The sequence below is a fragment of the Pelobates fuscus genome, chromosome 1 (assembly GCF_036172605.1).
Source record: "Pelobates fuscus isolate aPelFus1 chromosome 1, aPelFus1.pri, whole genome shotgun sequence".
Lineage (NCBI taxonomy): Eukaryota > Metazoa > Chordata > Amphibia > Anura > Pelobatidae > Pelobates > Pelobates fuscus.
In genome coordinates this window covers 85,930,985-86,003,073 of record NC_086317.1, presented here as the reverse complement: position 1 = coordinate 86,003,073, position 72,089 = coordinate 85,930,985, and the positions used below count along the sequence as shown (strand labels likewise).

Genomic DNA, 72,089 nt, shown 5'->3' with positions numbered 1-72,089 from the left:
TAATGATACCTCCTCCCCTCGCTCTGTCTCGGTTGGAGTCCCCCAAGGCTCCGTCCTTGGTCCCCTTCTATTTTCTCTTTATACTGCCTCTCTTGGCAAACTTATTACCTCTTTTGGATTCCACTACCACCTGTACGCTGATGACACCCAGCTATATCTCTCCTCCCCGGACCTCTCCCCTGTTGTCCTGCAACGTGTCACTGCTTGCCTTTCTTCCATCTCTGACTGGATGTCCTCCCGCTTTCTGAAACTCAATCTCTCAAAAACTGAGCTCCTTGTCTTTCCTCCTCCTAATACTGATCCTCCTCTTTCGCTCTCCCTTCAAGTTTGTGGTACCAACATCAGTCCATCCTTGCAAGCGCGCTGTCTTGGCGTCATACTTGACTCTGGTCTCACCTTTGAGCCTCACATCCAGCATGTTGCCAAATCCTGTAGATTCCATCTTAAAAACATAGCCCGCATCCGCCCCTTTCTTGCACCAGATACTACCAAGGAGCTTGTCCATGCTCTAGTAATTTCCCGCATGGATTATTGTAACCCTCTCCTGATTGGTCTTCCCAAAAGCTGTACTGCACCCCTACAGTCCGTAATGAACGCTGCTGCTAGACTGATTTTCCTCTCTAGTCGTTTCTCTCACACCTCACCCCTCTGCCAGTCCTTACATTGGCTTCCTGTATGCTATAGGAGTCAATTCAGGGTACTAACTCACACCTATAAAGCACTGAACAACTCTAGCCCCTCTTATATCTCCTCACAGATCCATAGGTATGTCCCTTCTCGGTCTCTCCGCTCTGCCCGTGACCACCTCCTGTCCGTTGTCCGCACCCGTATGGCCAACTCGCGCTTGCAGGACTTCTCGTGGGCGGCTCCCTTCCCATGGAAGAGCCTGCCTACCGCCATCAGACTCTCCCCTAGTCTTGCATCTTTTAAGAAATGCCTTAAAACCTATCTCTTTAGGAAAGCTTATGGCCTCCAAGACTAACCCCTACCTCACATACCTGTCTCTTGCCCTCTCCTAAAGGGCAGCCCACCTTATTTGATTGCAAATTCCTGTCCTAATGTGTTTTACACCCCACCTCCTATAGAATGTAAGCTCGATTGAGCAGGGTCCTCTTCAACCTATTGTTGCTTATTTGTAATTGTCCTATTTATAGTTAAATCCCCTCTCATAATATTTTAAAGCGCTACGGAATCTGTTGGCGCTATATAAATGGCAATTATAATAATAATAATAATAATAATAATTGTCTGTGGTGCAGCCTCTATTTTTCTTTGTACATTTCTGATGTTTATACAAAGGGTGAGAGGGATCCCCTTTGTTGTGGTTGTTGCCTACCCACTGCTATATTAGCTTGACCCTTCTTCTGTATATTTGTCTACAGGAAATTGGACCCCACTCACCAATACCATTAAAGCGGCCCCTGTTTGCTAATAGGTGCCTAGGCACCCGAGGTTAGTGGCTCTGGATCACCAATAGCCACATAAGATTCTTCAAGGAAAGTGGCCCCTGCTAGTTAATATGCTCCCAGGCACCCGTGGAAGTGGCCCCTGCTCAGCAACAGACTTGCAGGCAACCTGGGTAAGTGGCTCCTGTTCATCAGATGGCTCCCATGCACCTCATGAAATTAGCCCTGGTAGTCAAAAGGTAGTCAAAAGGTACCCAGGCAACCCTAAGAATGTGGCCCCTTCTCACCAAAACACATCCAAACGTCACTGGGAAAGTGGTCACTGCTAGCCAGTATGCAGCCTGGAACCTATAGTCACATACACAACAGCCCCTACTAACCAATAGACACAAAGGCCCCTGGGGAAAGCTGCCCCTTCTATCCAGTAGGTGCCCAGGGACCCCAAGAAAAGTATACATTGCTTGCTAAAAGGGTCTTAGGAAGGAAAAAGGTTTCTGTTCACCAAAACATGCCCAGGAAACTTGGGAAAGTGTCTCCTGCTAGCCAATAGGGTCACAGACACCTCAGGAAAAGTTGTTCCTGATTACCAAAACATGACCAAGTACACCTGAGAAAGTGGCTCCCTGCTTTCCAATAGGTACCAATTTCCTGATTTGCCTGAATACTAGTTAGGCAAAAGGCTTTTGCCTAGACAAATTGTGTTTTAAAGGCTAAATAACTTTTTGCCTAGGCAGAAGCTTTTTGCCTGAAATTACTATTTGCTACCACATATATACCTTATGAAAAAGTCAGACCTTAACAAAGGAGGAAGCATTTCTTCCCTGTTTCATAATCATTTGGCTTTGTTAACATATGCAGGGTTATCCGCTTTTTTTCAAAATTTGGTAATAGTCACTGGATTTCCCTCACATTTGTAATGAGGATGTTTACTAAAGGGAAATTCGGTAATGTGCCTTTTTATTTATTTTTTGACAATCTTTATTTTTGGTTTTGTCGTTTGAGCAAAAGTGCATTTTTTTTGTCAATACGGTACACTGAAGTAGTACAGGGTCGACATCCACATATGTTACAGTGACAATAATGAGTGCAAATCTGTCGTATCGTTCTAACGGTGGTATATGCAGAAGTTCAAACAAGCAGCGTTAAAGTTATTGGCCTGACATGAACCTTAATGAAGTAAGACTAAGTCACAGTTTATGCGTTTCATTTGTATAAGGTATTTGTGAGCAACAATAATCATGGCCATGGGGCTCGTCCAAGGTATTATATGTCAGCGTGCATAGGCGTGCGCAGCCTATTGCATTAGGGTGTGCACCCTAAAGCACACGCATACGCCGCGTATATATATATAGGTATGTATGTATGTATGTATATATATATGTGTATATATACATATACACATATATACACACACACACACATACACTGCTGTGTGTGTGTGTGTGCTGTTAGTGTGATGTGTGTGTGAGGGTGCTGGTAGTGTACTATGTGGGTGAGGGTGTTTGTGTGTGCGCGCTTGTGAGGGTGCTGTTAATGTACTGTGTGTGAGGGTGCTGTTTGTGTGTGTGTGTGCACTTGTGAGGGTGCTGTTAATGTACTGTGTGTGAGGGTACTGGTAGTGTGCTGTGTGTGTTTGTTAGGGTCCTGTTTGTGTTTGTGAGGGTACTGTTTGTGTGCTGTGTGTTAGGGTGCTGTTTGTGTAATGTGTGTAAGGGTGCTGTGTGTTTTTGTGAGGGTGCTGTATGTGTGAGTGCTGTATGTGTGTAAGTGCTGTGTATGTCTGTGGGTGCTGTATGTGTGTATGTGCTGTGTATGTCTGTGGGTGCTGTATGTGTGTTGGTGCTGTGTATGTGTGTGTGTGCTGTGTATGTGTGTAGGTGCTGTGTATGTCTGTGGGTGCTGTGTATGTCTGTGGGTGCTGTATGTGTGTGGGTGCTGTATGTCTGTGGGTGCTGTATGTGTGTGTGTGCGCTGTGTGTGGGTGCTGTATGTGTGTGTGGATGCGGTGTATGTCTGTGGGTGCTGTATGTGTGTAGGTGCTGTATGTGTGTAGGTGCTTTATGTGTGTGGGTGCTGTATGTGTGTGGGTGATTGTGGGGGGTGGAGGTGGGGGTACATTACTCAATAACCCCCCTCCCTTCTTACTTTATGTGGGGAGGGGGGATTCTTGTTCCTTGCTACATTCCCTGGTGGTCCAGTGGAGGTGGGGGCAGATCAGTTAATATCCCCCCTCCCTTGTTACCTTATGCCTGGGAGGGGGATCCTTGTTCTGCCATCCTTCCCTGGTAGTCCAGTGGTGAGTGAACTCTAGCCTGCGGGGCTAGAGTTCACTCTCGCGAGATCTGAGCGTTGCCAGAGGAACCCGCCGGAGCTGCTGGCAAGAGCTCCGCCGGTCCTCTCCTGCCTCCCTCACTGCATGTGGGTCGGTGGGGAGGGAGGCTGAGAGCAGAGCCGGCGTTTGAATAGCGCCGGCTCTGCATGAGCCGACAGGGGGGATCCTGAGATCTCCCCTGCCGGTCTCAATACATAGGCGTGCCGCAGGGATTAGGGTGTGCCCAGGCACACCCGGCACACCCCGTGCGCACGCCTATGTCAGCGTGTCTCTAGTGTGCCCGGGTATGTTGTTCTCCTGTTTTTCCTGTCCTGTATGTAATCTATGTGCTGAAGTCTCGTGGGGTGTAGTGTGCAGTGCCCTTGGGGCGCAGGAAGTGGCCCTGGAATGGCCGTTCCTGTTAGGACGGTGGCGTGTGTTGGGAAATAGTTACTTCTGTGTCCACTCCCCAGGCCCATTTTAATAGTTACTGTTAGGTATCTGTGCCCAGCATGGGCAGGGATTTGTATAGGGGTCCAAGTCTGGGTGCATTTTTCCGAACGTCCTTGCAGTGCTGCCATTAGTGTTTCCATGGTATAAATCTCACCAACTCTGTCTACCCATTGCTGGAAGGTAGGCCTCCCCCTCTGCTTCCATAATTTCAGAATCAGCGATTTTGCTGCGGTCAGCAGGTGTTTGGGCAAAGATTTCTTATAGGTTTTTATGGGCATGTCAGTGTGATGTAGGAGCATAGGGAGGGGCTGTAGCGGCAACTCTGTGTCAGTGCTTTGCCTGATCTTGTTGTCTACCATCGCCCAAAAGGGTGCTATGTCTGGGCATGACCACCAAATGTGGAGGGCAGTACCTGTTGCATTCCCGCATCTCCAGTACTCTTCTGGTATGCCTGTATTGATGCGGTGTAGGACATCGGAAGTTCTATACCAGTGTGATAGTAGTTTGAGGCTAGTTTCCTGGAATTTAGAGCTAATAGAGCATTTATGGGTAAGTATGAAAATGTTGTAACATTCCTGTTCTGTCAGGGTGGTTCCAGTCTCCCTCTCCCATCTAGCTATGTATTTCGGGGCGAGTTTGTGTTCCCCATTGGTGAGCATGGTGTATAATATAGAGATCCCCCTGACCATGTCTTGTCTGGCTGTGCATAAAGATTCAAATTGCGTAAGGTCCCTGTGGAGGGGGCACTTGCAGGGAAAGGCTGCATAGCATGTCATAAGTTGGTGGTAGCGGTTGTGGAAACCTGAGGGAGCATCACACTTGCAGGGTGGCATCTATCATTAGGTTGCCTATTCGTAAGAAGCTAAATGTCCTGTTTCTCAGCCAGAGTAATGAGAGGATTTTACCAGCCGTATGTCAGGAATGTTACCTTGATGAGGAGTCTGACTTGCAGAGTTAAAGCACCCTTTGCAATGTAAAACACACCAAGGAGACTCAAGGTAGAAATCTCCAAGGTTGTGAAATAGTGCACTGGGGCTGTAAAGACACAGTGCTTCCAGAACGTGTTACCGGCAAGGATAATCCAAAAGAGTAGTCGTGGACGTAATCAAAGGTCAGAACCAGTGGCGTACACACGACCCATGGGGCCCCGGTGCGAAAATTGAACTGTGGGCCCCGCCCCCCCGCGTTTACTTTGCGCGGGCCGGGGCCGCAACACATGGCAGTGGGCACCTGGTCGCAGGGGTCGCAGGGTTGCGATCCCTGCGACCGTGGTATGTACGCCAGTGCATGCAGATACACACACACTTAAAGGACCACTGCAGATCACATCAGCTTAATGAAGTGGTCTGGGTGCCAGGTCCCTCTAGTTTTAACCCTGCAGCTGAAAACATAGCAGTTTCAGAGAAACTGCTATGTTTCACTGAGGGTTAATCTAGCCTCTAGTGGCTGTCTCACTGACAGCCGCTAGAGGAGCTTCCGCGATTCTCACTGTGAAAATCACAGTGAGAAGATGCTGGACGACCATAGGAAAGCATTGAGTAATGCTTTCCTATGGGTGGTTTGAATGCGCGTGCGGCTCTTGCCGCGCATGCGCATTCGGAGCTGAGAGGCGGATCGGGGCGGAGGGATCCCCAACGCCAAGGGAGTCCGGCGCTGGAGAAAGGTAAGTGCTGAAGGTGTTTTAAACACACACATTCTCACGAACAGACGCATACACACTAGCTAACAGACACACACATTTACTGACAGAGACACACTCACAGACAGACAGACACACATACACTCTCACTGACAAACACACACTCACTAACAGACATCAAACAGAGGTCTCACTAACAGACACACACAAACTAACACACTCAGTAACAGACACACACAGTAACACACTCACTGACACACACACACACTCACTGACACACAAACTAACACACACACACACACTCAATAACAGGCACACACAAAAACTAACACACTCACTAGCAGACACACACACAGTAACACACACTGACACAAAAAACTAACACTAACATACACACTCTAACACTAACACACATACACACATTTTTTTAAACTTAAATTTAATCCCCCAGCCTCTCTACCTTTGGGAGTGCTGATGGGATTCCCCGGGGTCCAGTGGTGCTGCTGGGCAGCCGGCTCCGGCATCAGTGCGGTGCGTGAGGAAGCTGGGCAGAGAGCGCTCAGTGGAGAGTGCTACCTTGCTACCAGCATGCCCGGTGACACCAGGGCCAGCCTTAGGCAGGGTCGGACTGGGGATACGAAGCAGACCTGGAAAAAAAACTATGCCAGCCCATAAGTCATTGTGCTATGTAGGGTGTGTTTTATATGTTGGAAGGCCATTTGGCCTGAATTTGTGGGAGGAGTTATGACCCTTTATAAACCCTGCCCCCCTACTTACCTTTGCCGTTCAAGCTATTTTGACTGTCACCATAGTTACCTGCATTTCCAGTCAGCTATTCCTGCCAAGTCCTGCATCGAGCAAACAGTCTCCTTCCAGCAGCACCTACCGCAGACTTCCGGGCTCATCCACCGGCTGCCCCGCGGCATTTCCTACTCGCTACCCGGCTGTCGAGCTTCCGATCACGAGACCGGCACGCTAACGTATGCTTCAATGTGGGAAATAGCGTTCGGTTCCCTAGATATATTACTTACCCGTTCGTGTAATCCGCCATTCGTGTACTTCTGCGTTCGGGCGGTTTTAGCCGACCGCAGAGTACACACGCTTTTCGTTCTTTCTTCCGTTTATAAAATGTTACCGAACGCTTATACTCACCTTACATTCGCCTGTTTCTCACTTTCGTTAGATGAAACACATGCGAACGGCTGGGTCACTTTCATTTCATTTAATCTAACACACGCGGTCCTATTATATTTCTCTTGGTAGCCGAACGCATAAGGTTCTATGCATTTAAAATTTTCATATTTAAGTATGTTCCTCTATGTATTATTTTACATCATATGTTCATGGTTCTACCTACGTTTTCTCTTACTCTTAATGGCATTATTTCACCACTCATTGTCACATATAATTATGTATATATCCCCAGGGGTATTCTCTTAAAGTAACAGTTATCCCCTTTACGTTTTATTTATTTATTTTCTCTCTCAAAGGGCTGAGCCCCATCAAACCTCTTCAACTTATCAAGCTCCACGCTCACTTTTTCAGTTACTCTTATTTCCAATCTCTGTTTATATTGTAATGCTATACTCAGGTTCCTTATTTTACTTAATGAAAATGTTTTAGGTTGTACTACTCATTTTCAAGAAGACTTCAGGAGGTGGTTCCAGTATCCCGTGTCACGGTATCAGGTAAAAAAGGTAAAACAAAATTACATTTCTCTTGAGGCCTCATTTCAGCCTCCACGGCCTTTTTTACAATACCCTCCCACCTCCCAAAGTGGGCTCAAAACTTTAAACACACCAGGTTAAATATGCCTCACTCTCCAGGTTACTATTATATTAAATGTTAATTCTGTTTTAATTTCTACGTATCATTACTTAGACCTGCACCATTGCGCAGATTCATTACGCCTTCAACGACCATCAGGCTACCTGGTTCCCGACGTTTCAGTAGTCGATATGCGTAAATCTTACTCACTACTATTACGTCCTTCTAAGGCCTCACTTCGCCTTCATATCTGTCAAAAAATACTGCTCAGTTGTGGGATCCCAGGGGCTTGTCTCAAAAATTTGGACCAACGTTCAGGTCCCTCTGATTACATGTCCCTCTGATTACATGTTGTTTTTTAAAAGTGTTTATGATACAGTTTTACTGTTACACACCATTCCATATGTTCTACATTTTTACACTTGGCTTACCATGTGTTTGGAAAAGTCTTTTTTGCGCTGTGTACACACTTTGATATAGTGACCTCTGATTACACATTTATGAGCCTCTCATGTCACCATGGAGGCCACATCAGGGGTATTGTTAATGGCAAAGTATTGGCAGAGGACTTTTGTTTGTGTTGTGCATTCCGTGTCGGTCAGCAAATTCTCGTTCAATTTCCACTGGAATTCCTTAGGTTTGAACAGGGGTGACTTAAGGAGGATAGTAACCGGAGCGTGGTCTGAGTCACCCTGGGTCTCTATGGTGGAAGATATCTGGAGGGGAAGAAATTCTTGTGCTAAAAAGACAAAGTCGATTCGACTATATTGGTTATGGGCTGCTGAATAATACAAATAGTCCCTATCGTCCGGTTGCGCCACCAGGGCCGGACTGGGGATATGAAGCAGCCCTGGAAAAAAATCTATGCCAGCCCCATAAGTCATTGTGCTATGTAGTGTGTGTTATGTATATATATATATATATATATATATATATATATATATATATATATATATATATATACACACACACACACACACATATCTCTCTCTCTCTCTCTCTCTGTCTATATATATATATATATTTATAAACATAAATATATATATATATATATATATATATTATTGGTATATTTCTTTTTCTAATTCAAAATATTAGTAATTAAATCATACAGTAAAGCAGTGGTAGTAAACCTTTTTTTACCTACCGCCCACTAATGCATCTTTTTGGTTGAAAAAATTTCCTTACCGCCCACCAGTTTTCGCGCAAATGCAGAATTTTTTTTAGAAAGGAGGGTGTTTTAAAAAAAAAAGCTTTTTATTTCTACTTAATGCAGGTTTATAAGGTTTTAACTTCATAAAGTTTAATGAGAAAACAATAAAGTAAATTGAAATTACCTTTACTAGTGATTAATGAGATCCTTGAGGTTGATGCTGCGAGACTAAATATTTGATATCTGGTTCGATTTTCGTAAGGAACAAACGAAGGTCTCTTTCAGTGATATTCAGACGACTTCTCTGTTTGCGCATAATATGATTTCTCATTTGTGCGTCAGCTCATCTCCTCTCCCTCCTCAATTCTCCTCCCCACCTTTTTCCCCCTTTTTTCTATTTTTTAACCTTCCTTGTAGCAATGCCCAGTAGGAAGGCTGAGCTAGGTAGCCCACTATAACAGACAGGCACACATACAGACACACACATGTGACACACATACAGACACACATACAAGACACACATACAAGACACAAGACACACACATACAGGCACACATAAAGACACACATACAGACACACAAAGACACATATAGACACACATACACACCCACACATACAGACAGACACACAAGACACACATACATACACACACACGACACACATACAGACACACACATACAAAGACACATACAGACACACACATACACATACACATACAGACACACATACACACACATACACACACATACACACATACAAGACACACATACAAGACACACATACAAGACACAAGACACACACACACATACAGGCACACATACAGACACACACACACAAGACACACATACATACACACACACAAAGACACATACATACACACATACACACACACACACATACACACACACAACACACACATACAGACACACACACAAAGATACATACAGACACACACATACAAAGACACATACAGACACACACATACAAAGACACATACAGACACACACATACACATACAGACACACACATGCAAAGACACATACAGACACACACACATACACATACAGACACACATACACACACATACACACATACATACAGACACACACACACATACAGACACACACACACATACAGACACACAAGACATACAGACACACACACACATACAGACACACACAGACATGCACACACACAAGACATACATAGACACCCACACATGCAGACACACAAGACACACATATATATAGACACACACACACACAGACAGACACACACAATACATACATACAAAGACACACACACATTATATTTAAGTCACCCTCCTGTTTCCTACCTTTTAGATTCAGGAGGGTGACTTTCCCTGGGGTCCAGTGGTGGCTCAGGTGGATGGGAGTCAGAGTTCCCATTCTGACTCCCTGGTCTTCCTCCCGCGTGGCTCTCAGTTTTAGCTGGGAGGAGTGACCGGGGAATCACTTCCTCCCAGTTCTGTGATGTCATCACAGGGGGCCCGGTCGCGCTGTTAAAGCGCCCAGCGCTGAACGAGCCCCCTCACAATCCACATCCATCGGGTGGCCCTGACAGCATGGGCCACCCGATGGACCCCTCCATATGCGGCTCCGGCGGTTTGCCGCGCGGGCTGGGGCCGCAAATGGTCACGGCGGTACCCAGTCGCAGGGGTACCGCCGGCTGGCACCCGCCCGCCCGCCCGTCAAAACCTGTAAATCCCTACCGCCCACCTGGAATCCTAAAACGCCCACTAGTGGGCGGTAGGGACCAGGTTGACGACCTATGCAGTAAAGCATACTCACATGCAGACAATCTTACTGATACACACAAATAGGCTCATTGACAGACAATCTCAATGACACACAGATAAGGTTACTGGTACACACACAAATTTAGTACAGACAAACTCTGATATACACACAAGCTTACTACAGACAAGCTCACTGATGCGCACACACTCTCTCTACAGACAAGTCCATTGACACACACATGCTCCCTACAGAAGAGCTCACTAACACACATATTCACTACAGACAAGCTCACTGACACACACATGCTCACTACAGACAAGCTCACTGACACACATATGGTCACTACAGACAAGCTCAAGATCACACACATGCTTACTACAGACAAACTCACTGCACACACACAGGGCCGACCTTAGGTGATTGCGAGCCAATCTTGTCACCAAAACACCTGGCTATCCCTTCATCAATGCCCTGACCCCCTTCATCAATCCTCTGCACCCCTTCGTCAGACCTTGACACCCTTCATCAATCCCCTGGACCCCCTTACCAGTCCCCTGCCCCCATTCACCAATCCTCTGCACCCCTCATCAATGCTCTGTCCTCCTTTACCAGTCCCCTGCCCCCCTTCATCAGTCCCCTGCCCCCTTCACTAGACCCCTGCCCCCCTTCATTAGACCCTGCCCTCCTTCACCAATCCCCTTCCCCCTTACCAGTCCCCTGCCCCATTCACCAATCCTAAGCCCCCCCTTCGCCAATCACCTGCCCCCCCTTTACCTGCCCCCCCTTTACCAGTCTCCTGCCCTCCTTCATCAATCTCCTGCCCCCATTCATCAGACCCTGCCCCCTTAACCAATTCCCTGCCCCCCTTCCATCAATTCCTGCCCCCTATCATCAATCCCCTGCCCCCCTTTATCAGACCCTGCCACCTTAATCAATCTCCTACCCTCTTCACCAACAACCACGCACCCCTTCAATAAAAGGCAATGTATTTAGTTTAAAAAAAAGCAATAAGAACTAGGACTCACTTTAATGGCTGCTGCTCCCTGGATTGAGCTTCCCACTCCGCCGCGTCGCTGATTTAAGAGCTCCAGCTGCCGACCTCACACGCACCAAGTGGATCCTGACGCGGCTCCCTGTGAAGGTGGAGCACATGGACGTTGCGCCCCCACGCTCCATCTCCTCCACGCTACAGACCTCTTCATTCTGCAACGGATTCTGGCCACGGCTTGCCTCTCCCCTCATAACTTGGACTGGCCTCTTTGTGATCGACTGCGAGCTGTGTCGGCCGCCCCAGCGCCTCTGTTGCCATAGCGCCCTGTTCGGCCGCACAGCTCGCACACCCCAAAGGCTGGCCCTGCACACACATGCTCCCTACAGACAAGCTCACTGACACACATACAAGCTCACTCACTAGCAGGCACACACACAAACACAAGCTCACTAGCAGGCACACACACACAGAAGCTCCCTCACTAGCAGATGCACACACACATAGAAGCTCACTCACTAGCAGATGTGCGCGCGCGCACACATACACACACACACTGAAGCTCACTCACTCGCAAATGCACACACACAAAGACATCCACACACACAATGGCAGGCATCCACACACACAGAGGCAGGCAGACAGCCACACACACACACACAAAGAAAGCTGCACACACACAGACAGCCACACACACAGGCAGACAGTCACACACAGGCAGACAGTCACACACACACACACATAAGCAGAGAGTCACACACTCACAGGCAGACAGTCACACACACAGGCAGACAGTCACACACACACAGGCAGTCAGTCACACATACACACAGGCAGTCAGTAACACACACACACACACACACAGGCAGACAGTCACACACAGACAGTCACACACACAGACAGACAGTCACACACACAGACAGACAGTCACACTCACAGGCAGACAGTCACACACACAGACAGTCACACACACAGGCAGACAGTCACACACACAGACAGTCACACACACACAGACAGTCACACATACACAGACAGTCACACATACACAGACAGTCACACATACATAGACAGTCACACATACATAGACAGTCACACACTCACAGACAGTCACACATACACAGGCAGTCACACACTCACAGGCCGTCAAACACACACACAGACAGTAACACATACACAGACAGTCACACACTCACAGGCAGTCAAACACACACACAGACAGTCAAGCACACACACAGACAGTCACACACAGACAGTCACACATACACAGACAGTCACACACTCACAGGCAGTCAAACACACACAGACAGTCACACATACACAGACAGTCACACACTCACAGGCAGTCAAACACACACACAGACAGTCACACATACATAGACAGTCACACACTCACAGGCAGTCAAACACACACACACAGACAGTCACACATACACAGACAGTCACACACTCACAGGCAGTCAAACACACACACAGACAGTCACACATACACAGACAGTCACACACTCACAGGCAGTCAAACACACACACAGTCACACATACACAGACAGTCACACACTCACAGGCAGTCAAACACACACACAGACAGCCACACACAGACAGTCACACACACACAGACAGTCACACATACACAGACAGTCACACATACACAGGCAGTCGCACATACACACAGTCACACATACACAGACAGTCACACATACACAGGCAGTCACACATACACAGGCAGTCACACACTCACAGGCAGTCAAACACACACACAGACAGTCACACATACACAGACAGTCACACATACACAGACAGTCACACACTCACAGGCAGTCAAACACACACACAGTCACACATACATAGACAGTCACACACTCACAGGCAGTCAAACACACACACAGACAGTCACACATACACAGAGGTCACACACACACACACAGACACACTGACCTGCTTCTTACCTCCTGCTTGGAGCTCCTGGAGACTGCTTGTTGGGGAAGCAGGGACTCCTTCCTGCTTCCCATGCTGAAATTACCAGGGCCCTGCCTGCCGCTTAGCTCCGCCCCCGCCTGCCGGTAAGCTCCGCCCCCGCTGCAATATATATATATTTTTTCCTCTTTTTTTTTTTCAATCCCGGACGGCCATGTGCAAGCTGCTCCCATGGGGCTCCCTGCTCGGGCCGGCCGGGATTCAGTAATGAATGGGGCTGTCAGCCCAGCCCCAGGTGCCGCGGCCCACCGGGAAATTTCCCGGTATCCCGGTGGGCCAGTCCGGCCCTGTGCGCCACCCTCCAGCAATCGACCAAACCCATCCCGGTGAGAGCCAACTTGGCTCAGCGTATGCAGTGTGATGGGACTGTGCTGGTACCCTTCGAGGCATCTAGTCAGGGATCCAGCGGCAGGTTGAGATCCCCAGCCGGTACCAGTAGACCCTCCCTTAACTTCTCTAGGAGGGTTAGGGTCTTGGCTAGGAATAGGAATATGGCAAAAGTGTACCTCTGGTCTGCAATCGTTCCTTTCACAAAAAGTGTACCTCTGGTCTGCAATTGTTCCTTTCACAAAAAGGTATCTGCCTAGGGGATCTACTGTTGTGCATGCATTTTTTTTATGCATTCAGATTATTGGCATTTATTGGATTTCTCTGTGGCACTAATTCTCTCACCTCTGGATTTAGCATCATAGTTACATTGGCTGGAAAGAGACATGTGTCCATCAAGTTCAGCCTTCCTCACATCTGTTTTTCCTGTTGAGCCAAAAAAAGGCAAAAACATTATAATAACAGTTTGTAGCACTTCCAAGTTTGCAACAAACTAGGACAGAAATTTGTCAGAATGGCAGATTTATCCTTGGATTAAGAAGCCATTACCCTACAGTTGAAAAATGATATAATTGAATATTATGTTTTTGCAAGTATGCATCTAGTTGCTGTTAAACATCTGTACGGACTCTGATAAAACTACTTTTTCAAGCAGAGAATTCCACAACCTTATTGTTCTTTCTGTTAAAAACTTTTTCCATTGTCTTAGACTAAATCTTCTTTCTTCCAGTCTAAACGTATGACCTCGTGTCCTTTGTATAGTCCTGTTTGTGAATAGATTTCCTCACAATGGTTTGTATTGGCATCGGATATATATGTATAGTGTTATATCTCCTCCTAGGTTATGTTTTTCTAAACTAAATAGGTTTAAATTTGTTAACCTTTCTTCATAGCGGATTTGTTACATTCCTTTTATCAATTTTGTTGTCCGCTTCTGCACTTTTTCTAGTGTCATAATATTCTTCTTTAGAACAGGTGCCCAAAATTGCACAGCATATTGAATATGTGGTCTTACCAGTTATTTATAAAGAGGCAAAATTATACATGGCATATTCTGGATCTGCAAATTTTTTTAAAATAATGACAGGCTAGTCACAAAACGCGCAATAACAAGTATGGCTACCCTGACTGACTTGTAGTGAGGAAGAGTAGTATGATAACGTTCTAGACATGTGGAGCGGTACTGAGAAATACAGTCGAATAGTACGCTAAACTAATATGAGATAGCTGTCAGACGAAAACCTATGGTACAGAGGTGTCCGAACATGTCAACATATATTAAAGGGTAGCGCATCCTGCACATCACACTGGTCTGGCTAGCAGGCACACCTTGCTTAATTGACATGCAGGTTAGTATAGTCAAGCCTGTGCTGCCACAACAGCAATTGCAAGCATAGTAGCATACAAAGTGTGACGTTGGTATGGCTATTAAAGTAGACATGCACAGTTTTGTGGAAATATCCACAACAGTTAACAAGCAAGGTATACTCGTCTGGACCCCAATTTTATGGCGCTCAGTGTGTATTAAAGAAAAAAACAACTGGCAAATGGTTAACAAAATAAAAACTGTTAGAGGCACTGAAGCTCAGGTTCACTATGCACCTTACTGTAACATGTGGAGCCTAACCCTGTAATGCAAAGCAGAGAAACATGAAAGAGTAGCATGAGGAGTGTAGCAGATCAGGCTTAGAGAGACAGGGTGAGCTATAAAAAGCACTGTGCCATGTTCAGATTATGAGACAGTCGCATAGTGTAGACTGGAGTGCTGCCCACGCTGGCCATGCACCCTCAACCTCTGCTGGCTGTTGACAGACACAAGACATGGATGTGAGGAGAGTCCGGGATTTCGGTAGAGAGGCGTCCCTCCCGCCCCAGGCCAGTAAACAGACCAGCATCAGTGATCTACGCATGGACCTGGGGGCTCAAAGAGTCCAAGTCCGGTCCCATAGTGGAGAGACAGAAGGCCTAGACAGAAGGCCCAGACAGAAGGCCCAGCGACTAGTCTTACCTCCAGGGTGGCCCAAAAGCAGTCGAATATGTCATCCAGTCACTGTAGGAACTTGTTCACAAAGTCGAGTTGTGGCTTCCCAGGCTGCCTGTGAAGCGTGTTGCCAGCTCCCGAGTCCACCGCATTCTTGAGCAGGTAAGTTGCAGAGCAAGCGGGCACAGGGTCAGTGGTGCAGGGTCCTGATTGTGTAGAAGGCCAGCCAGTGGGGACCGGGATGACCCCCGCCGGTCCAAATGGGAGTTGGGGGGGGGGGGGGGAGGACAGAGCTGTAGTATTCCCTGTAGTGCTCAGTACCACAAAGGTACATATGCCTGACTTAGGGTATAAGTTGCTTGTGCATTCTTTACCCCGAAGTGCATAACTTTGCATTTTTCTACATTAAATTTCATCTGCCCTCTGCAAGTGCCCAGTCCCCTAGTCTATCTAAATCTCCCTGCAGCAAAGTAATATCTTGTTCATATTGTATTACTTTACAGAGTTTTGTGCTTATTTCAAGATCATTTATAAATGTGTTAAATAGAAGTGGTCCCTGAACAGAACTCTTAGGGACACCACTTACCACCTATGTCCAGCTTGAAAATGTACCATTAATGACAAGTCTCTATACTCTATTTTTAAGTCAATGTTCTACCCAAGAGCAAGAATTTTAATCTAGTCCAATTTCTTTGAGTTTGAACACTAACCTTTTGTGTGGACCTGTATAATAATATTACTAATAATTACAATGTTTTCTTCATGATAGGTTACCTTTGTGACTGCCATACAGGCGTGCCACAAAATGGTTGCAGTGCTATCCACCAGGGCCTGCATGGTAAGGGGGCCCATTGGGTGGCCCATTCACTTAGGGCCACCCAATGAGTATCACTGCTTTATTGCTCCACGTGGGATCGGATGGTCGCCGTGGCCCTTTACCAGCCTCACTATGTCCCTGTGATATGGTCAGGCTGGTAGGAAATGACAGCCTGTCACTTCCTTCCAGCTTCCTGCAGAGAGTGCTGCATGAGAGGGAGAAGGCGGCACAGGCAGTGGCGTGAATAGAAACCTCAGGGCCCCGGTGCAAGAATCTGTTAAAGGACCCCTGACACATATGCAGTTACATACACTGCAACACACAAACACTGACACGTATGCAGTTACATACACGGCAACACACAAACACTGACACACACAAACACTGACACGCATGCACAGATACACTGATACACACAAACACTGACACGCATGCACAGATACATACACCAACACACATAAACACTGACACATATTGACATACATGCAAAGATTTTGCACACATATATCCACATTTACTGATACATACACTCAGGGCCGCCATCAGGGGGTGACAACCGTAACGGTTGTCACGGGCCCGGCGGCCCTGCGACCCGGCGGCCCGCCCGGGCCCCACGTGTTGGGCCCATTGGGTGGCCCACACACTTAGGGCCACCCGATGGGCCCTATATCTTCAGGGGCCCGGTCAGCGCTGTGGCCGTTGTATAGCGCGACCGGCCCCTTTAAAAAAAAAAGTGGTCACTTCCTCCCAGCACACTCCGCGCGGGAGGAGCGCGCGCCAGTGAAGAGGGAGAGCCAGGCAGTGAAGAGGCAGCCACGCCGACTCCCATCAACCTCCTGCAAAGAAAAGGTAAGAGACAGGAGGGTGGCTGGAAAATGAGCTATTTCTGTCTGTATGTATGTCTGTGTATGTATGCATGTATGTCTGTCTGTCTGTGTATGTATGCATGTATGTATGTATGTCTGTCTGTATATATGTATGTCTATGTATGTATGTCTGTCTGACATGCATGCAGACAATGTCTGTCTGTCTGTATGCATGTATGTCTGTATGCATGTATGTCCATGTATGTATGCATGTATGTCTATGTCTGTATGCATGCATGTCTGTATGCATGTATGGCTGTCTGTCTGTATGCATGTATGTCTACGTATGTCTGTCTGTATGCATGTATGTCTGTCTGTCTGTATGTATGTATGTCTGTATGCATGCATGTCTGTGTGTATGTCTGTCTGACTGTATGCATGCATGTATGTCTATGTATGTATGTCTGTGTGTGTATGTATGTCTATGGATGTATGTTTGTATGTATGCAAGTATGTCTGTCTGTAGGTATGTCTATGTATGTCTGTATGTCATTATATATGTATATATGTATGTCTGTAAGTCAGTATGAATGTATGAAGAAGTAGGAGTGTACTGGCGCTATTTTAGGAAGGGTGGATAATTGTTGTATAACACCGCAAAATATAGCTGCTATAACACCAAAAACTTATCTTAAGGCAAAGTATAAAAGGGTGACGGTGAAGCGCTAATATATACAATTTGTGATGTACAGTGCGGAATATATAGCAATACCTCTACCTTGGAATATTTTATACAGGTGTCCTAATTGAGGTATGCTGTACCTTAAAAACAAAAGGCAAAATAACCACACATAGTGTATACCATAAATATAAGTACGTGGTGTATAAAAGAAGGGGAAATATGCCCACTCACACTTTCAGGAGCTAACGATTATAGCTCACTGTGATCGCCTGTAGGGTCTGTAAAGGGATAGGGTCGCCTTTACAGACCCTACAGGCGATCACAGTGAGCTATAATCGTTAGCTCCTGAAAGTGTGAGTGGGCATATTTCCCCTTCTTTTATACACCACGTACTTATATTTATGGTATACACTATGTGTGGTTATTTTGCCTTTTGTTTTTAAGGTACAGCATACCTCAATTAGGACACCTGTATAAAATATTCCAAGGTAGAGGTATTGCTATATATTCCGCACTGTACATCACAAATTGTATATATTAGCGCTTCACCGTCACCCTTTTACAGTATGAATGTATGTCTGCATATTATTATGAACGTATGTCTGTGTGTATGTGTATATGGATGTCTGCATGCATGTATGTCTGTCAGTATGTCTGTATATATGCATGTATTTCAGTCTGAATGTATGTATGTATGTCTGTATGCCATTATGAATGTATGTCTGTGTATGTCTGTATGCCATTATGAATGTATGTGTGTAGGGATGTCAGTGTCTGTATGTCTGTCAGTATGTCTGCATGTATGAATGTATGTGTGTGTGTGTGTATGAATGTATGTATGTCGGTGTCTGTATGTATGTGTCTTTATGTCCTCGTGCATGTGTGTCTGTATGTATGTTAGTATGTGTCTGTCTGTCACTATGTATGCCTGTGTGTATGTCCCAGTATGTGTGTGTCAGTATGTATGCCTGTATGCGTGTATGTCTGTTTTTAGTATGTGTGTCTGTTAGTATGTATCTGTGTCCTTTTGTATCAGTGTGTGTGTTTGTGTGTGTATGTGTATTCCTGTGGGCGGTATTTGGAGGCCCAGACCCAGTGCAGTGGCGGAATCAGAGGGGGGGGGGGCAACGGGGCAATTGCCCCCCCCCCCCCGAGAAAACCGACGGTCTCCCTCTCCCCTGCCAGCACATGCAGGTGCTAGCCCTGCAATGTGCCTGCGGACCGGACGGGAGATCACACTGCCCCCCATACACACACACTGCCCCCATGCACATACACTGCCCCCTATACACACACACTGCCCTTCCCCCATACACACACACTGCCCCCCAATACACACACACACTGCCCCCTATACACACACACACTGCCCCCCATACACACACACTGCCCCCATAGACACACACTGCCCCTATACACATACTGCCCCCCATACACACACACTGCTCCCCATACACACACACTGCCCCCCATACACACATACACTTCCCACATACACTGCCCCCCATACACACACACTGCCCCAGACACACATACACTGCCCCCCATACACACACACTGCCCCATACACACATTGCCCCCCCATACACACATACACTGCAACTGTCACACACACATACTGACACACACACACTGCACCCTGACATACACTGCCGCCCTCACTCACACACTGCAACCTTCACACACTGTACCCCTCACACATTGCACCACTCACACACACCACTGCTCCTATGCCCTATGACAGCCCCATTTCGCAGCAGACCTCAGGTAAGTTGTCAAACTGTTCTTAAACGGTTTGACTACTTACTCTGGGAGGGGGTCCCGGCACTATTGGCACCATAACCACTACACTGAGCTGTAGTGGTTATTGTGTCTGGATTATTTAATTAAATAATCTACAAGTGCCCCTCCCGAGATCAGGCTCTGGATCTGCCACTGACCCAGTGGGCATATTTGGAGGCGGGCCCCAAACCCTGAGTTGAGTTAGGGGCCCCAAAATGTCTGGTGGCGGCCCTGCATACACTGACACACACAAACACATGCAGAACTATACATGGGGACACACAAACACTGTCACACACGCACAGATATATACACTGACACACACACAAATACTGACATATACTGACCTAAAGGCAAAGATTCACACACAGATCGACATTTACCAATACATACACTGACACACACACAAACACTGACACACATGCACAAATACATAAACTGACACTCACAAACACTGACACACAAGTAGATACATATATTGACACACACACACTGACACACATGCAGATACATACACTGACACACACCGTAACACACTTGCACAGATACATACCCTGAAAAACACACACAGAGACCTTGTTCTGCCAAATTCCTTGGTTGTGTCACACAATGTTACAACCCAGATCCAAGTAACCCTGTCCATTGCACCCACTGATCTCAGGAGGCCTCCTTTGTGCCCCTGCTCAGGTCTCCCATTGATGTGCCCCTGGCACAGTGTGTCTCTGTGTTAGTCTATGGATGCCCCTGACATATAGCTCTGTGTTTACCTTGTACAGAATGCCATAAGTGCCAGTGCCACTCTGGATGAGCTCCAAGTCCTCCTGTGGGTTCCTGCGGGACATGTCACAGTCTGTGCTTATGGGGCCTGCACTGGGGGGACCCTGGCCCCGCTAACACTCACATCCGGGCAGAGGCGGCCCAAACCTGGCTATCTGTCACATCGGAGCAGAGGGCACTCGGACCCTGCTTACAGCCTGCTAAAAGGCACCTGGAACACGGCGCACAGGAGGAGGACCCGGATCTCTATCATGCACACAAAATGAATCCTCAGGGGTTGGCAGGGCGGCCAGGCCCCCTGGAGTGCCGAGCCAGGTCAAAGCTGCAACCTCTACGACCCCATAGTTCTGCCACAGGGCACTGGCAGAATTGGTTGAGAGGAGTAACTAGAGAGCTGCTCCAGATCCAACAAGACCAGGACCCCAAGCAAGCCACCCTTCTGGATACAAAAAGCTAACAGGAGGGTGGCTGCAAATATACATGAATTTATGTGTATGTCAGATTGTGTGTGTGCGTGTTTGTGTGCGCATATCTGTGTTTGTGTATATATCTGTTTGTCAGGGTGTGCACCTGTGTGTGTATGTATCAGTGTTTGTGAATGTCAGAGTATGTGTATATGTGTATCATGGTGTATGCATGTGTCAAGGTGTGTGCATGTGTCAGTGTATTTATATGTATCTGTGTGTTAATGTGTATGTATCTCTGTGTAAGTATGTATGTATTTGCATATATCCAAACAGTCAAACACCAGCACAATATGCAAGCACACTCCTGCAGTCTAACACAAATATTACATACAAACACACTAAATTAGAAATTCACTTTGATTTCTTACTATAGTGAATATACTGTTAATATACAACTGACCACCAACACATTTTTAACAAATGGATTTCCACAGCTTGTTTCCAGATATCAAGTATTTGGTTGCACGCAAAGCATGCTGAGAGGCTATTCAGACAAGTTAGAATCCAGAATGCATTTACACCCATTTGGATCTGTGTTACTAAATAGATCGGACATACATAAATGTTGTAAATGATGTTTGGATTTTTGCTTCCAAATGCCTCTAGATTGTCCCTGATCATTTTTGGAATCTGGAATAGATTTATGCTCTAATGCAGGGCTCCCCAATAGGTAGATCCTCAGATGCTCAGATGTTTTAAAACTATAACGTCCATGATGCTTTGTCATTCTAAAAGGTTGCAAAGCATCATGGGAGTTGTAGTTCTACAACATCTAGGTATCTACCTTTCTGGGCACCCCTGCTCAAGCGAATAACCTTTCACACTGGTATATTTGCATGCCTCACACACAAAAAAAAAACAACAACAAAAAAAAAACATCAAAACATAACGCAATATATGGTTGAGTGCAATTTTTACTGGATTAATGAACAGTCTTGGCTTGGCTTGTTTATTTTTCTTGGTTTTTTTCCTTAGGCATTCCATGTTCTTATGCATTCTTGACTGCTCCACAAGTTGACAATCTAGGTGTTCATGCACAGTTTCTCTATGACTGGAAAGATGCGTGTGGCTATCTTACAGGTATCTTCAGTGTTGGTTATTTACGGTGTACAATCCATCCTGAATTATGGGTTTCTCTCGGACATCGGCATGTGCCGCATGGATGATGATGTTCATCATGATGATCATGATGGTGGTCAGATGAAGATGTACACGTTGCATGGGTAATAATGGTCCTTGGAAGTCGACAGATGTGACAGTGAGTCGGGTAAGTGTGGCAATGGTGAACAGGTGTGTCACATTGAATGGTTTTACACACTCTACTGTGGCAATGAAAAGGTTGAGCGCAAGGATGGCAACCATAACTGCAACCATGACTGCAACCATGACTGCAACCATGACTGCAACCATGACTGCAACCATGACCATGACCATGACCATGACCATGACCATGACCATGACCATGACTGTGAACATGACCGTGAGCATGACCATGAGCATGACCATGAGCATGACCATGACCATGACCATGACCATGACCATGACCATGAGGGGAACATACTGAGGAAGTGTGAACGTGATGCGGGCTGCAGGAACCAGCAAGAGATTCATGACAACATGTATGTGTTTGACAGCACAGCTGGTGGCATGAATCACAAATTGGGTGGGGCCACAGAGATTCATAGAGAATCAAAGGTCCAGTGTGTTGGTGTGTATGTGCATGTTTGTGTGGTGAGCCAAACCAGCACTGATCATCACAGTGCTTATTTAATGAATAATGAATGAAGCCACTGGAATGTGTCTTGAATCCACAACCACATCTTGCACAACAAGAAGGTAGATGTCTCATATGTCCAGACTGTGCTATGGCATTGAGATGGCCGCAGATAGACATTTTGTTTTCGGCTGTTCAAACTAGCTGAGAGGCTGCGGGTGCTAGTATAGACTTGCGATGACTTGCAGTCTATATTGTGTAGGAGATCTGAAGGAGACTGAGTGAGCACAAGATGGTGTTTTGGTGACAGCCTTGTGATGGAAAACTTATCTCATTGAGTGTTCTTGGTGTGCTGTAACAAAAAAATTTTAATAAATAGTACTTATTAAAAAATATATTTTTAAGGACAGTGTTAAATAAAAACAGACAACAAGAAATAGCAGGTGGGAGCTAACTCAAAAGCAGAAGATGGAAGGTTTATTCACTAAACCATACATCAGGGGTAGGCAACCTTAGGCACTCCAGATGTTGTGGACTACATCTCCCATTATGCTTTTACACCCATAATGCTGGCAAAGCATCATGGGAGGTGTAGTCCAAAACATCTGGAGTGCCGAAGGATGCCTATGCCTGCCATACTTTGTGAGGAATTGAACACATGTATTTAGCAATATTCCAAGTTTTCTAAAGTGTTTGTGATTATTATTGTAATTTAAACACAATCCTTCTATTAATGCCACAAAGTTTTCTTGTAGTCAGTGTTAATTTTGGCAGCAAATTTCAATCTAGTTTTAGTCATAGTCTTTTGACTAAAAAGCCATTTTAGTTTTAGTCGTATTTTAGTTGTAGTTTAGTCATCTTAATTGTTTTAGTTTTAGTCTAGCATTAGAGGAATAAATCTGCAGTAGATTTTAGTCAACACAACTAAAATCTAGTGGGTTTAGTTAAAGCCTCTATTTGTCTCTTTTGCTCCTTTCCCAGCCCCTCCGTGTCACTTTGTGTCCTCACATCCCCTTTAGGTCTGTCTATTTTGCCCCTTTGACAACAGCCCCTCTGTGCAGTGTTAATTTTGGCGGCAAATTTCAATTTAGGTTTAGTTATAGTCTCTTGACTAAAATGCCATTTTAGTTGTAGTTGTATTTTAGTCATCTGAATTGTTTTAGTCTAGTTTTAGTCGACTAAATTAACACTGCTTGTAGTAATTAAAAACTCAAAGTTGTTTGCTTAGATTTCTCCTAATAACACATAGAGAGATAGAATCAGTCCCAGGTTTGCAATAAGGCTTCTGAGGACATGGCCTGGGTGGGCAGCTGATTCAGGGTTTGAACTGATAAATTCTGTTTCCCTTCATGATCTCTTCTCTCTCCGCTTTAGGCTATGATTGGAAATTCAACTTGGCCTGTCAAATGCTTTTGCCCTACTCCTCCCTCCTCCCAAATACTTGTCCCCACTTCCAACCAACCATCACATACAATCACACATCACATTCAGCCAACCACAGATATACCCACCACACACACCAACATGCATATCACACATATAACATACTCAAGCACACTCACTCAGAATAGCACTCTGCAAATAAGTGAGTTTTATTGACACACTTAAAGGGATCCTATAGTGCCAGGAAAACAAAGCCGTTTCCTGGCACTAAAGGTTTTTTAATGTCCCCTCACTCCCTCGCGCCCACCTCTTGCGTGGCTGAAGGGGTTAAAACCCCTCAGCCACTTACCCTCGGTGCTGGGTCAGGCTCCACCCCTGCTGACGTCAGCTGGCGGGGGAGACCTAATGCACTGTGTGCACCTTAAGCCTCCACATAGGAAAGCATTGTTCAATGCTTTCCTATAGAGAAAATCTAACGCTTGAGGTCCTCATGCAGAGCGTGAGGACGTCCAGAGTCAGATAAGGGACCAAAAGTCCGTTTGGATTCCGGAAGCCCTGTAGTGGCTGTCTGGTAAACAGCCACAGAGGGCCGACTTAGAGCTGCAATGTTTTACTTTGCAGCCCTAAGTGCAAAAGGGTCACAGCACACAGGCCACTTCAATTAGCTGAAGTGGGCTGGGTGCCTACAGTGTCCCTTTAAACACTACACATTTAGATGTATTACGGAGAAGCTCTTTGATACATGCCAACACTCTGCACGTTTGATTGGTGTAGAGCTGTGCGATACACACTTTTCATTACTACTGTGAGTTTATTGATGTGGAGCACAGGGATAGATTTACACACTTTATTTTGTGAGTTTTATTGATGTGGAGCTCTGTGATACCCTAATACACACCCATACATCACTGTAAGTTGTATTAAACTGATTTTAAAAAAAATTATGCTCAACTGATTAAAAGTTTTAGGCAGGATTTTTCTACTGTCCACACTTTTAAATTGCTCTTCTATGATCATCCTGAATCCCTTACTGCTTATCAATGAGTGGCAAATCCTGTATTTATATATGTAAATATAAAGGTAGAGCAGGGGGTGCATTAAATAAACTGGCTTTTCAGAAAGCAGAAAGGGTAAATCTGGACCTGGATATAATAGCAGCATCCTGAGCATGAAATTTGGATGTGACTAGGAGGAAAGGAAAAAAACCTAAAGAAATCTGCTGTTATTAGAGAACACATTGGTTTCCCATATATGTATACATGGGCATCCGCAGGAGGGGTCAAATACCAGCTTGTGCTGGTATTTTGTCTTTTAAATTTGAGAAGATTTACTAATATTCATATAAATTCTTTTTCTTAACCCCCCAATATTCTTTGTCTTAACGATGTTGTATTGCATATATTGCTATAAAATATAAACATTTTCAATAAAGAAAGAAAGAATAAAATAAAATTGAGAATATACTGCAATACCGCGCTGGCCAGTAGGTATACGGAGAAAGACAGGGATAGGAAGCTACATCTTATCCCTGCTTCTCTCTCCTGACTGAATCCACAGGGGAGCAGCACAGAGTGCAGCCAGCAACTCACAGCCTCCAGAGACAGCTTACAGATCAGGTAAGTGATGGATGGGGGGGCAGACTACAGATCAGGTAAGTGAGGGATGGGGGACAACCTACAGATTAGGTAAGTGAAGCATGGGGGGCAGCCTATAGATCAGGTAAGTGAGGGATGTGGGGCAGCATACAGATCAGGTAAGTGAGGCATGGGGGGGCAGCCTACAGATCAGGTAAGTGAGGTATGATGGTGGGAGGACACCAGGCTCTGCTAAAAAATAAATCTCAATCAAATAACGCATGGATTTAACTAGCTTATCATCACCGTCAGAATTATAGAAAATGTATGATGTCAGAGTAGGAGGATGTAGTCCCTAAAATTTAATCTTTTAAAAAAATCAGATTCACTATTACCACATATGTGGACTATGATACCTTAGATAAAAGGGAAATGGCTACAGTCACTAAAGGGTTAACTAGGTGCATTACTTCTGCCCACAGTGTGTTTGGGGGCTGCACAAAGCATAAAATATATACCGGGAAAGGGCAGTATACCCTTTTCTAATCTCTAAAATGTCAGAAACTTGTTGTCTTGCTCCTAGACTGCAGCTGTGAGTCAGGAGAATCCTGTAGTCTTTCTAGCAGGTCCTATCAAACTTCTCTCTCTTATCCTAGCCTTTAAATCTTTTATAACCATATCATAGCCTTTAAAAAATTTCATATTGAACCTATTGCAGGGACTGGATCCTTGGTGTTGCCAATGAATGAGGGAGGGCTGCTTGCTGTGTGTGTGTGTTTGTGTATGTATTCAGCAGTCTGTGTGTGTATTCAGCAGTGAGTGTATGTATTTATCAGTCTCTGCGTGTATTCATCAATCAGTCTGTGTGTATTCAGCAGTGAATGTATGTATTCAGCCGTCTGTGTGTGTGTGTATTCAGCAGTCTCTGTGTGTATTCAGCAATCTGCATGTGTTTATTCAGCAGTCAGTGTGTATGTATTCAGCAGTCTGTGTGTGTGTATTTAGCCATCTGTGTACTCGGCAGTCTGCATGTGCATGTATTCAGCAGTCTGTGTGTATGTATTTAGCAGTCTAGGGGTGGGGAGCAGAACACAGAGGGAATGGAGAAGAAGACAATGACAAAGAGAGGGGCTGGGGAAAGAAACAATGAAACACTGAGGGGTTGGGAAGGGGATTGAGACACACAGAGAGGCTGGAGTAGAGTACAATTACACACAAAGGAGCTGAGGATGGGGGGCAGGGACACACAGAGGGCCTGTGAAAGAGGTTAATGACACATACTGAGGGGCTGGGAAGGGGGCAGGGACACACAGAGGAGCTGGGGATGGGGACAGTGACACAGAGGGGCCTGGAAGAAGTTCAAGAGACACAAGGGAAACGGGGAAGGGGACAAAGACACATAAAGGGGCTGGGGAAAGTAAGAGACACACAAAGGGGTGGGGGAAGTAAAACACAAAGGGGATTGTAAGACATAAAGGGAAAAAATGGAGGATAAAGTAAACTAAGGGGGGTAGATACACTAAGAGGGGTAAGACATTCAAAAGATGGGATAAGGGGGACGGGGCTTGACTGGCTAGCCGAACAGACGCATGTTGCACAAGCTCCTGAGCCCGACAAGCTAAAATTTTCTCTACATAAAATCAAGCAATGGAATAAACCGCAAAACTCACAGGCTGCAGAGAGGAGATCGCAGGGATCTGACTGATACCAAACTCTGAACCTCTCTGGTCCGGATCACCGGCCCTCAACCTTTTGTGGCCTACAAGCGTATCAGGCGTAGGAGAGACGGCCGCTCTCCAGCGTCGACCATCGTTAAACATGGCGGACTTATACCTCCCCTCAGATGCGACTAAACCTAATCTTTGACAGATTCTGCGCAAAATTGGCAGCACGGCAACTGGGTACGCAAAAGCCTGACCAGCCTGTAGCTGACCCGACGACGCCACAGACCCGCTCACACAGACCCATTAAAAACCCAACGCCATCATGCACCCAGATGGAAAAGCGGCACCCCCGCAAGAAGAAACGACCACTGCAAAAACGCATACACACAGCAAAAGGCAAGTGGTGGCGGGTGGCAAAGAAGGGGCCCAAGCAAACGGGACTCTGACATCCACAGCCCCACAAGATGGCGGATCCGTGTGCTCTTTTGTACCCTTCCCACTGCTTTTATTTTCCTTAAAATAATGTATAAAACATACAAATTATTTTAAGAAAACACATTGTATTTAAGCTCACCAGAAGTTGATCATCCTTAAACTTGCATAATGCTGCCTCCCATATAGACCTGAACTGAAAGGCTTAAGATACTGTCTACATTGTCCATGATAAGGCTCAAATTAGTGCCTGAGGGCAAAATAATCCCCCAAAAGTTTTGAGCTAACTAGCATAAATGTAGTCAAAGTCAATATCTTAGTTAGGCCTCAAAAATAAGACAATTTAAGAAAGAAAGCTAAACAGGCAGTCTGCTGGTTGGGTATAGAGCCAGTAGAAAAATTGTAACATAAACAAGTAAATATATATCAGGTAATACAAATCTATTAAAGAGTGGGGGTTTAATATTTCTTCACAAAATGAGCGTAGGATCTGTTAGGTTCGTTCTGTTTCTCTCCACTATTCAAAGATCTGATACAATAACCTCCCAGTGTCTGTACATAGGCTTGTTCATCTTGTAAAACACATTTTGCAACCTGTTTTTATACATCCCAAGTGCACTTTTTTTTTTAAGAAGAACAGTCCCAATTTTTGGCCCAAATCCCTCTTTTCTATCCTAATGACCATCTTTTCTATGAGCTCCATATTGTTCATGTGTTTGCGTGTGTAACAGAACTCCACAGCAATAATAAAGTAATGTGGCTTTAAACTACAGTAAACACATTTAGAAATCAGTCTGTTTAAATAGTCTGTTTAAATAGGATTCATTGTTCTTGTTCTAAATTACATTTTAGTAGCATAACTGGTTATTGTAGTAGCCACCTAAAATTTATCAGAACTGCCCCCAACCCTGGCTACTCACACCTCTAAAATGAAACCTTATTTTTCTGTCGGTAGGCTACCTATTTAAAGGAACACTATAGGGTCAGAAATACAAACGTGTATTCTTGACTCTAAAGTGTTAAAGACACTTTTTAGCTTCCTCCCCTTCCCCCACTTAGTAGAACACATACCTTTATTCCAGCGCCATGCAGATCCGACGGCACTGCCCTCCCCCCCATATGCCTTCTTGGCTGAGATCACCACAATTGATGATCTTAGCCAATCAAATGTTTTCCCATTGGAAAGCATTGAAAGGCTATCGCAAAACGCCGAGACAAACAGCATCTCCTCATAGAAATGCATTGACCCAATGTATCTCTATGGGTAAAGTTCAGCGCCTCCATGCAGAGCGTGAAGACGCTTAACGTTGGTGTTGCACCCAGGAAGCACCTCTAGTGACCATTTAAGTGACTGCCACTGGAGGTGTCCCTAGGGAGCAATGTAAACACTGCCTTTTCTCTGAAAAGGCCGTGTTTACATTAAAAAAGTCTGCAGGGATAAGCTATACTCACCACAAAAACTACATTAAGCTGTAGATGTTCAGGTGACTATAGTGTCTCTTTAATGTAACTATTTTACATGATCAGTAACCAGAACATTTATCTGACCCGCATATCATTGCAACATTCTTACACCTGTAGATGGGGGTTAACTATAGACACAAGTACATACCTTATTTATGTCTCTTACTGTTTTCTCCTACCAGCTCACTCTGCACTCATGATGACTGATGTGCTCACTGCCTGCTCAGTTGAGCAGCAGTCCTGATATCATCAGCTGGGGCATTGCATCACAAATGAGGGTAGAGGTCACAAATGGGATGTAGGTGTCCCTTGGCAAACAGCTATGCTAATGCTGGTCCTCACAAAAACATACAGATTTAAATTAAAAGTGTGAAGTAAACCAAACAAAATGATCAGTTTTATGTTACTTTACACACACAGTTGCTTAAAGTTTTACTGTGGACTTAGATGTTAATGCTGTGTGTTTGTTGGGTATTTAATTTATTTACCAAAAAAATAAATAAAATATGAAGCTGACAAATATTTAAGGCAATTGTCCTGTGGGCCCAAACACTAACCAATGGATTGTGTAAGAATCTGAAGTGGGGCATTCTGCTTTGTTTCACTGAGGGTTAATCCAGCCTCTAGTGGCTGTCTGAACTTGTTTTTATTCTTATATTTAAAAGAGAATAATATCATAACGTATCACACAGTGAAAACAAGGTTCTATCGTGCAAATAATCTATGAATTAATATACCCTACAGGAAAAAGAAAAGGGAAATATATAGAAAAATATGTATATATATGCTCCTAGATTGCAGTTTGCAGCTCGTTTACTGTCTCACAACCAAACTAATGGTGAAGGTTAGCAACAAATGTATCGCTTTGTTACTACAGAGGAAAATTGCAAAAATACAATCAGGGATAGTGACAGAAGCTGCTGGTTAAACTGGAGTATCAGCAGGGAAAGCAAATATTAGAAATATTGGTTAGTCCACTAAAGGACCACTATAGTGCCAGGAAAACAAACTTGTTTTCTTGGCACTATAGGGTCTTTAGGTCCCCCCCCACCCTGAGGTTCCCACTCCCGCTGGGCTGAATAGGGCTGAAGGGGTTAAACACTTACCTTTCTTCAGCGCCGGGCTCCCTCGGCGCTGGGGAACTCTCCTCCTCCTGCTGACATCACCTGCCGAATGAACATGCGCGGCAAGAGCCGCGCGAGCATTCAAACAGTCCATAGGAAAGCATTACACAATGCTTTCCTATGGACGTCAGCGTCTTCTCGCTGTGATTTTCACAGTGATAAGCGCGGAAGCGGCCTCTAGCAGCTTGTTGCTTAGTGATCTTTGCTAGAGTACTAAACTGTGCCTTCGTGGGCACCTACTTGTTAGTAAATCCTAACTAACAAGCCTTAGAATCTAGTTGTCTACAAGATCCTATGCTGTGCCTTCAAGGGCACCTATTAGCTATGATTACCAATATGATACTCTTATTGCTAACCTAGAGTTAGACTAAGCAGCTGGAGACCATGTAGCTCCTAACGTGAGTTAGATAGTTCCAAAGATCCTCTGCTGTGCCTTCAAGGGCACCCATAAGCTATGATTGCCAGTATAATGCACTTGCTGCTGTCCTATAAGTTAGGCTAAGCTGGAGACCATGTAGCTCCTAACGTGAGTGAGATAGTTCCTCTGCTGTGCCTTCAAGGGCACCTATAAGCTATGATTGCCAGTATAATGCACTTGCTGCTGTCCTATTAGTTAGGCTAAGCTGGAGACCATGTAGCTCCTAAGGTAAATGAGAAGATAGTTCTGTTCAGGTAATACAGACTCAGAAGCCGAGCGGCTGCATTCCTAACTCCTGTCTATATTGTCATCTAAGGCAGTAAAGTGCAGTCAAAGAGGAGATTACTATGTAAAGGAAGCCGGACTGAGTAAGCTTCTGAGCCGAGCCCTGACCCAAAGATAGCAGTAAGACGAGTATCATATTGGTAATCATAGTTAATAGGTGCCCTTGAAGGCACAGCAGATCTTGTAGACAGCTAGACTCTATGGCTTGCTAGTTAGGATTTACTAACAAGTAGGTGCACTGCCCACGAAGGCACAGTTTAGTACTCTAGCAAAGATCACTAAGCAACGAGCTTATTTTGAGGTATTAAATACACAGGCTACCCTGCCAGTACCTGCTACCAATTAGATGCCCCTGAAGGCACAACCAAATACACTAACAATATCATTTTATCTACCTGCTACCGATTAAGGTGCCCGTAAAGGCACAGTTGATTACCGCTGCAATAGCTCTAAATTCAGGTTAATACCTTAATGGACTAACCAATATATATAATATTTGCTTTTCCTGCTGATACTCCAGTTTAACCAGCAGCTTCTGTCACTATCCCTGATTGTATTTTTGCAATTCTCCTCAGTAGCAACAAAGCGATACATTTGTTGCTAACCTTCACCATTAGTTTGGTTGTGAGTAGGGATGTGCATGGGGAAAAGAATCGGTTCGGTTTCGCATTCCGAAATTTGGGACTTCGGAACTTCAGCACTTCGGTTCTGTGGGTGGGGGCCCTAAATTACTTGAAAGGGGGGGGGACTTATTGTCCTCCCCCCAGCCCCCACCCCTGAGTGGTGGGTGGGGGCCCTAAAATACTTGAAAGGGGGGGGGAAACCTATTGTCCTCCCCTGAGCGGTGGGTGGGGGCCCTAAATAACAATAAGGGGGGACCTATTGTCCTCCCCTGGCCCCCACCCCTGAGCGGTGGGTGGGGGCCCTAAATTAGAATAGGAGGGGACCTATTGTCCTCCCCCCTGGCTCCCACCCCTGAGCGGCGGGTGGGGGCCCTAAATAACAATAAGGGGGGACCTATTGTCCTCCCCTGGCCCCCACCCCTGAGCGGTGGGTGGGGGCCCTAAATTAGAATAGGAGGGGACCTATTGTCCTTCCCCCTGGCTCCCACCCCTGAGCGGCGGGTGGGGGCCCTAAATAACAATAAGGGGGGACCTATTGTCCTCCCCTGGCCCCCACCCCTGAGCGGTGGGTGGGGGCCCTAAATTAGAATAGGAGGGGACCTATTGTCCTCCCCCTCGGCCCCCACCCCTGAGCGGTGGGTGGGGGCCCTAAATTAGAATGGGCGGGACCTATTGTCTTCCCCCTGTGCGATGGCTGGGGGGCCCTAAATAAAAATTTAACACCCCCCAAGGTGACTAGGGGTCCCCAAATCCCTAGTCACCCCCCTCCCCCAAAAAATGTACCCCTACCTACCCCCCTCACCCTAAAAATAATGAGGGGGGGCCATTTACTAAGTACCTGTAAAAAAAAACAAAAAACCTTACCATTTGATGTCTTCTTTTTTCTAAAATCTTCTTTTTTCAGCCATAAAAGGCCAAATAAAAATCCATAATGACCATCGCAACTAGAAAAACCAAAAACAAAACCCGAGTGCAAAAAAAAATAAAATCAATCTTCACCCATGGCTAAGAACACTCTGATTGGTTGGTTTAAGCCAATCGGAGTGCTCTGTGTCATTTTACACAGGGTGGGAAAATTCCAAAGAACTTTCCCACTCTGTGTAAATTGACTCATAACACTCTGATTGGATGGCTTGAAATCCAGCCAATCGGAGTGCTTTGTGTCATTTTACACAGCGTGGGAGAGTTCTTTATAAGCCTTTCCCCGCCCTGCAGAGCTCAGTCTGCGTGGAGTCCTCCATGGGTGAAGATGGAATTTTTTTTTTTTTGCGCTCGTGTTTTTTTTTTTATTACGACGGTCAATATGGATTTTTATTTGGCCTTTTTTGGGGCTGAAAAAAGAAGATTCTAGAAAAAAGAATACATCAAATGGTAAGTTTTATTTTTATTCTTTTATAGGTACTTAGTTAATGGTCCCCCCTCATTATTTTTAGGGTGACCGGGGTAGGTTGGGGTTAATTTTTTGGGGGTGACTAGGGGTTTGGGGACCCCTAGTCACCTGGGGGAGGGTTACATTTTTATTTAGGGCCCCCATCCGCCGCTCAGGGGTGGGGGCCAGGGGGGAGGACAATAGGTCCCCCCCTTATTGGTGTTTAGGGCCCCCACCCACCGCTCAGGGGTGGGGAGATTAGTTCCCCCGTTATTGTAATTTAGGGCCCCCACCCGCTGCTCAGGGGTGGGGGCCAGAGGGAGGACATTAGGTCCCCCCCTTATTCTAATTTAGGGCCCCCACCCACCGCTCAGGGGTGGGGGCCAGGACATTAGGTCCCCCCTTATCGGTATATAAGGCCCTCACCCACCGCTCAGGGGTGGGGGCCAGGGGGAAGGACATTAGGTCCCCACCTTATTCTAATTTAGGGCCCCCAATCACCGCTCGGGGTGGGGGCCAGGACATTAGATCCCCCCTATTCTAATTTAGAGCCCCCACCCACCACTCAGGAGTGGGGTCCAGGACATTAGACCCCCCCTTATTGGTATATACACCCACCGCTCAGGGGTAGGGGCCGGGGGGGAGGACAATAGATCCCCCCACTTATTTTACTTTAGGGCCCCCATCTGCTGTTAAGAGGTGGGGGGGCAATAGGTTTACTAGACATGCCCCTACTCGCGGTATAGCGAGTAGGGACATAATTTTCTAATACTAAGTAATCTTTAATTAATAGTAGTAAATGTGGCTGAAAGACCAATTCAGCCTTTTAGTATATAGCTCGCTAATACCGTGGGAATTAGGGAGTTATCTACTTATTCATACCTGTCAGTCCATTGACTGGCTAAGTAACTTACATTTTATATGAATGTGTGTTACTTGATTGCTGTAAGTGTTGCAAATGCTGACAGCTGAATCCTGGCTATGTTTGTATACTTTTGATTTAAAATTGTATACAGTGGGTAAGTGGGTATATTTGTACTTGGGCAATAATGTGCTTCGGAACTTCAGCACTTTGACACTTCGGAAATTTGGCAATTTCGGGACTTCGGCAATTCAGCTATTCGGACGCTCAGAAGTACCAAAACGGACCAAAACGAATTGCACATGTCTAGTTGCGAGACGTATATGAGCTGCATACTGGAATCTAGGAGCATATATATACATATTTTTCTCTTTTCTTTTTCCTGTAGGGTCTATCAATTCAGTTTATTTGCACGATAGAACATTGTTTTCAATGTGTGATATTATTCTCTTTTAAATATAAGAAAAAAAAAAGTTTTAAATCTTATTTTCTTTTATTTACTTTTTTCATCTATGAATTTGTAGGCAATGTTCTAGTTCTCTCTCACTGCCATAATTTACCTCTTTCTTAATAAATGTACCCACACTTGATATTTTTTCAGGAGAAACGGGGCTTTAATTTCACATCACATATTTATATATGTAACAAGTAAATATGAATTAAACCGTGTGAGATATTAAACGTTATTTTCCATGGCATTTTATAATACTCTTAGCTTTTACTGCAATAAATCACACATTTCAATGCTGTGATGTCCCACGAGTACAACTATTCCCCCGTGTTCAGGATTCATGGTATTTTTGAAAGTTACCGAGTCAATAAAGAGCTTGCGTGTTTCAGTTTTTACATGTTGAAATTGTTTGCTGGGCCTATGTTGCCTTTGAGACCATATGGCAGCACAGCAATGAGAACAACCCATATCTTGGCATACTATTTTCAAAAGCACACAACCCAGGGTATTTAGAATGGGGCATGTCCAGTCTATTTTAGTATACTGCCACTTAGTCACAAATCCTGGCCAAACTCAGTGTTCATTTATTTTATTAATTATTTGAATTTTTCACACAAAAACTGCATTCACTGATATCGTCCATAGGCCAATTCCACAATACATCCACAACAAAGCCACTTAATTTCTACACTGCAACTTTGAGACATGGACAGGTATATACAATTGGACCTTTTTCTTTCCATACTAGGCTATTATTAGACGGTTTTACTTTCATTAGTTGGCAACAGTAATTAGGTAGGATCAGGCTGCTATTCAATCCTATCTCGCTAATACCATATATTTTTCTGACCTGATGTAGTGCGTATTATCTAGGCACCTAGTACCTCTCCTAACTTTTGCCTTTGGTCTACCTCAGTATTTTCAGTATCATTAATAAAGTTTTTATTTTCTTTCAAGACATTTTTCAAGATTGGACTGGGATTTTAATCTAGTGGTCACTCTCTGAGTGTTCTCTTAGGTTTCTCCTCTATATTTATACATTACCTTGGATTACCCCCATTTTCCCAGTCTAGGTGACCACATTGGTTAAGGAACAGGATGTGGGAGCTCTGTTAAGCGCCTATCCTACACCTCTCTTCTTTATTATTCTTTAGTTGGTAAAGTTCCTTGTGCCACGTGTGGATTTGTTGTGTCGTAGCATTGTGGATTGGATTCTCCAAGGGCCCTGGTGTGTAAAGTCATATTGATCTTTCAACTCCAACGTGACCGCTGTGTGGTCTGACCACATTATGTCCCCCACGTTGCACTGTGTTACCTGAGCTAGGGCCGTCTCGTGTATCAAAAACCCGTCTATACGGGAGTAGGAGTAATGCACTGGGGAGAAGTAGATATAAGCATGTTCACCCTTAATGGTGGGTTTTGCACTATTGGATCAGTTTGTGTTTTTGACCCTATAGTGTTCCTTTAAAGTAATGTTTCTCTCAATGGGTGGCCAGTAATATGCCAAGAACATCACCTGACCCTCTGAGCCTATCAATGGCTGCCTGACAAACCTTCCTCATACTACCACGAATGAGAGGAAGGGGTCTGGTGATGGGGGGATTCTATAGTGCAAGGAATACAAAAAAAACTTTATTCCCAACACTATAGTGCCCTCTGGTTTCCCTCATAGGAAATCATTGCTCAGGGCAATTTCCTACCTCTTGAGTTTAGCTCCACTGAGTAAACCAAACAAGGAAGTACCAGAAGCCCTTGTCTGCTTGACAGCAAGGGGTGTAACTAGGTACATTTCTAAAAGTACAAGTAAATTGAGGAGACCCTTGTGGCAAGGGGATCCCGGTGGTAGCTCTGCACACACAGAAAAAACACACGTAGTAACCAGTTTATAAAAAAGGAGGAGTGGGCACTGATACAGGAGTAAAGAGATGGAAAAGAAATAGGCAAATGAAAGCCCTATTTATACCTATAAACCATCTAAAACTCACTGTCTATGGGAGGAAAGAATCCTCAAAATAGCGAGAGGTACAGTATATAAGGAGGAGGAAGAGCAGTACAACACTGCAAAAAACCTTTCCCAAAGTAGATAGTAAGGTCCCCATAACTCAAAATTAGCCGAAAAAGAGGTTAATACCTCACAGAAAGAGAGAAGGAGAGTGCCCACACTATAAATAGGAAGACAGGTAAGATAGCTGTAATGCGAGGTGGATGAGTCTTCAGGGGTGAGCAAACCCAGTCCCTAAGCTGAGACCAAACCACCCCAACAGAACTGACACTGGGTGAAAATAAATAAGGTGAAGAAATGCTCGACGCGCGTCTTTCCTCCCATAGACAATTTTTTAGTTTTAGATGGTTCATAGGTATAGATAGGGCTTTCATTTGCCTATTCCTTTTCCATCTCTTTACTCCTGTATGAGTGCCCACTACTCTTTTTTTTATAAACTGGTTACTACATACATTTTTTCTGTGTGTGCAGAGCTACCACCGGGATCCCCTTGCCACAAGGGTCTCCTCAATTTACTTGCATATTTTGGGTTACCCCCTACTCTGTAGCTGTGAGGTAGGCACCACCCAGGATAGATTTTACGCTCTCACACGTTCCTTGTGGCTGCGTTGATCTATCCTCTCTATTATTATTTTTTGCATTTCTAAAAGTACAAATTTCTATTGAAATCTGCAGTTTGTAATTGGAGGGGGATTTCATTATTTTTTTTCACTTTTGCTGCAGCTGTAATTGCCCTATCAATAAGTGCATCCACTATAAGATTTTTCATTAACACTTAATACTAAGTAGGAAAGAAAAATATGAAAAATGTTTACCATCCTACAAGAGTTGATTTTTTGAAATGACCAATGCTTAGAAATTCAAGTGGTTAAATCTTACAATTAACTTAATACAAAATAAAAGCAAATTAAAGGGCAGCCATTGAGGCAGTGTCAAAACGTATCCCTAGGTTTTTCATCACTGAACAAGTCTGGCTTGGCAGACTTCTTGATTACAGTAATCAAGAAGTATAAAAAGGAGCAAGTCTGGTCATTGTGATCATTCAAAAGCAGTGAGGAGATTGGAGTTTTGCAACAAAACCAGAATATGAGAACTCCAAGTACGGACAAAAGGTTAGAGGAACTCCGTAGCTTGCCCCTGACTCTCAGGGTCCCCTGCTTGGAATATTCACATACACCTCGAGACACCACATAATTGGTAAGTGTTGCTTAATTTGTCTTTAATAAAGGTTTTTTTACAGGTTTTTTTCACGTACTACAAATAGGGCTTAACTTAAAATTGAGTCTCATAGACAATTAAAATAAGTGATAGATAGTGCAGTGGGGGCAACTATCTCCTTATGTGATGTATAATATTGTACATATATTTGTTGAATTTTAATTAAAAAGCTGTACTTTTACGTACCTTATGCATTTCAACAAACTAATTTCTGACTGAATTTCCTCCAATATTTGCTAAAAAGACATTTAGTCTGTATTTTAATATTTTAAATTAATAGCACTTTGAAGTTAGACTAGTTATTAAAGGGAATCTCCAGTGCCAGGAAAACGATCCCTTTTCCTGGCACTGGAGGGTCCCTCTCCCTCCCACCCCCCAATCCCCAGGTACTGAAGGGGTGAAAACCCCTTCAGTCACTTACCCGAGGTAGCAGCGATGTCCCTCGCCGCTGTCTCCTCCTCTCCATTGCATCGGCCGAGACTGATCCCGCCCACCGGCCGAGGAGACCTAATGCGCTCCCCATAGGAAAGCATTGAAAAATCATTTCAATGCTTTCCTATGGGGATTTGAGCGACGCTGGAGGTCCTCACACAGCGTGAGGACGTCCAGCGACGCTCTAGCACAGGTTTCCTGTGCTATGAAGCAGGAAGTTCCCTCTAGTGACTGTCTAGCAGACAGCCACTAGAGGTGGAGTTAACCCTGCAAGGTAATTATTGCAGTTTATAAAAAACTGCAATAATTACACTTGCATGGTTAAGAGTAGTGGGAGTTGGCACCCAGACCACTCCAACGGGCAGAAGTTCATTGCTGGGTGATAGTCACATGCTCTGTTAGATATACCGTGTTTGATTTATTTCTAATAGAGTTGTTTTTCCTCGAATCTATATTCACGCGGGCTGCCATGACGTCATGTGCATAATGGCGTGCGACGTCCTGGAACTCCTGCGTGCTTACGATCACAGGGAGCGTCAAATTATAGTCACCTGAACAACTTCCACTTAATGAGGTTGATCAGGTGAGAACAATAGCTCCCTGCAGCCTCTCTCAGGTAAACACTATTTTCTGAGAAAATACAGTGTTTACATTGGTAGCTAGGAACACCTCCAGTTGCAGTCACCCAGACTGCCACCAGAGGGACTTCGGAGTTGATGAATGCCTAATTCGCATTCATCACATTTGACGTCTTCACGGTTGGGGGAAGGCATCAAACGTGCCATCAGCAGACAGGAAATAGGAGGCACGGTGAACATGCCTCCTATGCCCTGTAGTAACACCGGAGCCAGTCAGCAATGAGATCTCCTGCACACAGCGTCGGCTTGAGTCGACAGGCTGAAGACCGGAGACCGAGCAGGAGGATCCAAACCGTAAAATGTATTGTGTGAGTGTATGCCACTCTATAAAGAACCTGATTGGTGCAGTGCGATGACGCTGCTCAAAAAAGCATCCTATTGGGCTCTGCGATTTCATAATTTTGATGAAAAAGGGGGCGTGGCCTGACCAGGAGCTCAGCGCTGGAATGGAGGTAAGTTTTAATGATAAAAGACTCTAATTTAAATTGTTTTATTAGTGGGAAGTTCATATAAAAGCAAGAAAGAAGGCAAAGGGACCTGTCTTTGGTGCCTTTATGTGATTAAATATACATACGAAAGGGGTGTCCGTCTAAACTGATTTATGGTTGTTACATCAGGGCCTTTGAAGGAACAACATGGTCCCGAGCACGCAGCCCACCGGTCACCTGCATCTAATTCCGAATTCAGGATTACTGCTGGAGTCCAGCGATCATCTAGATATTAAAGGAACACTATAGTCACCTAAATTACTTTAGCTAAATAAAGCAGTTTTAGTGTATAGATCATTCCCCTGCAATTTCACTGCTCAATTCATTGCCATTTAGGAGTTAAATCACTTTGTTTCTGTTTATGCATCCTTAGTCACACCTCCCCTGGCTATGATTGACAGAGCCTGCATGAGGAAAAACTGGTTTCACTTTCAAACAGATGTAATTTACCTTAAACAATTGTCTCTCTAAATTGAACTTTAATCACATACAGGAGGCTCTTGCATGGTCTAGCAAGCTAATAACATAGCAGGGGATAAGAAAATCTTAATTAAACAGAACTTGCAATATAGAAAGCCTAAATAGGGCTCTCTTTACAGGAAGTGTTTATGGAAGGCTGTGCAAGTCACATGCAGGGAGGTGTGACCAGGGTTCATAAACAAAGGGATTTAACTCCTAAATGGTAGAGGATTGAGCAGTGAGGCTGCAGGGGCATGTTCTATACACCAAACCTGCTTCATTAAGCTAAAGTTGTTCAGGTGACTATACTGTCCCTTTAACTCTAACATGTATCGCCATGGACTTATCCATTTGATCACGACCGATGATCTAAATAGTGAGGTGAGATCCAACCGTTACAGCTATTTTTTTGCCTTTTTTCCCCCCTTTAGATTTTAATATAATTTAAACATCTATATCCATCAAGTGGACTTGATATTCCATGGATCTTATTTTTTTTTCCCCGTAGCTTATGAGTACATATACTCCTACTTTAACGAGTTAGAAGGTGGAGTCAATACCAGTTACGCTCTTTATACAAATCACCATTTGATTTCTTAATGAATTTCAATTCAGCTGTTCTACTTTGTGAGCTATAGGTATATAGATCAGTGATTTATGGGCTTTAAGAGTATGTAGTAACTCAGTTTTTCCCCCCCTTCCATTGTAATGGGAATATATGTTTTGTCTTCCTTTTTGTATATATTCCAAATATACTATATAATTTTTTTGCATCATTTTGAGTGCAGTATTTACTTATATTTTTGGAGGTTTTGACTAGAGGGCAACCTCAATACCACCTATCCCCTTGCAGAGTGACAACATCATATATCTGTTAACATTACATGTTAACTACACTTATTGTTTTTCGTGTGAATCAGTGGTTCCTTTGAATACATCAATGTAATCAGACAAACAAATTTACATCATTTTCACACATTCTAGGTCTTTTTGCCAAACATTTTAGTTGTTTCCAATAGTCAAGAGGGGGGGGGGGGGGGGGGAGGTGAAGACAAAAAAAAACCCTTCAGAGTAAACTACAACTGTTCCAATGTATAGTCTAACGTGCAGATCTACTTCTCTGCAAGAAAATGGCTTTACAGAGACCAGCTAAATGGAACTGCATTTTACTTAAAACCACCATTAGTCTTAATAGAATTCAATTTCACATGTGCTGCCAGCAGGGGGACTGCAGGTGAAAAGAAAAAAAAATAAATAAATAAATGTATGAGATTATATATCTCCTATATACTTTCATTTTGGAAAATTTGTATTAACTTTATTTTAAACTTTTCCTGCCTATATCTATATATTCATGCTAAATGTATTTTATCAATATATACTTATATTTACATAAAATTACACTTCAAGTAAAATTACATATATAAAAATACAATATACATATGTCCATATACATGTAGACTTCAAATATAATGATGTATATATTTTAAATTCTACGTGCATATGTAATATTTTTACATAATTAAGTCATTTTATTGATTGCAATTTGAGCGACCTGCCTGACAACCCAGGCCAAAAGTCCAGAGAATTTAATTTGCTAGCACTGTATTTAACCCTGTAACATACAATGACACCCTAAAAACCTGTACATGGGGGTACGGTTTTACTCGAGAGACTTCGCTGAACACAATTGGTATTTCAAAACAGTAAGAACATATAACAGCGATGATAGTTAGCAAAAGTGGGGTTTTTTTTGTTGCATTTTTCCCCACACACAATGGCACTTTCACCGAGGATATCATTGTTGTGATACTTTTACGGCTTTGAAACACTAATATTAGTGTTCAGCAAAGTCTCTGGAGTATAAGTATTTTGTTTGAGATTAGGAGTATGCATTGATCATAGGAAATAAATGTAAAACCTGCTCACAATAAACAGTCACCAAGAAAAGGAAGGCATTGGCAGGTCCTGGAGCAGTTGAAAACCAAGAGTTAAGACTGGTGATTGCGGGACTTGTGCTGCAATCACTTATACAGTCATCAGTATCAGCACACCCTGGTTCTGGACAATTTTTTTTTTAAGGTTTGTGAGGACAGGAATATAGAAGTTGGCAAGAGAAATTTAGGAAGACTTTTACCACCAGTTACTTCTAGCACCAACAAAACTTTGCAGCACTTGATACACCGAATATACTAACATAAATAGGGTTATTCACTAGAGTGAAAAAATTCAAAGTGAATTTTGAGGCAAATTTAAGGCCAAAGTAGCTCAACTGAAAGCGTAGCATAATTGGAATTTTTTCCATTTTGTCTATTTTTACCTTCACTTTAGCAAATCAATCTGAAAAGCTTTTGACATCCTGGCCTTCAGGGAAGACATTTCATGCACCTTTTATTTAATTGCTTATTTTCCTATACAATTTGAACATACTTTACAAAAAACGAGACAAGCAAAAAAAAATATTTTTTGGTCATTTATTTTTTACGAGATTCTGTACAGATGTTACTCGCCGCTGCAAGTTTAGATGATGCCAATCTAGAAACAGAAGAAGACATTAAGTTACATGGGGAAATTATATTATGCAATTCAAATACAATAATCAAGCTCTAGTCTAAACAATGAGAGATATTTACATTACATGTTAACTACACTCATTGTTTTTCGTGTGAATCAGTGGTTCCTTTGAATACATCAATGTAATCAGACAAACAAATTTACATCATTTTCACACATTCTAGAGGGTCTTTGCAACACATTTTAGTGTTTCCAATAGTCACGAGAAAAAAACCAAAAAACCTTAAGAGTAAACTACAACTGTTCCAATGTATAGTCTAATGTACAAATCTACTTCTCTGCAAGAAATGTAACTGCATTTTACTTAAAACAACCATTAGTCTTCATAGAATTCAATTTCACCAAGGTTGCTCATGTAGCTCACCTTGTTGGCAACATCCAGTGCATCGTAATCGGGAGCAAGACGTACATAGGCTTTCTTCTCACCATCAGGCCTAGGGGGAACAAAAAAATAAAAGGTCAGATGTGAACTGGAGAAACCTTCCCAAAAGCTTGCACTCATTGCTTGTCATGCATCAGTGGTTCCTTTGAAAACATCATTATGTTCAGCCAAAATTAAAATTTCCATCACACGCATGGGGCAATTAGTCAGTCAGATACTTTTTGTGCATCATATTTTGTACCCATATAGACCTAAACTATCTTACCTAATAAGAGTGTTCACTTTAGCAACATCAATGTCGTAAAGTTTCTTCACCGCCTGTTTGATCTGGTGTTTGTTGGCTTTAACATCAACAATGAAAACCAAAGTATTGTTGTCTTCAATCTTCTTCATGGCTGACTCAGTGGTCAGAGGGAACTTAATGATGGCATAATGGTCAAGCCTAAAAATAAAACAAGACAATGTTACACCTTTCCTCTTCCAAGAGCGTATGACTTAGAACTTAAATAAAACAGCTAAAATACATCAAATCAAAGATAAGTTTGAATTTTTAAGATAAGGGACTGATGTGAAGGCCTGGAAATCAACTAAATCCTAGGATACATGTGCATCTGAGCAGACAGCCAACACTACCTGGCATAGCAGAGATGAGTGTGTTAGGCATCCATCCGCTGCACACCTTTAAAAGTCTAAGTGGAAGAAAGTATGCTACTATCAAGAGTCATTTGACTGAGACACTAGAATATGAGAATGAATACTAGAGCAGTCAACCTGGTGTTAAAGGGACACTATAGGATTAGAACAAACATGTGTTACAATCACCAATGTAGCCCTCCTAAATATACGAAAATCTTAGTTTTATTCCACTCTGTTGCTGCCTAATCTGCCTGCTTGGTTGACATTAGAAGTGATTCGGAAAAACCTCTTGTAGCCACCTAAGGAGTATTCCTAGGCTGTAATGTAAACACTGCACTTTCTCTGAAAATACTTTTTTGCAAAAAGCATGAATGAAAGGATTCTACTCACCAGAACAAATACAATAAGCTGTAGTTCTAGTGACTATAGTATCCATTTAATCTATTAAAAACCAAGATAACACAAAGATCTTCATGACAAGTTATTTTGAATGAAACAGTTCATTGATTTAATGGAATAAAATCTTTATCAATGCAAGTGTTACACACTATATATTATAAAGACAAAATATAGCAATAACATCACATTCTACAAGGCCTCTTAGAACACCAAGATTTAATTCCATTGTGCTTAGCCTAACTTTCATATCCCCAGCCAAACTTATCTAGGAAACCCATTGCTTGAGCATTCTGACTAAAGGGTTACTCCAACAATCATAACCATTACAGCCTACTGCAATGTTTATGATGGTAGGAGTCTGCCCTCTTACCTGGTCCTCCCGGGAGCTAGGTCTGCCCTGTAGGCAGGTATATAACATGTTACTGGATCCTGCTACTCATTCATTAGACAAGATCAGTAGCTGACCAATTAATGTCTGTGCAACACAATTTGCACAGAACGGACATTGATGACACCCCCATGATGCCAGTAGTTACACCTCCGGCAGCAAAGGGATGAAACTATGTGCATTGTTTCAAAGCTGCACATACAGACTCTAGGCACAATGGCCGCTTCAAATCACTCTAATAATCATGGTGCTTGAAGTAACCCTTTAAAGCAATACATCATACATGTGCAAAACTACAGCGTGATTAAGACAGTTATAGTCTGCAATTATTAAAACGTTTTTTTATGTCCATGGCATTGAAATGTGAAGAACATCAGTGAAATTTTAATGCAATCACAGAAAATCAGGCTTTGATCGCTTTAAGAAACATCATCTGTAATCAAACATTTCATGCCACATGGATTGGATCACACAGTACCTGCCTTTGCAAAAATATACTCTATCAAATTTACTGCTCATCCTAAATTGAAGCAATAATGTAAAAATTGTGGATTTTGACATACTTGTTCCTTGTGGGAGCACTCTTTCTGGGGTACTTGGGTTGCCTCCTCAATCTCAAGGTTTTAGGCCTCCTGAAGGTAGGTGTTGTGCGGATCTTCTTTTTCTTGTGACTGTGGACTCCTTTTAATACAGCCTTCTTTGCCTTTAAAGCCTTAGACTTTGCTTCAGTCTTGGCAGGGACAGCTGAGAAATAAGATTAACAATCAGTATCCGAATAGCCCCAATTCATGCTAGCTAATCTCCCGTGCATGGTCTACAACCAACATTATTTAAAGGCAATCATACTATCCTATTAAAAGAATGGACAGATCTTGGTAAAAGGCATATAAGCACCCTCTAAATAATAGAATTTAATTATCCAGTGTATTTGTGAGGTTAAATATTAAAATTAGAAATAAAGGTATGCAAGTGTTTAAAAACACAATAAGGTTACTAGACTATATTGCAGCAAATTTAAAGCCATACAGAGTAGTTTTACATTACACAGAAAATACTGAGAACAAGCGGTTACATTTCCTTGCCTGTAATAGCACATGTATCCAGCAGTATATAGTCTAACTATATTCTTAACAGAAAACCCTTTAACCATATTCCTTTGACAATCTGAAGCAGAATTTTATATATTTTTTTTTAATCAGACTGTACAGGGCTATTTACCAACGTGTCAATTATTATTTTTAGGCGGCCAAAAAAAAAAAAAAAAAAAAGCTGACCTCAAATTGTAGTCAACTTGCACATACCTTTTCCAGGGCTGCTATTTTAGACTAGAATTCGAGATTTCTTTAAAACTCCAAAATTTCACACTTTAGTGAATAACCCTAAATATTCTCCGCTTTTATGTGACCAGTATCTTTCTCAACTAGTGATACTGCCCATATTAGATGATTGCCAGTTTTTCAGACAGCATTATTTCCCCCTGAATTAGCCCATTTTCCTAGTTCGATAGAGGGGGTCTGGTAGTTGGCAGGGGGGACCCAGTGCATCAGTCATGATAAGATGGAATCACAGATCTCATACTTTGATCGCTTTAAACATCATGTGCACCGGTAAGTCCCCCCGGCTGCGGCCTACACACCACCCCCCATAGCAGGGATAGCTTATCTCGGCCACCGTGGCTGCTATGGGCCCCTGGCCGGTAGCCAATGACTTGCAGTAGCCACAGTGGCTTCCACTAGCCCTCTCCGTCCCGGGAGCCCACGTGTGAGATCCCCGGCTCGGCTGATGCCGAGACCCACGAGGGCCCGCACACCGGCTAGCCCGGACAGGGCCTTCTAAAATCACCGCAGCCGCACCGTGCTAACACGGGGAGCCGCCACGTCCACCCATAGCACAACCCCGAGCGGCTCGGGCGGCCACCGCACGGGCAGAGTGCAATAACACCGCCTCGCTCACTCCGCAGCTCACCTTCCTTCTTCGCCTTGGGAGCCATCTTGGGGGAAAAGGAAGAGAAAGGGGTTTCTCGGGCAATATCACAAGGGCTCGCCACCGGAAATCCGGCGCGGTGTTTCTCGGGAAATGTAGTTCATGGCTAGACGTGAGCGCTGTTTTCATTGGTCGATTCTGTCACGTGGGGAATGGGCGTCCCACAGACAGAGCTCAGACAGCTTCAGAGTGATGAGCTGTAGTCAGTGATGAGAAATGGCTCAACAAAATAAATACATAAACTATTACAAAATGATTGGTATAAGTGTTTTTTTTTTTTGGTGATACATTTTCACATTGTATTTGGACAATTTAATTTTTATTCCTCTTGGACTAATTAAATCCCCCCCAACTTACAGCATTGTGTTCTTAGTATGTATAATCACTACAAGTGGAATGGTTAGGGTTTTGAAAAAGGGTAAAACCAGAAGGTGGGCCGCACTTTCAATAAACAGAGAGCTCCAGTGATGGAAATCGTTAAAAGTGCCGCTTTATTTATACATAACGCAATGTTGTTGAAAACATTCATAATTATGAACAAAATAGTGAAATAACGAAAGATCAAAAAATGTGCACAAGATACAAAATAATTATAAAAGACAAAAAAATAAAAAATACCTGCATGAAGGGGCAATAAAACGTAGCACACTGGACGCGTTTCACATCTCAAACTGACTCTTTATCAACACAAATTCAGTTAATTACCCAAAGTGCATTTAAAGGCCGTAACCCCTTAAGGACACATGACATGTGTGACATGTCATGATTCCCTTTTATTCCAGAAGTTTGGTTCTTAAGGGGTTAAGGGAGGGGAGAGACATACATACAGGGCCGGACTGGGGATACAAAGCAGTCCTGGAGAAAAAAAAATCTATGCCAGCCCCATAAGTCATTGTGCCATGTATTGTCACATGTAATATGTAAGGCTATATACTGTGTGTGTGTATATATATATATATATATATATATATATATATATATATATATATATATATATATATATATATATACACAAAACACCAGGGGCGGACTGAGAGCCTTTGGGGCCCCCGGGCAAAATTATATCCCAGGCCCTTTGAAGGCCAAATATATGTGCATTAAATACATGTTAAATATAACTCATAATACGGCATTCCTTTGGATGTGTATATTGTGAAGACCTGTGTATTACTGCATGTTTGTATTTGAGTCTGTGGGAATGCACTTGTGCATGTCTGGATGACTACATGTGCTTTTTTTGTATATAGTGTCAGTGTGAATGCATATGTGACAGGTGACAGAGTGTGTGGGGGAGAAGGTGACAGGTGGAAGAGTGTGGGAGGTTGTGACAGGTGGCAGAGTGAGGGGGTACCTGGTGGCAGAGTGGGGGAGGGAGGGGTTGAGTGGTGGCAGAGTGAGTGGGAGACACAGTGGGGGGGGGGGGACTGGTGACAGAGTGGGTGACTAGTGACAGAGGGAGGGAGAGGGGGTGACTAGTGACAGAGTGAGAGAATGGGTGACTAGTGGCAGAGTGAGGGAGGGAAGAGATGACTAGTGGCAAAGTGAGGGAGGGAAGGGATGACTGGTGACAGAGTGAGGGGATGACTGGTGACAGAGTGAGGTAGTGACTAGTGACAGAGTGAGGGAGGGGGTGACTGTCACTAGTCACCCCCTTCCTATGTCACTAGTCACTCCCTCCCTAACTCTGTCACTGTGTCACCCGCTCTGCCACTAGTCACCCCCTCCCTCACTAGTCACCCCCTCCCTCACTCTCACTAGTCACCCCCTCACTCTGTCACTAGTCACCCTCTCACTCTGTCACTGTGTCACCCCCTCCCTCCATCACTGTGTCACCCCCTCCCTCCCTCTGTCACTAGTCACTCCCTCCCTAAGTCTGTCACTGTGAGGGAAGGAAGGGGTGACTGGTGACAGAGTGAGAGAGGGGGTGACTAGTGACAGAGTGAGGGAGGGGGTGACTAGTGACAGAGTGAAGAAGGGGGTGACTAGTGACAGAGTGGGGGAGAGAGTGACTAGTGACAGATTGAGGGAGGGAATGGGTGACACAGTGACAGAGGGAGGGGGTGACTAGTGACAGAGTGAGGGAGATGGTGACTAGTGACAGAGTGAGGGAGGTGGTGACTGTCACTAGTCACCCCATCCCTCCCTCTGTCACTAGTCACTCCCTCCCTAACTCTGTCACTAGTCACCCCCTCACTCTGTCACTAGTCACTCACTCCCGCACTCTGTCACTAGTCACCCCTCCCTCTGTCACTGTGTCACCCATTCCCTCCCTCACTCTGTGTCACTCACGCTAGTCACCCCTTCCCTCCCTCTGTCACTAGTCACTCCCTTCTTAACTCTGTCACTAGTCATCCCCTCCCTCACTCTGTCACCAGTCACCCCCTCCCTCTGTCACTAGTCACCCCCTCCATCACTCTGTCACTAGAGTGAGTGGGTGACTAGTGACAGAGTGAGGGAGGGGATGACTAGTGACAGAGTGAGGGAGGGGGTGACTAGTGACAGAGTAAGGGAGGGAAGGGGTGACTAGCGACAGAGTAAGGGAGGGAAGGGGTGACAGAGTGAGTGAGGAAGGGGTGACTAGCGACAAAGTGAGGGAGGGAAGGGGTGACAGAGTGAGTGAGGAAGGGGATGACCAGTGACAGAGGGAGGGAGTGACTAGTGACAGAGGAAGGGTTGGGGGGGTGACAAGTGACAGAGTGAGGGAGGGGGTGACTAGTGACAGAGTGAGGGAGGGGGTGACTAGTGACAGAGTGAGGGAGGGGGTGACACAGTGACAGAGTGAGGGAAGGGGTTACATGGTGACAGAGGGAGGACGTGACTAGTGACAGAGGGAGACTAGTGACAGAGGGAGGGAGGGGTGACTAGTGACAGAGGGTGGGGGTGACACAGTGACAGAGGGAGGAAGGGGTGACTAGTGACAGAGGGCGGGTGGGGGTGACAGAGTTAGGGAGGGAGTGGCTAGTGACAGAGGGAGGGGTGACTCGTGACAGAGTGAGGGAGGGGGTGACTCGTGACAGAGTGAGGGAGGGGGTGACTAGTGACAGAGGGAGGGTGACTAGTGACTGAGGTGACTAGTGACACAGAGGGAGGGGGTGACTAGTGACACAGTGAGGGAGGGTGACTAGTGACACAGTGAGGGAGGGTGACTAGTGACATAGTGGGGGGGTGACTAGTGACACAGTGGGGGGTGAATAGTGACACAGTGAGGGGGGGTGACTAGTGACATGGGGGGTGACTAGTGACACAGTGGGGGGTAACTAGTGACAGTGAGGGGGGGTGACTAGTGACACAGTGAGGGGGGGTGACTAGTGACACGGTGGGTGAGTAGTGACACAGGGCGGGTGACTAGTGACACGGTGGGTGAGTAGTGACACAGGGCGGGTGACTAGTGACACGGGGGGGTGACTAGTGACACGGGGGGTGACTAGTGACACGGGGGGGTGAGTAGTGACACGGGGGGGTGACTAGTGACACGGGGGGGTGACTAGTGACACGGGGGGGTGACTAGTGACTAGGGGGGTGAGTAGTGACATAGGGGGGAGGGGCTGACAGAGTTAGGGAGGGAGTGACTAGTGACAGAGGGAGGGGGTGACTCGTGACAGAGTGAGGGAGGGGGTGACTCGTGACAGAGTGAGGGAGGGGGTGACTCGTGACAGAGGGAGGGTGACTAGTGACTGAGGTGACTAGTGACACAGAGAGAGGGGGGTGACTAGTGACACAGTGGGGGGGTGACTAGTGACAGTGAGGGGGATGACTAGTGACACAGTGAGGGGGGTGACTAGTGACACAGTGAGGGGGGGTGACTAGTGACACGGGGGGTGAATAGTGACACAGTGGGGGGGTAACTAGTGACAGTGAGGGGGGTGACTAGTGACACAGTGAGGGGGTGACTAGTGACACAGTGAGGGGGTGACTAGTGACATGGGGGGTGAGTAGCGACACGGGGGGGTGACTAGTGACACGGGGTGACTAGTGACACGGGGGGTGAGTAGTGACAGGGGGTGAGTAGTGACACAGGGGGGTGACTAGTGACACCGGGAAGGTGAGTAGTGACACGGGGGGGTGAGTAGTGACACGGGGGGGTGAGTAGTGACACAGGGGGGGTGAGTAGTGACACAGGGGGGTGAGTAGTGACACAGGGGGGGTGAGTAGTGACACGGGGGGGTGAGCAGTGACACAGGGGGGTGAGTAGTGACACAGGGGGGGTGAGTAGTGACACGGGGGGGTGAGCAGTGACACGGGGGGGTGAGTAGTGACACAGGGAAGTGAGTAGTGACACGGGGGGGTGACTAGTGACACGGGGGTGACTAGTGACACGGGGGGTGAGTAGTGACATAGGGGGAGGGGCTGACAGAGTTAGGGAGGGAGTGACTAGTGACAGAGGGAGGGGTGACTCGTGACAGAGAGGGAGGGGGTGACTCGTGACAGAGTGAGGGAGGGGGTGACTAGTGACAGAGGGATGGTGACTAGTGACTGAGGTGACTAGTGACACAGAGGGAGGGGGGTGACTAGTGACACAGTGAGGGAGGGTGACTAGTGACACAGTGGGGGGGTGACTAGAGACAGTGAGGGGGATGACTAGTGACACAGTGAGGGGGGTGACTAGTGACACAGTGGGGGTGAATAGTGACACAGTGGGGGGTAACTAGTGACAGTGAGGGGGGTGACTAGTGACACAGTGAGGGGGTGACTAGTGACACGGGGGTGAGTAGCGACACGTGGGGGTGACTAGTGACACGGGGTGACTAGTGACACGGGGGTGAGTAGTGACAGGGGGGTGAGTAGTGACACAGGGGGGGTGACTAGTGACACCGGGAAGGTGAGTAGTGACACGGGGGGGTGAGTAGTGACACAGGGGGGGTGACTAGTGACAGGGGGGTGAGTAGTGACACAGGGGGGGTGAGTAGTGACACAGGGGGGGGTGAGTAGTGACACAGGGAAGTGAGTAGTGACACAGGGAAGTGAGTAGTGACACGGGGGGGTGACTAGTGACACGGGGGGTGACTAGTGACACGGGGGGTGACTAGTGACACAGGGGGGATGAGTAGTGACACGAGGGGTGATTAGTGACACAGTGGGAGGGGGGAAGGGTGAGTAGTGCCTACCTCTCTCTCTGCTTCCTCTTCTATCCCTGGCTGCTGGCCCTTCCCCTGCTGATCGGCTCTGTGTGAGAGGGGTAAACAGGAAGTGATGTCACTTCCTGGCCCCGCCTCTCCCATCACACAGAGCCGCGTGGGACAGGAAGCAGACTTCGCAGAGAGAGGAGGTGAAGCTGCCAGGTCTCCTTTGAGGATGGGGGGTGGGGGTGACATGCAGAGCGGTAGGTTGTGGGGCCCTGCACTCCATCAGGGGCCCCACAACCTATCAATGAAATTGTTTTATTTTTCGTTCCAGTTGGAGAGATCTCTGATCTCTCCAGCTGGAGCATGGCGGTGCGGCCGGGCCCCTGACTGTCTCGGGCCCTCGGTCCATGACCGATGTGCCCGAATAGTCAGTTCGCCCCTGCAAAACACAGAATCTAATGCCTGGGGTACATTGACGTTGTGGCAGGCTTATGCAATATATGATCATATAATGTAACTAAACCCCCATTATTTTTTGCCTAGGTGAGGTGTTTTTAAATAAAACTATTACAATCTCTAAGATTTGAAATCATTGTTTAGTGAATAAGTGAGTGCGCTGGATTCTGTGTTTTGTATATTTTGGCCCCAATGGCTCCCTATGTTGTGGGCATGTTCAGGTGAGTGCAGCCCTCTTGGTTTCATAGACATATATATATATATATATATATATATATATATATATATATATATATATATATATAGCCTTACATATTATATACCCGTATATACTCGAGTATAAGCCGACCCGAATATAAGCCGAGGCCCCTAATTTTACCCAAAAAAACTGGGAAAACTTATTGACTCAAGTATAAGACTAGGGTGGGAAATGCAGCAGCTACTGGTAAATTTCTAAATAAAATTAGATCCTAAAAAAACTATATTAATTGAATATTTATTTACAGTGTGTGTATATAATGAATGCAGTGTGTGTGTATGAATGCAGTGTGTGTATGAGTGCAGTGTGTGTGTGAGTGCAGTGTGTGTGTGAGTGCAGTGTGTGTGAGTGCAGTGTGTGTGTGAGTGCAGTGTGTGTGTGAGTGCAGTGTGTGTGTGTGTGTTGCAGAGCCTTGGTGGGGGGTGGGCAATTTAATTATTATTTTATTTTAATTATTTTAATATTTTTTTTTATTATTATTATTATTATTTTTAATTATTATTTTTAATTATTATTTTTAATTATATTCCCACTTTAGTTTAGGTTATCCTTATTTAATCTCACATCTGTGGATTATCACATTTTTTATTTGTTTTAAAGTGTAGACCTGTCAAACTTTTGTATGTCTCCATAAATGCAACCACTTCATGCAAACTATAGTGCTTTATGTACTGCTACTTTAAGACAACTGCATAGACAAACTTTGCGTTTTAATAATACAATTACAACTGCTTGATATACTTATATCATATGCAGGGCCGGTGCTAGGATTTTTAGTTACACAGGCGAAGATGCATTTTGGCGCCCCCAACCCTCATTAAAAAAAAAAAATGCATCTTCACCTGTGTGTCTTTCCTCCCAAGCCACAGGCACACAGGCATCATTTTTCAGTCACACAGTCATACAGGTACACTGTCATACAAAGACATAAATAATCATACAGAGACATACAGACACATACAGTCAGAGACATACATGCATACAGAGACATGCAGGCATATAAAGACATACATGCATACAGAGGCATACCGTCATACAGACACATACATACAAAGACATTCAGGCACATACATACAGACATACAGGCATAAAGAAACATACATACAGAGACATACAGGCATGCAGACACATACATACATACAGGCATACAAAGACATACACACATACAGATACATGCATGCATACATACAGAGACATAACGTCATACAGACACATACATATAGACAGGCATACAGACACATACATACATACAGAGGCATACCGTCATACAGACACATACATACATACAGAAACATGCATACAAAGACATACAGGCATACATAGACACACAGACACACACATACGTACATACAGAGACATAAAGGCATACAGTTACATACATGCATACAGAGACATACAGAAACATACGTACAAGACATACAGACATACATACATACAGAGGCATACCGTCATACAGATACATACATACAGACAGGCATACAGAAAAATACATACACACACACACACATGCACACACACTCTGACAGACACACACACACACACACACACAATCTCACAGACACACATACACACTGACATACACACTCACACACACACAGTAATTAATAATCTAAATAAAATTTAAATGTCCCACCCAGCCTCCCTACCTGGAGAGCTGGCGTGGGTCTCTCATTCGTGGTCCAGTGGGGCTGCTGGGAGGCGTGCGGCTGAACTGAATTAGGAGGCGGCGAGGGAGCTCTGATCTCTCTGACCGGCTCCCTCGCAGGCTGTTTTCTGATGCCACGGGAGCCGGAATATGACGTCATATTCCGGCTCCCGCGGCATCAGCAAAAGGCGCGCGAGGGAGCCGGTCAGAGAGATCAGAGCTCCCTCGCCGCCTCCTAATCCACTTCAGCCGCACGCTGCGCCGCTCCGGGGATCCAGGAGGTGACCAGGCAGGAGGGAGCACTTCCCTCCTGCCGGTCACTGGAATTTTGCGCCCCCAGAGCCGGTACGCCTTATGGACGCGCCGGCCCTGATCATGTGATTTTACTTGACATTTGGATTTATTACCCCCTTTTTATTTTATTTTTATAAAAAAAAATTTCGTCCCCCCTCCCTGCTTGATACATGGCAGGGAGGGGGGCTCTCACCCCCTGGTGGTCCAGTGGATGGGCACTGTGTAGAAGGGGGCTGGCAGAGCTTTTACTTACCTCTCCTGCAGCTCCTGTCAGCTCCCTCCTCCTCCGCGCCGGTCCGTGCAGCTCCCAGTGCAAGTCACGCGGCCGCACTATGACCCCGCGGCTCTCGCGAGACTTACACTGGGAGCGGACAGAGGTGCTGAACGGACCGGCGCGGAGGAGGAGGGAGCTGACAGGAGCTGCAGGAGAGGTAAGTAAATGCTCTGCAGCCCCCAGTCTGTATTATGGCAATGTAAATTGCCATAATACAGACATTGACTCGAGTATAAGCCGAGTTGGGGTTTTTCAGCACATAAATGTGCTGAAAAACTTGGCTTATACTCAAGTATATACGGTATATTAAAATGTTTTACTCTAAAAGGACCAATATTTTATATTTCTTTTTCTAATATAAAATATTGGTCCTTTCAGAGTAAAACATTTATTTATACAGTAAGCATACTCACATGCAGACACAGACAATCTCACTGACACACACAAGCTCATTGACACACAGCCTGATAGACAAACAATCTCACTGAAATACATAAGCTCATTGACATAAAAATTCAAGCTCACAGATGCACACAAATAGGCTCAATGACGGACAATCTCACTGACACACACAGACAAGCTTATTGGTATACACACTAACGTAGTACAGACAAATTGACACGCACAAGCTTACTACAGACAAGCTCACTGTCACACAAACACAAACATGCCCACTGACACACACATACTCACACAACTGACACTGGTAGGTAAGTTACCATTTTGTGGCAGCTTCATTCCAGCGAGGTCACCAATGTGCATGGGGGGGTGGGGCTTGTGTGCGGGAGGCAGAGCTATCGTCAGGAGGTGGGGCTTACATGCAGGGCGGGGCATGCGGCCACAATTAATGTAAATTTTGTGTTAAATATGTTTATTGGTTTCATAACATATTCCATTGCAAACAGATTATTCATAATGCGGGTTAGTGCCTGCGCAGACGCCTGATTATCTTTGCAATTGTTGTGTAGCAGTTATTACAGTATCACAAGCGAGCGTGCTCCCTCCAGGAGCCGGTAGGCAGTAATAAGATAAGCGGGCGATCGAGGGCAGATAAACTAAGAATCAGCGCCAATAAACAGCATGAGCATAGTTAACACACTGCATCATGTCAGTGCCTCATGGCCATGGTAAGATTTAGTTGTTTGTCATGCAACCGCTCTTAAATAGCCATGGTGCAGGCATGCAATAATAAAGGAGGCATACTGGTTAAAAATCAACATTAATAAACAGATTTATACGATTATAGTAAAGGCCATTAATGGCAGGTATCTAGACAGTTGCTCTGTCAAAGTTTCGAATGCAGAGTGATAAGAACATATGCGGGTCAGACAGTATATAAGCCGTAGAGCTAGTGCTACCAACATTTCAAACGCATTGTAATTATTGGGAATTGCCTGGCATAGTCTATAGTGATGCTATCTGGTTGTCCAGTATGCAGAGATAGGCGACTTTACAGCTTAACATGTAGCTGGCTGCTATTATGTATGCAGCAATAGGCGGCTTCGATCTTTGGCCCCTAGGGGCATTATAGCATAGACTGGGTTCTTTTGGCATGTTAAGTTAACATGGTAATGGCAAATTAGTATCAAATAAGCAAAGTAGGTAAAAACTATCACTTATGTAGTTATGGAGGCAGTTTATGTGCTTAACTGGCAGAGTATATTTAGTTATATCGTACCTAAAGCCTTAATGTGTGTAAACCCTGTCAGTGCCAGTGGCGACATTGCAGCCCCCACTCGGGCACTATGGAGGGTAAGGCATTCATAACTGTGGTTTGCTCGGCACATTAGCCTGTTATCCTTCAAAGACCAAAAACAACATTGCATGCATTTTCTCGGTAACCATGGTAATTTTAAGCAAACAAAAGGTGCATTATTTGTTATCCGTAAACCTTGAAATTAAAGACTCTTTAACCCCTTAAGGACCAAACTTCTGGAATAAAAGGGAATCATGACATGTCACACATGTCATGTGTCCTTAAGGGGTTAAAAATAAAAATAAAAATGGGGGGGGGGGAGAGGGTGAGTCCCTTCTCTGGAGGTGGTTGATCAGCTCCGCTGCGGGGGGTGGGGTCCCTCGTCCGTAGATAGATAGCTTCTTGATAGATAGTCTCTTGCGCTTGAATCGGTTGCTCACCGCTTGGTCCCCCCAGAGTCCCACATATAGCAGACCCCCTCAGTTCCACCCAGGGCTTGCCCCCGCTGTGCACCAGAGAGTCTTTCAGTGTTGTGGGCACTCAGGGTCGGGATCAGTCTGGCAGACTCCCTGAAAAGTCCGCGGGCCTCCCGTCCCCTGCACCTCCCCAACCCCTGCTGACCTCTGTTGGAGCTCCAGTCCTTGGACGCCTCACCCTTCTCCGGCCACATGCTCGGCGTCAGTGCGCGCCTCCCCAGCCACCGGTCCACTGGGGGTCAGCACACCCCAGCACCGCAGGGCTCGCAGAGTTGGGGGCATCAGCCCCTGGACCACCACCAAATCCTGGGGTACAAACCGGCTCCTCGCCAGGCAGGTCTCCGCCTTGAGTGGTCCCTCTATGGGATCCGGTATCCTGGGGGTCTGGGTGTCCCAGCGTGGCTCTCAGCCGCGTGTGTGCATCCGCCATCTTGGTTCCTTGTTGAAGAGGAGCCCTGCGCCGCGCGGGCCCTCGCCCCCAGCCTCTGAAGGTCTGACTCATGGGCCGGGATCACCCACACCGTGTCAAGGATCTTACCTGGAGTGGGAGTCTGGCAGGCAGAGTTAAGGCACCCTTTGCAATTCGGCACAGACCGAGGGGACTCAGGACAGAAATCCCCAAGGCTGTGACACAGTGCACTGGGGCTGAAATAACCAGTGCTTCCTGGAACGCAGTACAGACAAGGGATATCCAGAAGAGTAGTCAGTAACAGAATCAGAAGTCAGGGCTGGCGGCAATAAGGCGAAAACAGTAGACGAGCAGGGGATCAAAACCAGGAGTCAGGGGGCGTGGCTACCAGCGGAGCAAGATGGCCGTGTAAATCTTAGCTCCGGCACATGGGCTCCGAAACCAGGCGACTATATCCCGATACGGTGACCTCAGCTACCAGGAGAACCAGTATGTCACAGCCCAAACATAAGAGGCAAACAAACAAAGCCGAAAAACATAACTTTTTTGGCCAAAACGCCACGCTGGCGAAACATGCGACCCAATCGCACCAACAAGATGGCGGAGAGGAATCACACGACGGCGATCCCCCGACGAGCCGGTACATCCCTCTCTTGAGGAACCGGTCACTAAGCAGTTCCTCATGGAGCAATTTGAAGCCTTTTCAAGCAAAATGATGTCGGGCTGGCAAATGGGCCTGGCAAGCTTAAAAAAGGATATAGGGGAGTTAGGCGCGAGAACATCACGAGTGGAAGAAAGGATAGAGGAGTCGCAAGAGGCACACAACCAACTAACGTGCCAGGTCGACTCACTACAATCCACTATCTGCACATTGGAGAACAAGCTCATGGATATGGAAGATAGGGCGAGGAGGAATAATTTACGAATGCGAGGTATACCAGAAACGGTGACTCCAGCGGAACTCCGGGCCTACCTGCACGAATTGCTCCATGCCCTGTCGCCAGACACACCGTCAGATATGCTGCTCTTGGATAGAGCTCACAGGATCCCCAAGCCACGACATCTGCCGGATTCAATACCCAGAGATGTAATATTGTGTGCCCACTATCACCATGTGAAAGAGCTTATCTTAAAACAGAGCAGAAACAACAAGGAGATCCCCAGCAAGTACGCTGGTATTAAGATATTCCCGGATCTGTCGGCGGCAACACTGCGGAAAAGGAAAGCCTTCCAGCCCGTCACCGCCATTTTCAGGCAACACCAAATCCCATACAGATGGGGGTACCCCCTCAAGCTTCTCATCACTAGAGACGGCGTGACAAAGGTACTCCTCACACCGGACGACGGAGAGAAGCTTCTCCGAGAGTGGAAGCGCCCTCGTCCAAGCAAACCGCCAAAAGAAGCAAATAAGCTACAACAAGAGTGGCGGCAGGCATAGTAACTATGAACTCTTACCAGCCACACTGAGCCTCTCGTATGCCTAAGCATGTACCGGCTGGTAATGTATTTCCATTACACTGACTGTGCCTAATGTGCTGACTACTGGTTAAACGTTATGCAATTTTCTTTAATAAGTTATAGTTTTGTATGTTATGCTGTACCTCACCGTGCTACTTACTAAGAACTACCCACATAGCGCCAACACGCATCTGAACCCTGACACGCCGAGAGATATACCCCAAACTACTGACGCATATCTTCCCCCTACTGATGCATATCTTCCCCCTACTGGAGGGATTTCCCGTCATTTGCACCACCTGACAATTGAAGGTTCTGACAACCTGATTAAACCTACCAAATCCGGACGGGACAATACACCCACTTCCTGAATCGACGACTATCAACTCAGGGGTTAAGACATCAGCGACAAACCCATGACAAACCGAGTCGACGGACTGGACGAGACGACAGAAAAAGTAAATATAAAAAAAAAAAAAAAAAAGTACTGAAATATTTCAGGAACCCAGACAAACCAAAACAGTGCAGCTCAGAGGACCAGACAATGCTTCAGACAAATTAGTTTATGACGTGCAAGGAAACCTAACATATTTTATTCAATATTGCACTACTGTACCCTAATGTTTTATGCACATGTATGAATGTATGGTGTTGGCCCTACACACTCCTTCACCTAAGTCCTTTCGTCCCTTTAAACTGAACCCTTCTAGAGCAAACTTGAAGCGGGTTGAGTATTCGCCGCCCAGGGCGGAATATACACATGCTGCACCAAAGAACACAACCCGGCGCAAGCACAGGGTCCATTTGGAAATCTAAACAATAAAGGAGCCCAGGTAGCCTCCTTAGTGAGCAAATCACACATGCTCACCACACCCCAGGTACTACCAAGGAGTACCAAGCCCCACTCTAGGGCAATACTGTACATAGTTTGGTCCTTCAAAGGACTACTGTTTATCCCTATCTCCCTCCCTAACCCTGGTTGCAAAACACATGACTGCACATGGCATATCTGTGTCCACAACTATGAACCTCAACCCCTACACTATCTATCGACAGCCGTGCAACAGGCACCGACGCTGACTAACTGAAGCCGACTACAGCCAACTATCACATCATCTCCAACACTGGTAATTCTAGAACTCACTTTAAACGAACCCCATTATGAAAATATACTCACATAATGTCCGGGGATTAAATTCTCCCCATAAACGCCAGCTACTACTATCTGAACTAAAAAAACAGGATGTTGATGTGATATGTCTCCAGGAGACTCACTTCCAGAGAATGAAAATGCCGTCCCTCAGCTTTAAACAATTTCCACACCAATACCACTCCACATATGGCCATAAAGCTAGAGGGGTCAGTATCCTAGTGCACAAGTCACTGGCATTCGAACCAATTAAAATAATCAAAGACAGTAATGGCCGATATCTCATACTAATATGTAATCTCAACAATGTCACGTATACTATAGTGAACATTTACGCCCCGAACGACAACCAGAAACAGTTCACGCAAAGTCAGCAATATACAACAAGGCACGTTAATATGCTGTGGAGATCTAAATCATATCCTAGACCCTGATATGGACACGACGCTAGACATAACTACACCTAGATCAAAAACCCTCACGTCGGCCTGCGCCCAATTAAATAAACTTCTAACTCAACATAATCTCTATGAGGTGTGGCGTACACTGCACCCAGGAGACAAGGAATACACATATTATTCTCATGTACACAAAACTCACTCTAGGATAGATCACTTCTTTGTCACAGGCCCAACGCTACCACAAACACAGGGGTGTACACACGGGGACATCACATGGTCGGACCATGCCCCAATGATATTGGATCTCAATGATGCCTTCTCATACAAGGGCAGAGTGTCGTGGAGACTGAATAACTCGCTCCTCTATGACCGAGAATTCATTACCACACTGAACCAAGAACTAACCCACTACTTCACTACGAACACAGACCCCCAGATTACGGCCCCGACTTTATGGCAGGCACACAAACCTGTCATGCGAGGACTACTGATCCGCAGAGCTTCGTATCTCAATAAACAAAAAAGGGCAGCTCTTATGCAATTGCTCCGAGAACTCAGAGACACTACCCAAATCTACTACCAAACAAAACAGCAAGACCTCCTTACCCAAATCCAAGCACTAACCGCAAAAATTAACGAACAGCAATTCCAAAAAACAGCGTACACCCTGCAAAATTCAAAATGACCCACTATGCACAAGGGAATAAAGCTAGCAAACTCCTGGCCAATATGCTACGCAAAAAGCAATCCACCGCCAAAATCCCATATGTTCTCTCCAAAACTAACCAAAAACTCTGGAACCCACAAGATATGAACAAAGAACTAGTAGCCTTTTATGACGCCCTATACAATCTAAAAAATGACACAACCCTATACCAGCCAACCACAGTAGAAATTGAGGAGTAACTGAAACAGATACCGCTCCCAACCCTGACACCGAACCAAAAAGACACATTATCCGCACAAATCACGACGGAAGAGATAGCAAATGCTATCTCCCGATTACCCGCCGGAAAGTCCCCAGGGCCGGACGGCCTAACAAATTACTACTATAAAACCTTTGCAACCACACTTATCCCGCACATACATCAAACTTTCCAGCACATAATCAGAACAGGAACAATGCCAAAGGAGATGCTTCTGGCACATGTAGCCACTTTACCCAAACCAGGAAAAATACCAGACAGAGGACAAAATCTACGCCCCATATCGCTCCTTAATACAGATATTAAACTACTGGCCAAAATTTATTCCAACAGGCTAGCCCCAATACTCCCCACAATAGTACATGAAGATCAAGTAGGCTTTATAAAGGGCAGACAAGGCACAGACGGCACCAGGAAAGTTTTAGACCTCATATACCATCTACAAAGACAGAAAAAAGGCGGTCTACTCCTATCACTAGATGCCGAAAAGGCCTTTGATCGGCTAAACTGGGACTTCCTCCGGGCCACGCTAGAGAAATTTGGATTCCCCACAGAATTCATGAATATCCTGCTAGCACTCTATAGCAACCCCACCGCTAGAATCACCAACGCAGGATTTTTGTCTGACCCGTTCACAATAACAAATGGCACCAGACAAGGATGCCCCCTTTCCCCCTTTTATATGTCCTAGCACTTGAACCCCTCACTACACTCATTAGACAACAACCACTAATTGCGGGTATAAAAACGCATACTAGAGAACACAAACTCACACTGTTTGCAGATGACATACTAATGACACTTCAAACCCTGGACACATCCCTGCCACACTTCCACTCCATACTAGAAAACTACAGTAAAATGTCCTACTACAAATTGAACGTATCCAAAACGCAGGCCCTAAGTAAGGGATTATCCCAGGAGTTAACACACACACACTAAAACACACATACACCTATGACTGGAGAAAAGACCACATCACCTTCCTAGGTATACGTTTCACGAAATCACAATCCACGTTGTTTAGTGCCAATTATGGCAGACTGAGTATAGAAATAAAGCAACAATTGCAGGACTGGAAGACATCTTTCATATCCTGGTCTAGTCGCATAGCGGCCGTCAAAATGATAATACTCCCCAAACTATTGTACCTTTTCAGATCCCTCATACTCCACATACCCTCTAGCTATTTCACTACCTTACAGCATTGGGTGAACAGATTTGTATGGAATGCTAAAAGGGCGCGAGTCGCCCTAAAAACTATGCATATGCCATTGAGAAGAGGGGGCATGAATTTGCCAAACTTCAAACAGTACTACCATGCCGCCATACTTAGCAGTATTGTTCAAGCGAGACCGGGGAAGAATGAGCCCCAATGGAAACAATTAGAAGCGGAATGGGCTGGGAATATCAGCACTGACAATTTAGTGTGGCTCCCATCACACGACAGACCGCAAACTTCGAACTGCCTCCCTACCACTGTGCTATCCCTACAAACTTGGGAGAAACACAGAGCTACCCTAACGAATAACTCATTAATATCCAAAGCCATGCCACTTAACACACTCAAGCATCTTATCCCAGATTTTAATTATAGACTCTGGGAACGGCACGGCATACATTACCTGCACCAGCTGCTTACCAATCAGAATCTAACGGCATTCGACAAACTAGCGGAAGCCTATGGCTTACCGACAATAGCACACTACTCATACCGACAATTAGCCTCGTGGTTCCACACACAATGCCAGAAGGCAACAATAGTTCTCAAGACACAACAATTAACGGAATTCGAAACTATGTACGTAGGGACCAAACCACCCTTAAAAACTATATCCACCATCTACGCAGCCTTACCTGCAAAACAAGCTTTGAACGAACATAGCTTTACTAAAGCATGGGAAAAAGAACTCCACAGAACATTCACAGAACAGGACTGGGAACGTATGTTCCTAACCCCCAAAAGTCTCTCCCTCTCCCTTTGTTCAAAACATATAGAGCTGGCTAGGAAACTCCTGTACAGGTGGTACTTGACACCAGTTAGACTGCACAAGTACAACCCGAAATTACCACAAACTTGCCGGAGATGTAAACAAGGTATAGGAACAATGGCACACATATGGTGGATGTGCCCGCTCCTGAAACAATACTGGGAAGACATAGCTACACTTATCAAAAACTGCACAGGGAGGGTATTGCCCCATAGACTGGAGCATTATGTTCTCTTCGACATTCCGGACTCAATACCTAAACCAGACAGGTATCTTATGTTCCATATAAATATAGTGGCCTTGGGCGCTCTGGCAAGGAACTGGCTCTTGCAAACCATACCCCCTATCTCCATGTGTAAGACCCTCATAAGGCAATCTAGCCACTTTAAAATCACGATGAGGCGACAAAACACCCCCCCCAACAAAAGTCATAAAACATATAGAAAGTACTGGGAGATAACCTGGGATAATTGGAACAGACTCGAAGAGAAATGCCAAGGCACGGTTTGCCCAATGGGCCAATCCGTGGATAAATCATTAGAGCGTGGAGGTCATGCTCAGGACTGAGACTTATGAGACATGTAGTGGTTGGGTTACACTAAACACTAAAACAGCACTTAAGTCAACAATTGGGATACTTTCCGACATAACTCGGCTGGACCACATTATCCTACAAAATATAGATAAACACTAATATTATTTGCACTGCGAATTGTTTCCCTTTGTGCTAACAATAATATGATAAACTATGCCAATGTCCATCCCGTATGGGAAGTTTATACACTATCTGTGCAATATTATGAATGTAATTAACAGAAGTGATTCTGTAAAGTCTACGTGATATATGCAACCCCCCTTCCCTTTCACCCTTTCTTCTTTCTGTACCCCCCATATTCTTGATAAATGACAAAATAATAAAAATTGTCAAATTAAACCCCCCCCCCCCCCCAAAAAAAAACAGGAGTCAGATGAACAGCAGTGAAACCAAACAGGAACAGGAAACTCGATCTGACAACGAGAACCAGACTTGCGGGGTTTAAATAGGGAGTCTCAGCCAATCATCAAAGAACCAGGAACAGGTGTGCAAATCCCAGGCAAACAGACTCAGACTACAGGATACCAAGAACAACCAGAAACAGTCAAAGATGTGTGGAGCCCAATGTAAGGATCCTGACTGGGATGCAGGAAACTTAGGTTCGATCCCAGCCAGACCCAAATACACAATATTATGTAAAGCACAATGGTGATCCTGACACACCGGCCAGGAGGGGGGGAGCGGGACCGGGCTGGCGTCCATCCCTCTCCCTCCTTTGCTTCACCAGCTCCGCCGTCTCCACGCATGTGAAGGCCCTTCGCGGTTGCAGCGTGTGGAGCGGCTGCCTGTAAATCGCTTGGGTTCTTCTCCTTCTCCGGCTCTCGGTGCTTGTTATGGGTATATTTTCCCCTGGCTTTTTGGGCTTTTTCACTGCTTTAATGCCGTTTCAGTTCGGAGCTAGCGCGGATGGCTGCCGCTCTGCTCGGCGGCCGGCCCCGCCCCCTTAATGTCAATTTTGAAGGGGGACTGACAGGTCTCCCTCCTGCCGCCAGCAGTCTAATTGCGTCCGCATGAGCCCCCTGCTCCTCCCTCTTTACTCTCCTCGGACTGTCACAGCCTGGCACAGTCAGAGGGGAAAATATTTAAATTACAGGTGTTTGATGGTTAGGGCTGTCAGCCTGGCCCCAGGTGCCGCGGCACACCGGGAAATTTCCCGCTATCCCGGTGGGCCAGTCCTGCCCTGCATACATCTCAATATATACACCCTTTAATTGCCCTACTCCAACATGCTTATAAAAACAAGATCCTCCCGGGATCCAGCGATGTAAAATCCAGAATTATATTTTGATATACATTACATATGCTGTGAAGTTTGGACTACCAACCTTTCACATACCACTAGAAACCTATCGCAAATAGCACAAACTGTTTCTAAAAGTGTGTGCCAAAGGCTGAAGGGTTAAATGGTAATTTCACATTAGCCTGAATTAATTAAGCACACGATCAAGTTTCACCTACATGGATTATGTAAATAAACACAAAATCAACTTCCTACTGAAGAATCCACTCATTGGATCCATGGAACAAGAGAAGTGAGACGTTTGTGATTGGACCGCTCACAGCCCCAGTGACATCAGAGGGACGATCAGCACTAGGAGTTTTGCCCGGTGGTGTATTCAAGGTAAGTAAAACCTTCTTATTTAAGGATTTCAGCACACTGAGAGTGGGTGCTTCCCCACACTGATCATTAGGGCATATTACGCAAGAAAGTTCCCCCCTCTCAATAGGGTTATAGTAACCCATTAAGTTTCCACTCAGGTCTTGAGCAAGTTTTAGCTCAGTTGGTGCCATTAGAGAGAGAACCTTGGCTTATCACAAATCAGACTACGTCCACCTACAAGGCCTTTCCAGACACCAAATGCTGGCAAACCCTCTCTGCTTAAGAGATACAGCAATGCAATAAACTTGTTTTAGTCTTCATTAGGCCTCATCAGTGAAATTTAACTGATACTCCTCTAGGTACAGTAAGCCTGGGGTACATGTTTGAATTACCCTTTGCCTAAGCAAATCCATTGAAACAAACAGAAGATACAAGTACAGTGAGAACTGCATAAACATAACAGTTTGACCTTCAGGAAGTCTACACTCAGATCTCAAAAAAATTTTTTGCTAATAAAAAATTGACACTATCTCAGCACCATAAACAATATATCTGTTAGCAGGGATTATACCAATACATTCACTCCATATCTGAGCTCTGAGATTCTGTTAAATGTGTGAATGTGCATTTGAAGTGGCATAGGCGTAGCATGGGGTGGGGTGGGAGGCGGCTTAGTAGCGGTTGCCCTGAGCGCAAAATTCTTAAGGGTTCAAAATTTCAAAAGAAAAACAAGAGATTTTTATTAAAATAATGCGCCCTCACCCTCATAGAAAACCTCACAATGTTCGAACATGTGATGGATAAGGCTCAGCATCCATTTTGTATAATAAATATGAAACTCCATTTTGTATAGAAAAACTGGATTACACGTAGGCAGCCTCTTCTATTTTGCTTTATAGATAAATTCCTATCAAAAACACTATGTTTTAAAGAAATTCGCTTACACATACTCTCCTTGAAAAGTAACAGCATCCTGTCCCAGGATATGAAGACCCCAAGAAAGTTATGTGTTGTGGACATGAAATATTACTCTAATTTCTCTTGTTAGTAAAATGTCTATTTACTTTATATAATTCTTAATCAGCATTTATAACTTCATAATATGATTTACTTAGTTTACCTAAAATGGCCGCTAGGGCCAGGGAGTTTCTCTTAGTCATCGAATTGTTATGGTACTTTTTGAAAGTAAACCAAAATGTTCAAAGTCTATCTGTTCCTGTCCAAATCAATAAAATTAAATTGCGTATATACGCTGAAGTAATTAAGTCTGACACACGAGGTTCAGGTTAAAATAACTTCGAGAAAGTTTATTGGCAAGTGCAGAAAAAGCGGGCGCGCAGGCCCTTTTAAGAGGCATTTTGCGTCATCATTGATTATTAGAATATCAGCAAATAAACATCATCAATTGGATTAATTGTTAAGTGACGGAGTTAGTGTCTTACCTATTGGTTAGTAAAATTAAGAGGTTAGTCCCGTGCCCACCCATCAGAGGTGGGATTATTCTGGACACGGGTGGGGGACAAGGGGGTCCTAAGCGTCATTTTACACGGTCAGTGATATCAGGCTTTATGTCCAGGTGCAAGGTCTCTTATGAATAGAACATTTCATTACTACTGTGTTCTGTGGCCTTCAAACTGTACTATCTTACAAGCTCTTAAGGAGTAGCCAGCAAGTCTTAAGGAGTAGCCAGCACCTCCTGGTACTTGTCCTTGAGGGAAACACGGTCTTTGTCTACTGTATTAATTGGGTTGAGAAGTTCAGTCACGTAATGTAGTTTTAAAATGAACAAGTTAAGTCATGAGGACAAAATGGAGGATTGAAGAAGTCAGGTTAGGAGGACAAAATGGAGGACGAAGTCACAGTATAAAGTTAAAATGGAGTTAGTACAATAATTCAATACAAGTACAATAAAGATTTTTAATAATTCCACATCAGTCCCCCCTATGAAATGTTAGATTCTAAGAGATAAAACTTTATTATGTTAGTATCAGAAGACGTGTTAACCCAAAGGCACAGAAACCCCGTAGCTGCTAGCTAGATGTTAATGCAAAGTGCAAGGCTGTCCCTAAATCTGACCCTAATAGGCTAACCATCCGTCAGTATGGCTCTCGAACGCTTCACACCCAAGGGTATCCCATGGCAGCTAACCCACCACTTCTCCACATGGGGCCTTTACCATTCACTGACAGATGCTGTCCCTAATCTAGTCCCTTCCTAGAATTCCTGCACTTTATCAACAAAGGGGATAATTTGCAGCGGCAGACAGGGTGAGTTGATGTCTTGGAATTCTTGGTCATCAACTTCGAGATGGGTCAAAGTGGGTGCTGCTTGGTCAACAGTCTTCATGAGGGATTTTCTCAGACATGGGAGGACACAACAAAAGAGAAGAGCAAAAATAAAAAGAAAAATTAGTATAGCCATACCAATCTGCATTAAAGCCTTTTGCCATCCTGTCATCCAACCAAACCATCTTTCCCAGGGATCTTTTATCCCAGAATTCCTTTTTAACTCTTCAGACAAGTCATTTAATTTTTCTATAGCTAGTGTGACTTTACCATTAGGGCCTGTGTTTTCTGGGATGTAGGTACAACATGTCATAGTGTCGGGCAAAATCTTACAAACCCCTCCTTTTTTCGGCTAAGATCATATCTAGGGCCATTCTATTCTGAAAAGTCATTTGGGATGTGGCCTGTAACTGTTCGGCCAACCCCTGGAGGGCGTCTCTGGTGTAATTGACAAAACGCTGTTGATTATAATAAATGTAATTTATCCAATTTAGATTCTTGTTTGCGGTAACTATGGTAAAAATTGATTCAAATCCTGCAGCAACTTCATCCCTAGCTTTAAACTCGTTGGGCACCCCCCTGGGCACTCCAATGGCATCAATATATACATGAGGATCAAAACTTCCTTTCACTGGGGCGTCACGTTTAACCTTAGTGTGGCTGAACTCATGGGTGTTGAGGTGTGTGTCAGAAATAATATGTATAGGCATAATGGCCTTAGTCAAAGTACACTCTCCCCACCATTCTGTGTCCATTCTGGATCTTAGCTGTAAATCCCCACACAACCAATAAATGTCCCCTAGTGACCTAGTGTGATGTTGCAGCAAACGTACAGGGACAGTTCTGTATGTAGCACAATAGCCTTTGGAAAAGTTACCCACAAATTTACCAATACCATCGTACATGGTATAGCAAGTGTAATTACCTTTATATACGGTAATACCATCAGGGGGTTTGACATCGTTGGCTAGGAGAGGATACTCCTTTGTCCATGCAATACATATGGACCTGTTAAAATTATAGTGATAGGCAAAAAGGCTTAAAATACATTCTTCTATATCTACAGGTAGGATTAAAGGTACGGTACCCAGGTGAGGCCGGGCACCTCCACACACGTAACATGCAGTTCTATTATGCTTATTAGCATTATATTTCATCCATTCTAACCATAAATTTACATCATTAAAACCTGTTTCAGCGGCCATGGTATCTTCAAAGGTGGGGTTAGCAATGGCCATCATGTCTTGAAAGGTCTGGATATGAGGTTTTAATGGGTTAGGGACCATATGGGTGGCCCCTTGCCACTCAGAAGAGTTGCACATATCTTTAAGGTAGAAATGCCCTAATTTTTGGTAGGAACCCTTTTTCCAATACATTCCCATCACATACTGGTCTGCATCTGTTGGGCTTGGATGCTCAATGTTAAGGATTAATTTCATTGGTGTACTCCCCCCAGGCTTTCTCAAAGTCATTCTCTGGAGGAGGGATCTACCATGATCATCTACTTTAGATACGGCACTTTTTGGTTTGTAACCCCAGGCAGGCCCGGCATTCCATCCCGCCGCCCCCCAATGGTCACAATTGTGCCCCCATTGCTTGTCAACTACACAAACATATGGGTCTTTCGAATGAGGGATATCTCTATAGATGCTCTGGATTTGTGGTGTGGGAAATGGGCATTCTACAATATCACAATAGTCAAAGGTATAAGTAGCCACCTGGGTGCATGATGAATTATACCAGAAGGTGTACCCACTAATGTCTTTGGTAATGGCTACTTGCTGGGCCTTCATAAGGCTAATTAAGGAGAAGATGTACCAGAGATACATGTTTGTGCGATATTCGCTTCCTCTGGGGCAGGAGATTTCTTGCAGTGGGAAGCGTGGACCCAATTTGGCCTACCGGCCAATTTGACGGAGGTTGCGGTAATCAGGAGAACTTGGAATGGACCGTCAAATCTTGGTTCTAGGGTATTTTTCCGCACAAACTTCTTGATCAGGACCCAATCTCCGGGAAGCAGGTTATGGGAACCTGTATCCAATTCAGGATCTGGAATTGAAGAGAAAACTTGGGCATGTATTTTGTTTAAAACACTTGCAAGTTCAGTTACATAATCTACTAAAACATCTGATTGGAGCTGTAACTGCTGTGGATAATAACAACCTAACCTGGGTGCTGTCCCAAATAGAACTTCATATGGGGACAGTGAATGCTTCCCTCTAGGTGTGTGCCTAACACTAAATAAAGCTATTGGCAGGCTTTCTGGCCAGGGCATCTTTGTTTCTTGTGACATTTTTAACATTCTGGTTTTTAGGGTGCCATTCATGCGCTCCACTTTACCACTACTTTGTGGGTGGTAAGGGGTATGGAAGGCCAGAGTCACCCCTAGAGCAGTCCAAATTTCTTTAGTCACAGTTGCTGTAAAGGCTGGGCCTTGATCACTCTCAATGACTTCTGGGAGTCCGAATCTGCATACAATATCTGTAATTAGGCGCTTTGCGGTTGTCTTTGCAGTGATATTGGCCACTGGGTAGGCTTCTGGCCAGCCTGAGAACATGTCCACTATTACTAGTGCATATTCATGGGGCCCACTCTTGGGCATTTGGATGTGGTCAATTTGAATTCGCTGGAAGGGGTACATGGGCTTTGCCAGGTGTTTCGCAGGCACCTTAATTGGTCTTCCTGGATTGCATTTTGCACAGATGACACAGGCCTTGCAAAAGCTATTGATCAATGTTGTGATTCCAGGTGCTTCATAATACTTCTGTATGAGGGCGGCCATCAATTCTTTTGACAGGTGCGCAGGCCCATGTGCCCATTGGACCACTGCTGGGTATAGATTTCTGGGAAGACAAAATTTGAAGTTGTTGTAATATATTCCGTCCTTTTGGACAGCTCCTTTCTTTTTCCATTTCTGGATTTCCTCAGGAGTGACTGCAGCTTGTTGTTCTTGTAAGATTCGCAAATCAGTAGGAAGAGTTTGCAAAGCAAAAATAGGGACTTCTTCTTCTTCTTCTTCTTGTCCGGACACTTCTTCATCCACTTCCTGCAAATCCCTGGCCGCTAACTTAGCAGCTTGATCAGCCAAATGGTTGCCCTTTGCTTCATCTGTATCCAATTTCCCATGGGCCTTGACTTTCAAAACGGCCACCTCTTCGGGAAGTAGGAGGGCATCCATTAGCTCCTTGATTGCAGTGCTGTGTTTGACTGGTGTACCGGCGGTGGTAAGAAATCCTCTTGTCTTCCAAATTAGGCCGAAGTCATGTGCCACACCCAGAGCATATCTTGAATCTGTATAGATGTTGGCACGTTTTCCTTCGGAAATTTTGCAGGCTGAAGTCAGAGCCTGTAATTCAGCTTCTTGTGCAGACATTGCTGGTGGTAAGGATGATGATTTAATAACTTCATCTGTTGTGGTTACGGCATATCCTGTATGATATGTTCCTCCTTCATCGGCATATCTTGATCCATCCACAAACAGGGTAAAATCCGGATCTGGTAATGGATTCTCATGCACAGTTGGTAAGTGCACTGTTTCCATTTTCATCTGTTCAAAACAGTCATGAGGTGTTTCTGGGTCATAATCATTCTTTATGACCAGGTCTTGAAATTCCTTTTCCAGGAAATGGCGTGGCCATGCTTCCAGAAGGTCAGTTGTTGGGTATTTGACAATACCATTTTCCTGTAGCTGTTCTTCATTCATGGTGGCCCATAGTTTTGCCATGGGCCCAAGATCATTCCATGACTTTGTCTTCAACTTGGTAACAGGAATATGTGGGATAGCGGTATCCCAATGGCGGTAGAGGTAGTTAAGTTGTTGAGGTAGCTGGACCAAGACCATGCTATTACCTTCAGAGTCACAATAAAAGTCTTGTGCAGTGAGCTTTACATCGGTCCAGTGGTAAAGCTCATCTTCATAGCAAGGTTCGGGAGTAATATTTGGCTTGTACCACATGGTACAGAAGGCGTAATCCGGGCCTTCACAAAGAGGTGTCTCATCTTCATGAAATGACAAATGTGGATGCATGACTTTCTTGATACATCCACAGAGCAGGTAGATGTAGGTTTCATCTGTGATAAATCCATAATAGATACCCCCCTCAGGGAGTGGAAGAAGAGTGGACGGATTAAGCACTTGACATCTTTGGATGGAAATGTTGTCAGGCAAAAGAAGATGACACTGTAGGCGCAGGTGTCTGGCTGGAGACACGTGCTTGAGCTGGACTTGGTTGACGATGGCAGAGATGTCATGAGGGGCCAAAACAACCAGAGGGTGGCCAAGGACCAGGTCTGAGGTCCTCTCTATGAGTTCTCTCGCAGCAAAAACAGCCCTGAGACAGGAAGGAGTCCCTCTGGCCACAATGTCCAGTTGACATGAGAAATATCCAATAGGCCTCTGGCGGCCTCTTAAGTCATTAGTTTGGGTGAGCACTCCTGTTGCGTGGCCTTGTCTTTCAGAGACAAACAATTTGAAGGGTTTGGAGTAGTCAGGTAGGCCCAAGGCAGGAGCAGAGGCAATGGCCCGTTTTAAAGCATCGAAATTGGCCAGGGCTTCATTGGTTAGACAGAACGGGTCAGACTTAAGAGCATCATAGAGAGGTTGCATAAGCAGAGAGGCTTCAGGGATCCATGCTCTGCAGTAGGAAATGAGGCCTAGGAAGGCATGAAGAGACTTTGAAGTCCTTGGAGGTGGAATGTCCAAAACAGCTCTTACCCGGTCCCGAGTAAGATGTCTGGTACCTTGAGATAGGCAATGTCCAAGGAAGATCACTGAAGATTGACAGAATTGTAGCTTGATGAGTGAAGCTTTGCATCCTTGTTCTGCCAAATAGCAAAGGAGACTAAGTGAACACCTTTTAGTAGTGGGTACATCATCTCCACATAGCAATAGATCATCCACATACTGAAGCAGGACAACTTCTGGGTGCTCAGCTTGCCATGGGTCAAGGATGGTGCCCATGGCCTTAGCAAATTGACTTGGAGAATTTTGTGCCCCTTGGGGCATGACAGTCCAGGTATACTGTTGCATTTCATGAGTGAAAGCAAACAGGTATTGACAGGA

General features: G+C 44.9%; 1 protein-coding gene and 4 non-coding genes across 5 annotated transcripts; all 5 read right to left on the bottom strand.

The window, feature by feature from the left end:
• Window positions 1-40,598: 40,598 nt before the first annotated feature.
• LOC134576759 (small nucleolar RNA SNORD42) lies at window positions 40,599-40,662 on the bottom strand. Its single transcript, XR_010085868.1, has one exon. It is a non-coding gene; the product is annotated as a small nucleolar RNA SNORD42 (small nucleolar RNA).
• Window positions 40,663-42,147: 1,485 nt separating this feature from the next.
• RPL23A (ribosomal protein L23a) lies at window positions 42,148-46,137 on the bottom strand. The gene is made up of 5 exons (XM_063444229.1): window positions 46,032-46,137; window positions 44,630-44,810; window positions 42,909-43,085; window positions 42,626-42,695; window positions 42,148-42,222 (listed from the first exon to the last, which is right to left on the bottom strand). The coding sequence occupies exons 1-5, from the start codon at window positions 46,054-46,056 to the stop codon at window positions 42,208-42,210; spliced, it is 468 nt and encodes a 155-aa protein (XP_063300299.1). The 5' UTR covers window positions 46,057-46,137; the 3' UTR covers window positions 42,148-42,207.
• LOC134576752 (small nucleolar RNA SNORD42) lies at window positions 42,353-42,416 on the bottom strand. Its single transcript, XR_010085867.1, has one exon. It is a non-coding gene; the product is annotated as a small nucleolar RNA SNORD42 (small nucleolar RNA).
• Window positions 42,772-42,838, bottom strand: LOC134576739 (small nucleolar RNA SNORD42). Its single transcript, XR_010085865.1, has one exon. It is a non-coding gene; the product is annotated as a small nucleolar RNA SNORD42 (small nucleolar RNA).
• LOC134576795 (small nucleolar RNA Z17) lies at window positions 45,604-45,672 on the bottom strand. The gene has a single exon (XR_010085874.1). It is a non-coding gene; the product is annotated as a small nucleolar RNA Z17 (small nucleolar RNA).
• Window positions 46,138-72,089: the final 25,952 nt, after the last annotated feature.

What these genes read in the sequence shown, in the direction of transcription:
- RPL23A (XM_063444229.1), bottom strand. Translation starts at nt 46,056, where the DNA reads ATGGCTCCCAAGGCGAAGAAGGAAG. An exon ending in TCCCAAGGCGAAGAAGGAAG is followed by an intron (nt 44,811 to 46,031) that starts GTGAGCTGCGGA and finishes CTTATTTCTCAG; the next exon opens with CTGTCCCTGCCAAGACTGAA. An exon ending in AAAGTGAACACTCTTATTAG is followed by an intron (nt 42,696 to 42,908) that starts GTAAGATAGTTT and finishes TGTTCCCCCTAG; the next exon opens with GCCTGATGGTGAGAAGAAAG.